Source organism: Pelophylax lessonae, assembly GCF_965119305.1.
Source record: "Pelophylax lessonae genome assembly, chromosome: 3".
Lineage (NCBI taxonomy): Eukaryota > Metazoa > Chordata > Amphibia > Anura > Ranidae > Pelophylax > Pelophylax lessonae.
The window spans coordinates 76,268,260-76,340,348 of NC_138770.1; the positions used below are offsets into that span (position 1 = coordinate 76,268,260).

The 72,089-nt window shown below is 44.6% G+C and overlaps 1 protein-coding gene across 1 annotated transcript; it reads left to right on the top strand.

Moving 5' to 3' along the window:
- Positions 1–15,035: 15,035 nt before the first annotated feature.
- Positions 15,036–52,245, top strand: LOC309550089 (killer cell lectin-like receptor subfamily G member 1; the record flags this gene model as incomplete). The annotated part of the gene is made up of 6 exons (XM_082250550.1): positions 15,036–15,221; positions 18,762–18,920; positions 38,345–38,483; positions 39,258–39,406; positions 46,303–46,418; positions 51,936–52,245. The coding sequence occupies 6 exons, from the start codon at positions 15,036–15,038 to the stop codon at positions 52,069–52,071; spliced, it is 885 nt and encodes a 294-aa protein (XP_082106676.1). The 3' UTR covers positions 52,072–52,245.
- Positions 52,246–72,089: the final 19,844 nt, after the last annotated feature.

Genomic DNA, 72,089 nt, shown 5'->3' on the forward strand with positions numbered 1-72,089 from the left:
TAGATGAAAAAAGAATTGCAGTTAAAAAAAAAATTGGACAGATCTGCCAAAAACTTAGGTAATTAAAAGCGTAAGGAAAATAAGCAGTTTATGAGGAATGTTCATAAGAACTGGGGCCAATAAAGTACATACGGTGTACATAAAGGATGCAAGATAGTAATGATGTACAAGGGGCATACAATACATTATCTAAATAAAAATAAGAAACCACCAATATCTAAGTTGGCAGGCATTTGGAAAACAAATATAAGAAATGAACATGGGGAGGTGATATACCCAAAAAGGACCAGCAGGGGGAACTAGAGTAAAGCCTAAGATCAAGAATAATCAGGAAAATGCAATGTATCCAAGAACAAACATTGTTACAATAATAACATCCTAATCACTAAAGGAAAAAAATCTCTTGTCAAATAAACAAAGAACCAGCACATGCTTTTATTAACCCCTTAATGCCTAAGCCTTTCTCTGACATTTGTTGCTTACAAGTTAAAATCAGTATTTTTTGCTAGAAAATTACTTAGAACCCCCAAACATTTTATATATTATTATTATTATTATATTTTTTTCAGAGACACTAGAGAATAAAGTGGCTATGGTTTAAAATATTTTATGTCACACGGTATTTGCGACGCAGTCTTTTCAAATTCAATTTTTTTAACCACTTTACCGCTGAGTACTGTAGTACTACTGCGGCAAAGTGGCACGATCCCGTCTGACGACTTAGACCTACGTCGCCAGACTCCTCCCCCTGTAGGCGGCGCTCGCGCGCCGCCGGAGGCGCGCTCCCGCTGTTTTCATTCACAGCGGGAGTCGGGCCAGGGGAGGAGCAGCGGCGATCGCCGCTGCTCTGCCCCAATCGTCGGGGAATCCAGTTTGGAGATCCGCCCGCCTGTGTAAACAGAGCGGGCGGATCTCCTCAGTGACAGGGAGTGACAGATCGGACTGTTCAGCATAGCTGGACACCCGATCTGTCCCTGTCTCACTCAGTCACCTCCCCCCCCCCCACACGTCAGTAAGCACCAGGCATACATTAACCCCTCCCTCTCCAATAAAATTAACCCCTTCCCTGCCAGTGTCATTTTTACAGTAACAGTGCATATATATAGCACTGATTACTGTAGAAATGTCACTGGTACCCCCAAAAGTGTCAAAAATGTCAGTCAAGGGTCCGATCTGTCCGCCGCAATGTCGCAGTCCCGCAAAAAAAAATCGCAGATCGCCGCCATTACTCGTTAAAAAAAAAACACCAAAAATGACATAAATCTTTCCCTTTGTTAGTAAACGCAATAACTTTTGCGCAAACCAATCAAAATACACTTATTGCGATTTTTTTTTTTTTTACCAAACATGGGTAGCAGAAAACAAATTGGCCAAAAATTTAAAAAAAAATTGGTTTTTACATCTTTTTTGGGGGGAATTTCATATAAAAAATGTTAAAATTATTGTTATTTTTTCAAAATAAACGCTCTTTTTTTGTTTATAGCGCAAAAAGTAAAAATCGCACAGCTGATCAAATACCACCAAAAGAAAGCTCTGTTTGTGGGAAAAAAAGGACGTAAATTTAGTTTGGGTACGGCGTCGCATGACCGCGCAATTGTCAGTTAAAGTCGCACAGCGCCGAATCGCAAAAAGTGGCCCAGACGTAAGACAGGAAAATGCTCTAGTGGTAAAGTGGTTAAAGAAATGCACTTTCATGAATTGAAAAAAAAAAAACAAAAACGTAAATTTAGCCCAATTTGTTTCTATAATGTGAAAGATGATGTTACGCCGAGTAAAAAGATACCTAGCATGTCATGCTTTGAAATTGCACACACTCGTTGAATGGTGACAAACTTTGGTACATAAAAATCTCCCTAGGCTACGTTTAAAAAAAAAAAAAAAAAAGATAATGGTTACCTGTTTAGAGTTACAGAGGAGATCTAGGGCTAGATCTATTACTCTCACTCTGACGATCGCGGCGATACCTCACATGTGTGGTTTGAACACCGTTTAAAAGGCACGACTTACGTATGCGTTTGCTTCTGCGGGCGAGCACGGAGGGACGGGACGCTTTAATTTTTTTTCTTTCTTTATTTATTTTTTTTTTTTTACACAGTTCCTTTTTACATTTTTTTTCATCACTTTTTTTATTGCTGTCACAAGGAATGTAAACCTCCTTTGTGACAGTAATAGGCAGTGACAGGTACTCTTTATAGAGGGATCTGGGGTCTTTTAGACCCCAAATCCCTCCTTTGCACTTTTAAATGCATTCAAAAAGCCAAGTTTGGCTGTTTTGAATGCTGTAAATGTTTTTAATCTGGCGCCTTTAAGGCTTCAGTCCTGGGAAGTGATGTCATGACATCACTCCCGGGTTTCTACATCAGAGACCCGATCAAATCTGAATTTGGGTCTTCGGCCAGTCAGGGGATGTGCCAGCTGGTCGCTCGGGCTTCCCAGTGGGTCAGGAGACCCAGGACCCAGACGAGCCGCGGATATCGGTGGGGGGAGGGAGACTTTCCCTCCAGACTGCTTGTAATAATGGCCAACCGACTGATTAGCCGCATCGGTTATCATTACAAGAAAGCCGACCGTCGGCTCTAAAGATATCGGTACCACGGTGATGCCTCTAGCTGCAGGCATCACCCAGGTACAAGCCCAGGCCGCATATTTGCTTTACATTAGCAGGAAGGGGTTTGAATAATTGAATGGTCTATATTATGGTGTCGACCTCCATTTCTTCATTAAGACCTATTAGAAATGAAGTATTTAGGGTAAATATCCAAATGGTCTCTTGTTTACATATTTTCTAATGTTCTGCAGGAGAAAAAACCTTAGTGCAGTAACCCTTACCACCAATCTGTTTGTGGACCCATTATTTTTTTTCACAAAACGCCTGGACACATTATGGTAATGGTTACCTTGTTACCCTGACAGTTTCAGGTTCAGTCAATTTATGGAAAGAGTCACTTTCAGGTCTGTATTACAGGCTGCATATTTGCATTACATTGGCGGGAAGGGATTTGAATACTTGAATGGTTTATATTATATATATATATATATATATATATATTATGGCGTTGACCTCTATTTCTTCATTAAGACCTATTAGAAATTAAGTATTTAGGGTAAATATCCAAATGGTTTCTTGTTTACATATTTTCCAATGTTCTGCAGGAGAAAAACGTTAGTGCAGTAACCACCTGGTCTGTGGACCAATTATGTTTTTTCACAAAACGCCTGGGCACACTATGGTAATGGATGCCTTGTCACCCTGACAGTTTCAGGTTCAGTCAATTTATGGAAAGGGTCACTTTCAGGCCTCTCATTAAAATCCTTGTACCCCCTTTATCTGCTTTTCTCTACATCTTTGTTCAGCCATTATCCAGTAGGGAGAGCAGCATGACCACTCCAGTGCAGGCCCAAGGATGGCGTTTTAATGATAAAAAGGTACAACTTTTTTGAAACGTTAATTATTGTATAATGTCACAGGTTGGAAATGTATTCAAATTATTTCTTGCATGCTAATTTCCTGTAACACTTAAGCTGTAACTGCTAGAGAATCACATGTGAAATCACATGCCCCTATCTGCCTATTTCCCAAGGTCATTGAGGCACTGAGTCATCAGACAATAAGATGAAGAAAGTCCAGGGAATGACCAACTAAAAAAAAAAAAAAATTACAAACCACTCCCCCACTTCTAAAAATACTGATCAACTTCCCTTTGTCCATAACGTCAATATTGCAAGAATTCCTCAATTCGTTTAGGAAATGTATAGCCAGATAAGCTGGTGCACAACAGGAGAGGGCATTTATTATATATATATATATATATATATATATATATATATATATATATATATATATATAAAAAAAACGCGCTCTGCCCGTCAGTCAGGGGAAATCTACCTAATGAATATATTTTCTCTTTTGCTTTCCTAAAATAGATATGGCAGATTACTAATAAATGTAAATAAACAGATTGGACAACCAATTTGTCACTTAATGATCCTTAAAAAGAAAAAAAAAAAAAATTTATATGTTGTGCTACCCCTGCAGGAGCTGCTTGACTATTGGTGCCCGAACCTCCCACCGATTGATCCACAGCCAGTCATAGGGTATTTTTACACAGCCAGGTGCACACACTCTTCCGCTTGTTATCTCCAATGACCATTCTAGGGGATTTGTTTTCATTTATTTGGAGAACTTGGATAGGAGAAGGGAATTGGTAGGATACTCCAAATTAACTATTCACAGGTGAGGACAACTCTCTCAATAGAACTCTGTGCAGGACCATACAGCACCTGTATGGATTGGAATGAACAACTCCCTTTGTAGCAGAATGATCTCAGTGAACCTTGCCTCTTAACCGGTTGCCGACCGCCGCACGACTTTATACTTCGGCGGTCAGCCCCGGCCAGGCAGAGTGACGTATGGATACGTCACTCGCCTGTCACTGACTTGAGAGCCAATTGCGGGCGGGCGCACGCCCGCCGCGGCTCGTTCACAGACAAGTCAGTGCGTGTGACCGGCGGACTCAATGTCCGCCGGTCACACTACGATCGCTCCGGTGAAGGGAGAAAGGCGGAGCGGCTTATGTAAACAAGCCGCCCGTCATTCTCCCTGGTGTAAAAATGAAGATCAGACGGTTCTACTATGTAGGACCGTTGATCTTTGTTTTTACACCAATAGCAATGTCCCTATACAGTTAGAATCACGCCCCTAGGAAACACTTAACCCCTCCTTCTCCAATACAGTTAACCCCTTCCCTGCCAGTGTCATTTTTGCAGTAACAGTGCATATATATAGCACTGATTACTGCAGTAATGTCACTGGTAACCCCAAAAATGTCAGTCAAGGGTCCGATCTGTCCGCCGCAATGTCGCAGTACCGAAAAAAAAATCACAGATCGCCGCCATTACGCGTTAAAAAAAAAAACACCAAAAATGCCAAAAATCTTTCCCTTTGTTAGTAAACGCGATAACTTTTGCGCAAAACAATCAAAAAACGCTTTTTGCAATTTTTTTTTTTTTTTTACCAAACATAGGTAGCATAAAACAAATTGGCCGAAAATGTTAAAAAATTTAGATTTTTACATTTTTTTTTTGGGGGAATTTCATATAAAAAAAATGTGAAAAATATTGTTATTTTTGCAAAATTGACGCTCTTTTTTTGTTTATAGCGCATGATCAAAAAAATCGCACAGGTGATCAAATACCACCAAAAGAAAGCTCTGTTTGTGGGAAAAAAAGGACGTCAAATTCGTTTAGGTACAGCGTCGCACGACCGCGCAATTGTCCGTTAAAGTCACGCAGTAAAAAATCACAAAAAACCCCCTGGTCTTTTAGCAGCCAAATCCTCCGGGGCTTAAGTGGTTAAAGACACTAGCCAGTGTCCCCTTTGGCTTGCACCCAGTAGCTGACCTTTAGAACCCAGAGGGGGATCTAGCAGCACAAGTCCCAGGGATTCCCTGTGTGTGGGATTTGTACTCCCAAGACTCCTGAAGCACCAGCGGCAGCCTTCCTCAGTACTACCAGACAGGGTCCGCAGATGTCTTCCCTCAGTCAGCTCTCACAAAAACCATGGGTTGCAGCTTCAGCATTTCAGGCCCTCAGGTCAATCACGTAAGACCGCATGGCAGTCTGCGCTGAGGGGCAGCAGCCCCTTCCACCCCTGGACTGCTCTCTAGAGGAAGACCCTGAGCCCATGGGCTCCTCAGATATATATATATATGTTACCCAGCATGCCTTTGGGCACATATCCCCCTTCTAACTGACCAGGGCTGTATAGACATCCATGCTCTCATCTTCAAGGTTTTCTCCCACTGTCCATTACATCCTGTAGCTACCAGACCAGGGTGAAACTTTCAAGACAGCATGAGCAGCACCAGAACACACGGAGCAGATTACACCAATCACAGCTCTCTGCCAGGCAGACGGCATATACATTTGCCTGGCTGTCTCTGTTAAGGGCCGTACACACTTGACGAAAATCGGACGAAATATCCTCCGATTTTTTTCTCTGTCCTCTCATCGTTCATTACCGTTTTTAGTTGACAGTGCATAAATGTTCACGAAATTTCTCGTCCAATTTTTCTTTTTTCGGCACATTTGTTCCTAGACTTCCGGGTTGTCAGCGTATTCAGATCATGCGCAGTCTTTTGTATCCGATTTATCACGGACGTACTGCATACACATTAAACGAAAATCGGTCATCTGGGGACGGACGAAAAAAATTTTGGTGTTTGTCCCTCCGTTTTTTTTCATTGAAAATGTCGGCATCGGCTGCTGAAAGTTGTGTACACACTAGGCGAAAATCGGACGATTTTACATCGGACGGGAATTTTCGGCAGATTTTCTACTAGTGCGTACCCCACTTTAGGCAGAGAAACCAAAAACTATATACACCCACTCTAGCACCTACCTAGGAGAGCACTACATATAATAGAAAGAAAAAAAACACTTTCCAAATTCTTTGGCCTTGTTCATAGGGCATACTTAAAGTGTAAGTCCACCCTAAAAACTAAAATCCCTGCATCTATAGACCTCCACTAACCTATCTAGCCCTATAAAGAAGAAATCGGTATATATACATTTTTTTTAAGTCTCCAGTGGTGGAAGCTCTGCAGAGGACACGGCTGACAAGGGCTATGAAATGAATGGGGATTGACATCAACCATAGAGTTACTATGGGGCTTCCATTGTCGGCTGTTTCCTCTGCACCTGCCTACACATCGAAGCCGTGGGATCAGGGGTGTAGCAAGGGGTTGGCGAGACCGGCGCCCTCCGGGGGGGTGGAAAAAAATTAGCAGTGATTTTTTGCACCCTCCGCTCAGCCTGCACCCCAAGGCAGCCCCCTCTTGTTGTTCACACCTGACACAATGTTTGCCCACTGGAGAGCTCTACACTGGGCCAACAAGGGTTACCTGGTAAACTTTAAATTCCCTTTTATACATGGGACAGGGAGGATTAGGAAACAAAATATAACGCTACATATGTTTCTTTAGTTTCCCTTTAGATAGTGGAGAACTTGTATAGGAACACCACCTTTAAAAATGAAGAAAATGATTGAAATGCATTGAAACAAGAAAAAAAAAAATTAAGTTTTTTACTTTTTCATGGGGGGGGGGGGGGGTGATACAGCTGCTCGACAAGGGCACTGGAAACCCCAGGTATGCCTCTGCGTGGGATCTAGTCGGATCGGCTTCAAAAAAGGTATGTATACTGATTTCTTCTTTACAGGTCTAGATAGGTTAGTGTTAGATCATGGATGTCTGTAGATACAGGGATTTTAGTGTTGGGGTGGACTTCTACTTTAAAGGGGAAATAAACTCTCAAATGGAAGTTCATTTTCGCTTAAACCTCCCTCCCAGAGGCGTAACTAGAACCTTCAGGGCCCTGATGCAAGAAACCATGAAGGGCCCCCCCAGACCCCTGGCCCGGGCCCTTACCTTCAAGCCCAGGGCTCTTCCCACTAATCTTGGGGCTCTTTACACTTGTTGCATGGCCTTTTATTACGGTCCCGCAGCAGGATTCTTTCACAAGTTCTGCAGTGGGCCCCCTTCCTGCAATCTTGGGGCCTCCCCACAGTGGTGCAATGCCAGGGTCCGGTTGCAAATGTGACCTTTGCGATCCTGGAAGTTCACCCACTGGTTTGCTACCGGGCCCCCTGGAGCATGGGGCCCGGTAGCGATTGCAACCCCTGTAGTTACGCCCCTGCTCCCTCCAAAAGCAGAATTTTAGATTTCTTTTTCCTTGCCTCTTCTATTTTTTCCATTTCTAATTTCTGCCACCCACTGCCATTCTGGCCTAGGCCAGAGACATGTGCCTCATCCTTCAGCCTTCTGTAATAATTACATCACCCATCATCCCCCCAGAGGCTGCAGGAAGAGGTTATACATTTATGAAAGGATTGTTGTAGTATTTGCTGCACACCCATGCTGCACACCCATGTAAGATCTGTGGGTAGCTTTAAAATTTAGGGAATTGTGTGTCATTTTTTCCAATTGATCATTCCCTGGACTTTATTCATCCTATTGTCTGATGACTCAGAGATGCAATAACCTAAAAAAAAAAAATATGCAGATGGGGACATCTGGTTTCACCGGTGACATTGTGATTCACTAGAAGTTACAGTGACAGTTTTGCAAGAAATTATTTGTTTGAACAAATTCCTGACGTGTGACAATATACAGTAATTATCCAACATTTCTAATTTAGTCATTAAAATGTTGTGATAGGTGATCCATACCTGAAAGTGTTACACTGATTTTAATTTTATTTTTTTTACTTCGCATGCATGGGTGTTACAATTTAAAAAAAAATGTTTGATGACAGGCCCACTTGATTTATGGACAGTTTAGGATTAGGGATGAGCTAACTCAGGCACAGGTGTCAAACTGGCAGCCCTCCAGCTGTTGCGGAACTACAAGTCCCATGAGGCATTGCAAAGCTGACAGTTACAAGCATGACTCTCACAGGCAGAAGCATGATGGGACTTGTAGTTCCACAACAGCTGGAGGGCCGCCAGTTTGACACCCCTGAGGGGTGAAGACCAAATTCACAGGATACTGTCACATGATAGTCAGCTGCTGGCTAAATCAGCTGTGGGTGTGGATTCCCCCACCCCCTTTGTTATGTGTGGAAGCAGGATGGGGAATCCCCGGCTTGTAACATCTTTGACTATTAGGACACATGGCTGAAGAAAAGACAATCTTTACATATATGGCCAGCTTAACCACTTAAGCCCCGGAAGATTTTACCCCCATTCCGACCAGGGGGTATTTTGCGATTCGGCACTGCGTGAATTTAACGCACAATTGCGCGGTCGTGCGACGCTGTACCTAAACGAATTTGACGTCCTTTTTTTCCCACAAACAGAGCTTTCTTTTGGTGGTATTTGATCACCTGTGCGATTTTTTGATCACGCGCTATAAACAAAAAAAGAGCGACAATTTTGCAAAAATAACAATATTTTTCACATTTTTTTATATGAAATTCCCCCAAAAAAAAATGTAAAAATCAAAATTTTTAAAAATTTTCGGCCAATTTATTTTATGCTACCTATGTTTGGTAAAAAAAATCGCAAAAAGCGTATTTTGATTGGTTTGCGCAAAAGTTATCGCGTTTACTAACGAAGGGAAAGATTTTTGTCATTTTTGTTGTTTTTTTTTTTAACGCGTAATGGCGGCGATCTGCGATTTTTTTTGCGGTACTGCGACATTGCGGCGGACAGATCGGACCCTTGACTGACATTTTTGACACTTTTGGGGTTACCAGTGACATTTCTACAGTAATCAGTGCTATATATATATGCACTGTTACTGTAAAAATACACTGGTAGTGAAGGGGTTAACTTTATTTGGAAGGGAGGGGCTGTGTGTGTCCCTAGGGGCGTGGTTTCTACTGTGATTGGCTGTGGCTCTAGCTGTAAAGACACTGATCAACGGATCTACATACCAGATCCGTTTTATCAGTGTCTTTGCAGCGAAGAGAATGACAGGCAGTTTGTTTACACAAGCTGCCTGACATTCTCCCTCTCCCCCGCCGATCGCCGAGTGACCGGCGGACATCGGGTCCGCTGGTCACACGCGCGGGGGGGTCCGTGACCACGCGGGAGCGGGAGCGCGCCCCGGGGGGCGCGCGCTCGCTCCCTAGACCCTCACAAGCAAGCAACGTAGCCCTACGTTAGTTTGCCTGTGAGGGGCTGACCGCCGACGTAGATAGTCGTGCGGCGGTCGGCAAGTGGTTAAGGGTTACTGGCTGAGGTATTCCAATAGGAAGAGAAGAATGTTAGTTAAAAGTAGGGATGGGCGAACAATTCGGCCCGAGCAGGAGTTCGGGCTGAACATTTGCCTGTTCGGTTGTTCATCCCGACGATTAAGCAAAGCTTCGTCCAATCAGGGCACAGTGTAAGCTGGTTGGGAGCAGGACCAGGAAGCTGGCTGCGGCGTCCTTAACAACCAATGAGTCATCAGCTGTCAATGGGTTTACCTGTTGACAGCTGAACAGTAAGAAAAACGTTGGGGGACACTATTTTTTTTTTTAATTATTTAATAAAGGATTTGTCAAAAACTTGTTTCTTGTGTTTAATACTTTTTGACACATTTTTGGTGAATGGGTAGGACATCCCTATGCTCTCTCAGGTGATTAGGACACACCCCTATGCTATCTCAGGTGATTAGGACACACCCCTATGCTATCTCAGGTGATTAGGACACATCCCTATGCTTTCTCAGGGGATTAGGACACACCCCTATGCTATGTCAGGGAATTAGGACACACCCCTATGCTATGTCAGGGAATAAGGACACACCCCTATGCTATCTCAGGTGATTAGGACACGCCCCTATGCTTTCTCAGGGGATTAGGACACAACCCTATGCTATGTCAGGGAATTAGGACACACCCCTATGCTCTCAGGTGATTAGGACACGCCCCTATGCTCTCTCAGGGGATTAGGACACACCCCTATGTTCTCTCAGGGGATTAGGACACACCCCTATGCTATCTCAGGTGATCAGGACATGCCCCCAGGGGTCTCTCAGGTAATTAGGAGACACCCCTATGCTAAGTTAGGTGATTAGGAAACACCCCTATGCTATCTCAGGGGATTAGGACACACCCCTATGTTATCTCATTTGATTAGGACACGCCCATAAGGTCTCTCAGGTATTTAGGACACGCCCCTAAGCTCTCTCAGATGATTAGGACACGCCCCTAAGCTCTCTCAGAGGATTAGGACACGCCCCTAAGCTCTCTCAGGTGATTAGGACACGCCCCTAAGCTCTCTCAGGTGATTAGGACATGCCCCTAAGCTCTCTCAGATGATTAGGACACATCCCTAAGCTCTCAAATGATTAGGACACACCCCTAAACTCTCTCAGGGGATTAGGACACAATTCTAAGCTTTCCCAGGTAATTTGGACACACCCCTAAGCTCTCTCAGGTGATTAGAACACACACCTAAGCTCTCTCAGGTAATTAGGACACACCCCTAAGCTCTCGCAGGTGATTAGGACACTCCCCTAAGCACTCTCAGATGATTAGGACACGCCCCTAAGCTCTCGCAGGTGATTAGGACACGCCCCTAAGCTCTCGCAGGTGATTAGGACATGCCCCTAAGCTCTCTCAGATGATTAGGACACATCCCTAAGCTCTCAAATGATTAGGACACACCCCTAAACTCTCTCAGGGGATTAGGACACAATTCTAAGCTTTCCCAGGTAATTTGGACACACCCCTAAGCTCTCTCAGGTGATTAGAACACACACCTAAGCTCTCTCAGGTAATTAGGACACACCCCTAAGCTCTCGCAGGTGATTAGGACACTCCCCTAAGCACTCTCAGATGATTAGGACACGCCCCTAAGCTCTCGCAGGTGATTAGGACACGCCCCTAAGCTCTCGCAGGTGATTAGGACACGCCCCTAAGCTCTCTCAGGTGATTAGGACACTCCCCTAAGCACTCTCAGATGATTAGGACATGCCCCTGATCTCTCTCAGATGACTAGTACACACTTCTAAGCTATCTCAGGTGATTAGGACACGCCCCTAAGCTCTCTCAGATGATTGGGACACGCCCCTAAGCGCTCTTAGGACACGCCCCTAAGCTCCATCAGATGATTAGGACACGCCCCTAAGCTCTCTTAGATGATTAGGACACGTACCTAAGCGCTCTCAGACTATTAGGACACGCCCCAAATCTCTCTCAGATGACTAGTACACGCCCCTAAGCTATCTCAGGTGTTTAGGACACGTGCCTAAGCTCTCTCTGATGATTAGGACACGCCCCTAAGCTCTCTCAGATAATTAGGACACGCCCCTAAGCTCTCTCAGATGATTAGGACACGCCCCTAAGCTCTCTCAGATGATTAGGACACGCCCTTAATCTCTCTCAGATGACTAGTACACGCTCCTAAACTCTCTCAGGTGATTAGGACCAACCCCTAAACTCTCTCAGGGGATTAGGACCAACCCCTAAGCTCTCTTAGGTGATTAGGACACACCCTAAGCTCTCTCAGGTGATTAGGACACGCCCCTAAGCTCTCTTAGGTGATTAGGACACACCCCTAAGCAATCTTAGGTGATTAGGACACACCCTAAGCTCTCTTAGGTGATTAGGACACACCCCTAAGCTCTCTCAGGTGATTAGGACACGCCCCTAAGCTCTCTCAGATGATTAGGACCAACCCCTAAGCTCTCTCAGGTGATTAGGACACACCCTAAGCTCTCTTAGGTGATTAGGACACACCCTAAGCTCTCTCAGGTGATTAGGACACGCCCCTAAGCTCTCTTAGATAATTAGGACACGCCCCTAAGCTCTCTTAGGTGATTAGGACACACCCCTAAGCAATCTTAGGTGATTAGGACACACCCTAAGCTCTCTTAGGTGATTAGGACACACCCCTAAGCTCTCTCAGATTATTAGGACACACCCCTAAACTCTCTCAGATTATTAGGACACGCCCCTAAGCTCTCTCAGGTGATAAGGACACGCCCCTAAGCTCTCTCAGGTGATTAGGACACGCCCCTAAGCTCTCTCAGATTATTAGGACAAGCCCCTAAGCTCTCTCAGGTGATTAGGACACGCCCCTAAGCTCCCTCAGATGATTAGGACACGCCCCTAAGCTCTCTCAGGTGATTAGGACACGCCCCTAAGCTCCTTCAGATGATTAGGACACGCCCCTAAGCTCCCTCAGATGATTAGGACACGCCCCTAAGCTCCCTCAGATGATTAGGACACGCCCCTAAGCTCCCTCAGATGATTAGGACACGCCCCTAAGCTCTATCAGGTGATTAGGACACACCCCTAAGCTCTATCAGGTGATTAGGACACGCCCCTAAGCTCCCTCAGATGATTAGGACACGCCCCTAAGCTCTATCAGGTGATTAGGACACGCGCATAAGTGCTCTCAGATGATTAGGACACGCTCCTAAGCTCTCTCAGGTGATTAGGACACGCCCCTAAACTCTCTCAGATGATTAGGACACGCCCCTAAGCTCTCTCAGATGATTAGGACCAACCCCTAAGCTCTCTCAGGTGATTAGGACACGCCCCTAAGCTCTCTCAGGTGATTAGGACACACCCTAAGCTCTCTTAGGTGATTAGGACACACCCTAAGCTCGCTCAGGTGATTAGGACACGCCCCTAAGCTCTCTTAGATGATTAGGACACACCCCTAAGCTCTCTTAGGTGATTAGGACACACCCCTAAGCAATCGTAGGTGATTAGGACACGCCCCTAAGCTCTCTCAGGTGATTAGGACACGCCCCTAAGCTCTCTCAGGTGATTAGGACACGCCCCTAAGCTCTCTCAGATTATTAGGACAAGCCCCTAAGCTCTCTCAGATGATTAGGACACGCCCCTAAGCTCCCTCAGATGATTAGGACACGCCCCTAAGCTCCCTCAGATGATTAGGACACGCCCCTAAGCTCTATCAGGTGATTAGGACACGCGCATAAGTGCTCTCAGATGATTAGGATACACCCTTCATTTTTCTCAGGTGAATAGGACAGACCCCTAAGCTCTCAGGTGATTAGGACACACCCCTAAGCTCTCAGGTGATTAGGACACACCCCTAAGCTATCACAGGTGATTAGGAAACACCTATGAGCGCTCTCAGGTTATTAGGACACGCCCCTAAGCTCTCAGGTGATTAGGACACACCCCTAAGCTATCACAGGTGATTAGGACACACCCCTAAGCTATCACAGGTGATTAGGAAACACCTATGAGCGCTCTCAGGTTATTAGGACACGCCCCTAAGCTCTCAGGCAATTATGACACCCCATCCACCAGGATTATAGGCTGTTACCTTGCAGCTGTAAGGTAAGAAGGTAGTACAGCCAAATCCACCTGAGATCTGTCCCCGCCCCTCAGTCATCCATTGCTGCTGACCCGGTTGGTATTCTATTGGAAATACACTGAGGAGGGAGGGACATATTTCCTGCACATTCTTTCTCTACCTATGGACTGTGATTTTATTGCTCCCGGATAATGTGAGTGACACTCTATTGGAATTGCAAGGAGCCCGCTGACTCACACCTTTATTATTTGTGCTTTATCTTTCATATTTACATGAGTTTTACTGAATATCTCTTTATTTCTTTGAAGTTTTTTGTCCACTTCAATTGGCTATACCTGTTCCACATTTCTGACTTACCCAATTAGTATTGGAGGGTTGGCATTGCTTTGTGGTGATCTGGCACTTTATAAATCTGTACTCTTTCTGTTACATTTTTTTTCTGAGACTCAAGACACTTTATACTTACACCAAGTTATTTGTGCACTCCTGGCACTTTATATTGCATCATCATCTGGTAGCTCTCACACAAATTTACATTTTATACTAGCTTATTCTATAAACCTATAGCAAGTAAACTTGGGATCATTTATTCTGTATTTTGCACCTAGTTTCAGCACACCAATTTAATTTTATTTATCGAGTTTAGAACAGCGCATGCGCAGCTTTGTCTTTTTTTTTTTCTTCAATTATGACACCCCGCCCCTCTGTGTCAGGGAGGCAACACACCTAGTTTTCTCCACCCTTTGTGGCAGGAAGGGCACGCCCCCCCCCCCCTGCTCTCTGTGGCGTCCAATCTCTTGGATCTCAGGTAAAGACACGCCCCTAGCAAGAAGGACACAACCCTCTTTTCTTTTAGGCAATGAGGACACGCCCCCGCTCTCTGTGGCGGCCAATCTCTTGGTTCTCAGGTAAAGACCTGCCCCTAGCAAGAAGGACACAACCCTCTTTTCTATTAAGCAATGAGGACACGCCCTTCTGGAGGAAGACCATATCTTTATAAGGCGAGGGCACGCCCCCACATACTGTTGCGGTTAGGAGAGTCCCCGTTTTGTAATGGTTAGAACACGCCTCCCGTCCCTCCCTCTCTCTCTCGCTGTGACGGTAGGACACGCCCCCCGGCTCTGGGACTTTTTAGCGATGAGATTGTTACAAAGTTGATAGCTCAGGCAGAGCGGTAATTGGCTCTAAGGTCAGTGTGACGATTACACGGACTTGTATATAAAGAGCGGTCCGCTTCTCTTCTCCCACAACGATGCATTCCCCGGGGAGGATCGCTGAGGCTGGAGATGGTGGTGGAGAAGAAGAGTCACCAGGAACCAATCACGGAGCGGGAGGGTCCACAGAGGAGAGGAATAATCTCATCCCAGGTAAAGGACATCGGCGGAGGACTGTGAGCAGCAGCCTGAGGGGCAGTAGGATCTTTATCCCGCCCATAAAGGTGAGTGTCAGCTCCTGGGATCTCATGTAAAAAATGTTTTCTTTTTATTTTTGGGAAGGGGGTTGTGTGTATATAGATGACATGATATATACCATAATGTAATGTATAAAACAATGATTCATTATAGGCTTGCGCTGAGGGTGTGGCAGGTGTGCCTAGGCACACCCTAATCGCTAGGTGCAGTGCTGATTCCCCCTAATGCCCGGGCTTCCCCTGTGTTGGCCCTCTCGCCCTGCAGTGCGTCTGGCTCCCCCTTTCCCCCCAGCTGCTGCAGGGGATATTTCAGGATGGAGATGGAGAGTGGGGGCATTCCTTTTCTAAATGAATACAGTGATCCCACTCACTCACTGTGTTCATTCATAACTGAAGCATAGTAAACTGTGTTTATTATGCTTCAGTTTGTGAATAAACAAGAAGCGGCTTGGCAGCAGAGAAAGGGATGTGTGTTTGAGCTTTGGGATGCACACCCTAATGCAATAGGCGGCACACCTATGTTACACAGAGTGGTCACACATACACCCCCCCCCCCCCCTATAACTTTTACAGCATGGTATGATTTTACTGTGGAAATGTAAAGATACAGAGCCCTAAATATCAACCTATTGCCACACAGTGACTTGTTTTGCAATACTTCTAAATGGGTGGAAAACCAGATCATCTCTCATCGGACCAATAAGTTAGCAACGCAGATGTGCCATACACACCTCTCTATGATCTCTTACAATAGCGCGCTCTAACTCTGCTGGAGTTGTGGAGTCCAGTCTAGTCTCTCTCTCCCTCTCCATCTCTCCGCAGTGCCGCTAAAAATCGCTGATCACCGCCATTACTTTTATCAAAAACCATAAAGTCCAAAATTCAATCCCATAGTTTGTAAACGCTATAACTTTTGTGCAAGACAATTAAAATAAATTAAAATAAATTTTTTTCAAAATTGTCGCTTTTTTGTTTATAGCGCACAATCTAAAAACCGCAGAGGTGATGAAATAGAAAGCCGTATTTGTGGGGGGGGGGAAATGGACATCAATTGTATTTGGGTATACTGTAGTGTCGCATGACAGAGCAATCTTTTGTTAAAATAATGCAGTGCCCAATTGCAAAAAATGGCCTTGATATTTAAGGGGGGTAAAACTTTCCGGAGCTGAAGTGGTTAATAATGCTCCCCTCCAGGAAAAAGTTTTTTTTGGGTTGTGGCACCCCATTCAAGTGAATAAGCAGCTAGAGGCATCATCCCGGTACCGTGGTTTGGAGCCAACGCTCTGCTTTCCGTCTGTAACAACCGATGCGGCTCGGGAGCCGCTCAATCGTTACCCGGGGGGGGGGGGGCGGGAGGGGACGTGTCCCCCCCCCCCCCCTCCTGCCGCCTTCCGTGACTTTTAACGGGCCTCCTGTCCCACCGGGAGACCCGAGCACCCAGCTGGCACGTCTGCCGGCTGGATGGAGTCCCGAGCAAATTTAAAAAACGGCTGTATGCAAAAAGGCAGTTTTCAGCGTTTTGCATACATGGAAGTGTAGTGGAGGGGGTTGGGGTCTTTTAGACCCTCGATCCCTCCATAAAGAGTACCTGTCACTGCATATTGGTGTCACAAGGGATGTTTACATTGCTTGTGACCGCAATAAAAGTGATCAGATTTTTTTTAAAAACCTGTGATAAAGTTAAAAAAAAAAAAATAAAATAAATAGGAAAAAAAAAAAGTCACCGTTAGCTCGCGCACAAAAAAACGTATTCGGAAGTCGAGCCGCGAATGAAATCGCTGTTCAAACCACACATGTGAGGTATCGCCGCGATCGCCAGAGCGTGAGCAATAATTAAAAAAAAAAAAAAAAAAAAAGAGCTACACTTTAACTCTAAAGTGGTAACCGTTAAAAAAATTGAAAGCGTCGCCTATTGAGATCTCTATTGCCCGTAGTTTCTCGACATTCCACGGGTGTGCGCAGTTTTAAACCGTAACATGTTGGCTATCTATTTACTCGGCGTGACATCATCTTTCACAATATACAAAAAAATGGGCTAACTTTACTGTTAAGTATTTTTTAAATGCAGTGAAATGTGATTTTTTTTTTTTTCCGCAATTTTCCCCCCAAAAAATGGCGTTTTAAAGACCGCTGCGCAAATACCGCGTGACAAAAAATATTGCAATGACCGCCATTTGATTCTCCAGAGTCTTTGCTAAAATAATATATATAATATTTGGGGGTTTTAAGTAGTTTTCTAGGAAAAAATACTGATTTTAACTTTAAAACAAAAAGTGTCCGAAATAGGGCTGGGGCTTAAGTGGTTAAGCTACCCAAAGTGAAGTACTAAAAAAAATCTGATTTTATTTGTACACAAGTTAAAACTTTTTTTGCAAAATTCACAGCACCATGTTTCATCCTGTTCTCAGGTGTTAATGCACCCTTAGGCTCCTTTCGCACTATCTGTCAGTCGGACGGATTCCGTTTTTCTCAGCGGGGGATCGAGCCGCTGATCCCCCGCTGAGCAGGAAAATGACAGCTGTGTCTCTGCGCTGTGTGCGGAGACACAGCTGTCAGTTCCCCATGCATCTCTATGGGGGAAATCAGATGGGAACGGACCGCCGGTCCGTTCTCATCCGATCTGCTGGACGGATGAAAAATAGGGTTTCCATCCGTCCAGGTTTGACGGATCAGATGTCAGCGGACATGTCTCCGCTGACATCCGATCCCCCATAGAGATGCATGGAGGGACCTTCAGATCCACCCAAAAAAAAGCGGACAGGCGGATCTGAACGGTCCGCCTGTGTGAAAGGGGCCTTAGGGTTGGGAGTTCAGAGGGGCTGGGAGAACTGTGGGAGGTTAGGGGATCTGTACTTTGGTGGAGGCTGAGGTGGGGGGCACATAATGGGGTGAATGCTACAGATTTTCCACCCCCTTCTCAACTTGCTATTAGGTTTGTACTGATACATATTTTTTTATTATTGAGCATAACTCGCCAATACCAATTACCGATACCTTGTGGTGTGATTTGAGAGCATACAAAATGAATGGGCTTAAATCTCACAAATTCAGGGAGAATTGAACAGGAATGCAGTGTAATTCCTGTCTGAACCCTGAAGTCACAATGACAAGCCTGGGTTTACACCGGAACAGTGAGAGAAACCGCATGTGATTCAGACAGGCATCACATGCAATTCTTTGTTTTGAGCCTATTCATTTTGTATGCTCTCAAATCGCACCACAAAGGGGTTTTAGGTATCTGAGCTTGAGTACTGGGAAGAAAAACTTCTCCCTCCTCTTGATCATATAATGGGTCCCGCGATCCCAGAGGGTCCAATACTTTAAGTAGAACTGAAGGCAAAAACTTTTTTTTTTTTCCTTTATAATGGGGGAGGAGGTTTTCATAAGAGTGGCAGTCTACAGAATGTGCAAGTCAATGGGGAACTATATAACGTCACATGTTGTCAGCATATTTTGCAATGTGTTTTTTTGTACCAGTGTTAATGTCCCTTACTGTAAACTTGGGGAACCAGATCAGTTTCCATTCATGTGACAAAAACATTACAATTTAAAATGCTTGTCTTGTAGGAATGGCCCGGGAGGGGAGAAGCAGTGGCCCCAGACACCGACCCTGGATCAGAAGCGGCCCCAGAGGAGAAGGATGATCTCACCCGTGGTCCAAATTATCGCCAGATAACTCTAAGCAACAATATCGAGCACCTTAGTAGCAGCACAACTCCTCCCAAGGTGAGTATCCGCTCCAGGGGCCAGCCTGAGATGTTGTGTCATAATGCCATTTCCAGCATATGGATTGTGATCTGTTAGAGGTCTATGGAGACATGGCGTTTTCTGTTGCTTCTTCAGGTAAAGCTGCCCATTGATGGAACATGATGAACTTTGATCCATGTGTGACTGCTTTTGTTTGACAGAAGTAGATCTAATGATTGATCCTCTCAACCGAGAATGTTGGAAAATATTTCCTTGATCAGCAGCTGCAACTACTGATCAACGTGTTCTGATAGTGGATTAGTCTGCTGTTAGAATACAATGTGCCAGGAACACAGGTCCCATGATCAACCCACAAAAACCACCTCAGACCACCCCCACCCCCCTCTCTAGACCTATAGTACACTCCTCCCTACAGATGGGGCATAAACTACCCCTAGATATATCCTCCTAATCTCCTGGCAAAGGACACCTGCAGGCCAATAGGGACCAGGTGGGATGCCTCAGAACTGTGGTCTGGACAGCACTCCACCTTTAACCACTTAAGCCCCGGAGGATTTGGCTGCTGAAAGACCAGGGGGTATTTTGCGATTCGGCACTGCGTGACTTTAACGGACAATTGCGCGGTCGTGCGATGCTGTACCTAAACAAAATTAACGTCCGTCTTTTTTTTTTTTTTTTATCATGCGCTATAAACAGAGCGTACATTTTGCTAAAATAACAATATTTTTCACATTTTTTAATATGAAATTCCCCAAAAAAAAATGTAAACATTTTCGGCCAATTTGTTTTATGCTACATATGTTTGGTAAAAAAAAAATCACAAAAGGCGTATTTTGATTGGTTTGCGCAAAAGTTTATCGCCTTTACTAACAAAGGGAAAGAGTTTTTTTTTTTTTTTAACGCGTAATGGCGGCGATCTGCGTGTTTTTTGCGACATTGGGGCGGACAGATCGGACCCTTGACTGACACTTTTGACACTTTTGGGGTTACCAGTGACATTTCTACAGTAATCAGTGCTATACATATGCACTGTTATTGTAAAATTACACTGGCAGTGAAGGGGTTAACTTTATTTGAGAGGGAGGGGCTGTGTGTGTCCCTAGGGGCGTGATTCTAACTGTGATTGGCTGGGGCTTGAGCTGTAGGAACAATGATCAACAGTCCTACATAGTAGAACCGTATGATCATTGTTTCTACACAGGGGAGAATAACAGGCAGCTTGTTTACACTAGCTGCCTGCCTTTCTCCCTCTCCCCCGACGATCGATGAGTGACCGGTGGACATCGGGTCCACCGGTCACACGCGCGGGGGGGGGGGGGGTCCGTGACTGCGCCGGCGGCGCTCGCTCCCCAGAGCCTTACAGGTTAGTGACGTACCAATACGTCACTCTGCCTGTGAGGGGCTGACCGCCGCAGTATATGTACTTGCGGCGGTCGGCAAACGGTTAAAACCATAGTGGGTTAATGGAGTTCATGTAAGTAGATCAACTGATCCCAGGTCGTCCACCACAATATGTTGAAAATTAGTTAATTGCTTAGGCCATAACACGTCTACATAATGCATGCAACCAATGGCTCCTAAGCACTGCCTGGTAGATTGGATGCAAATGCAGTTCATCAAAAGGTAATTGTAATAGACACTGGGGCCAGTGATCTCTGCTAATCATGTGTTGGGTGATGAAGACCATATGGACATGAAGCCAAGAGTGCACTGTGGATTGCAGGTATAAATGGATGGATGAGCAGCTGCATGCGGAATGAATATACGGTGAGCAGGGCAGCCAGATAATGTAAAGTAGGCGCTCCTTCTGATTCCAAATATAGTAGACCTGTGATGTCAGTCATAAAGTGGAGGTGTATGAGCCACTAAGTGGTCACCTCAGTTCAAATTATAGGAGTTGGATGCAGAAATACAACACTATAAAGTGGCATCTGACCGATGCTAAATATGTGGAGTATGGTATGCAGGTATTCAGTACCTATTAGGTGGACCCTCGACAGTTTCCCTGGTTTGGCCTGTACTAGATAGCTGGTCCCATGCAGTGTTAGGTACCTAACACTGCCGATCTTACCTGTGTCGAACACTATGGAGGTACTCACAGAACCATGTCCGTAACCCCAGCGTCCATGTTGACCAGTGTTGGCATCCAAGCTGCTTCTCCTGTCACATGCAAAACGTGGTTGCTCTTATGAAGTAGCTTCCTGTCTTTGGGAGATCACTGTGGTGGCTCTGGCCCTCCAAACAACTCTGGCTACCATCATGTGTATGGTCATACTAGCCATGCGGTGCTGCAGGGGGAGAGGGATGTGTCACCATGTCAATGTGTTTTGTTCTGCCCACCTGAACTTCATCAGGACGTATGGAGGGTTAGGCTGCCACTGAATTAAATACAATTTCAAGCCCTGCCCCCTGGCTTATGATCTTAAAGTGACCTATATATCCTAAAAGAACTAATGCTTGGTTGGGAGTGCTTCAAGCCCATATACTGTACCACACTGTGATCAATATTCATATTTAAAGTATGAGATGGCTACTAACCACCAGTAGGGGGGGGGGGGGGGAGAGAATATTTTGCAGTACTGTTATTCTTTCCCCCCTTATCGACTGTGAGTTCCCCTACTTCAGTTACTGTCAGATTGGCCATCGCAGTCTCGTTATAAAAATTACACTATACATAGTATAGTTTTTCAGTGCTATAAATGTAAACCACAATGCAGAACTATCCTGCATAGCAGGGAATAAACTGCAACATCCCTTAGTAAAAGCATCGCAGTGTGGAACCCCTTCCCAGCCTGTCATTAGTACAGTGACAGTGCATATTTTTAGCACTAATCACTGTATTAGTGTTACTGTTCGCACAGTGTCAGTGTAGATGTCCCGCTAGAAGTTGCTGATCACCGCCATTATGTATGTATAAAAATATTACACAAATTCCAGTATGTATTCCATAGTTTGTAGACTCTATAATGTTTGCGTAAACCGAACAATATACGCTTATTAGGATTTATTTTTTTTACCAAATATATGTAGCAGAATACATATTGGCCTAAATATAAAGAAATTAGATTTTTCTTTCATTCATAGACAGACACAGACACAGCTCCTTATCATCTTGACCATTGGGTTATACTGCCCCCTACAGGAGTAGGACACTAGGCAGGAAAAAGCTTGACTATGCTTATGGGGCAGTCCCAGGGAGTATACCCCCCACTCTCAGATATAGGCACTTAGGTTTTTTTTTTTCTGCCTGGTCAGGAGTAAGGACCTAGTTCCTTGCTGGGATCACTGGTCCTTGCAATTTTATTTTTTTTTTTAATGGAACTTTTTCCGATCTTTTGTTTTGTTGCTGTGAGAATCTACAATCAACTGCTGGACTAGGCAACGGACTGGATAATCTAGATCCACAGGGTCCCCCCAGTCTGGTCAGTGAGCGCGCGTAGGCCTCAGCTCCGCGCTAGGTCAGCCGGGTCAGCCGTGACCTAGCCCCACTGGACAGGGGCTGGCCTGCGAGTTAAAACGTCCAACGAGGGCGCATACGACCTGGCCTCGGCCTGAGTTGCAGCGTTCCTCCTGGCCAACAGCCACCCACATTCCGATGCAGCGGTGGTCTGTCAGGAGTGGTGCCCACTCTGTTCCTGGTATGGTAAGTAGATGTCCCCCCCCCCCCCCCCCCCCTTTACCCTGGAGAGTTTTTTTTTTTTGGGTTGGACATGGGCCCCTCCTTGGGATGGTGGGACCCCCGGGTTTCCTGACGCCCTCCCCGCCCCTCTAAAATTTGAGTGCGCACTGTCGGCCTTCTGGGTATGCTTAGTATATAGCGGCCGCCATCTTCCCCTGCCTCGTCTGTTTCATCAGATCCTGAATCTGTTTTGGCCACCGCGGATGCGAGTCACCCTACTGGGTCTGCGTTCACACACTGAGCGCTCAGATAGTGAGAATGATTCCTCTGCTCCTCTAGCCACGCATGAGAAGGAGCTGGTGGACTGGTATTTACTATTGTACTGGTGTCAAACTCTGACTGAGTGGGCTAAACTTTTACGCTGGGACCTGGAGGGGAAACCACTCCCCCCCCCCCCCCCCCCCCTTGGTGGAGCTGGCAGGTCAGTTGGTCCAGGGGCTACAGTTTATCTGTGATGCGGCTCCTTTTGATTTCTAGGCTGTCTGTATCAGCAGTGGTCCTTCGGCGTATTATCTGGCTAAAGTGCTGGTCTGCGGACCAGACTTCTAAGAAGGCCTTATCTGATCTCCCCCTTGTAGGGGATCGTCTGTTTGGAGCTTCCTTGGATGACATCATTAAGGGTCTTACAGGGGGGAGGAGTATCTTCTGCAGGCTACCAAGGGCAAGGAGCCTAATCGTAGACGTGAGCCATTCTTCTCAGCTCATAAGAGGCCTTTTCGTCCCTCAGGGTCTCAAGACAAGGGGTCAAAGCCCTTCAGGGCCTCCACCGGAGGTTCAAAGAGGACCAGGTCTGGCAAGCCATGAGCGGGCTCTTCCAGACCTGCGGACAAGCCTTCCTTTGCATGAAGGGGCGCCTTCACCCGTATCTGGGATGGGGGGGACGTGTTCGCTGGTTTCCGAATTCAGGGACCTCCCTGGTATAAGAAGACAAGTGGACGAACTCATTCGGTCTGGCTCTGGCTCCAAGATCACGTTTCAGTCTTATCCTCTGAAAAAAGTTCTTCCCTTAACCTGCACTTGTCCCCAGATCGCTTACAGGGTCTGTTTGGGGCAGTAAAAGACTTGTTACTTCAAGGGGTGATGGTTTCGACTTGAACTTTTTCAGGGGATTTTACTCAAACCTCTTTACAGTTCCCAGGAAGGAAGGCAAGGTGCGTTGAATTCTGGAGATCAAGGCGCTAAACTGCTTTATGTGGGTACAGAAGTTCCAGAATTAAGCCCCTACATCAGGGGTATTTCCTCCGCTTTGCCGTGGGCGAGGAGCATTTGTGGCGTTACCCCCTTGGTCTCGCCTCGGCTCATCGGGTCTTCACAAAAGTGTTGGCCCCAGTGCTAGCATTGTTGCGGAATCGCTGTACGGGGGTACCTGGAGGATCATCTTCTGCGAGTGGAGCCTCCGACTGCTCTGATGGACAACTTGGAGATTACTCTGCGAACTCTGAGGGAGTTTGGTTGGTTTCTGAACCTTCAGAAGTCTGCTCTGGTTCTGTCCCTATCACGTACCTGGTGGAGACCAAGCTGTAGAGGGGGCTTCTCTTGCACCTCCTGTCCAACACCCCTGATAGAGATGACAGGCGGTGTAGGACACAGAGTGGCACGAGGGCCGGTATAGCAGGTGATGTCTTGGCAGAAGACTGATGGCTGTGGATCACCGGATGAACACCTGAAACTGGAACTCGGTGATGCTGGATGAGAAGGCAGGAGCGAAATCGGAACACAAGCCAAGGGGTTGTCAACAGCCGGACAGCACGGGTACAGGAACGTGAGGCAAAAGCGGAGTCAGGATACAAGCCGAAGTCGGTACACAGTCTGGCAGCAAGGTACAAAGGCATAAGGCAAGGCAGGGTCAAAGACAGGCTGAGGTCACAAGGCAGGCAGGAATCCAAGGAGAGTCAAAAGGCAAGCCGGGTCGGTGTAACGGGAAATCCACAAGCAGGTCAGGGCACAGGTAAACAGGAACACAAGCTGAAAGACCACTCAGCAATGTGCTCCTGTCACCGCCTGGTATAAATAGGCCGTTTGGCGCCAATTGCGTACGCACGTTCGCGCGCCTGCGCATTGGCGCATTGGCGTGTTCGCGCATTGGCGCATGCGCATTCGCACATTGCTTCCCGTGTGCCTGGGCACGCGCACTGAGCGTCTCTTACATTGCCCCCCCCCAATGGGCAGCCTCCGGATGCCCATCTGCAACATCTTCTCAGGATGAAGCTGAAAAAAAGTTTGAATTAGATCCGTAGCATGGAGGTTGGCTTCTGGTTCCCAAGAATTTTCTTCCGGGCCATAGCCCTTCCATTTAATTAGGTACTGGACAGTACCTCCTCTTTTCCTACAGTCTAATATTGCTTCAACCTCGTATTCTTCGTTGCCATCAATAGTTTCAGGCGGAGGTGGATCCGACTCTCGGTCAGGAAATGGATTGGGTCTGGTAGGCTTCAGTAGGGACACATGGAAAACAGGATGAATTCTGTATGTTTCCGGGAGTGAAAGTTCATAGGCAGCAGGATTGATTTGTCTCTTAATAGAGAATGGACCGATATATCTAGGCCCCAGTTTCTTAGACGGACATGACAGTTTTAGATTGATAGAGGATAACCAAACCTTGTCTCCCGGTCTGAGGTTTAGATCTCCCCTCCTCTTCCTATCAAAAAAATTTTTGCTGTCTTGCTGTGCTCTGACAATGGCATCTTGCAATAATTTGTTGTTGGTTTGCAAAAATGTAGCTTTTTCCTGGACTGCGGGAACCAAGGAATCAGGTATTACGTCAGGCATAAAGGCTGGGAAGTACCCATAGTTTGCAAAAAACGGGGCTTGACCCGTGGCTGAATGTACTGCGTTATTATATGCAAACTCTGCTAGGGGTAAAAGTGATGCCCAGTCGTCTTGTGAGAAAGATGAAAAACACCGGAGGTACTGCTCCAGGGTCTGGTTTGTACGCTCCGTTTGCCCGTTTGTTTGCGGGTGATAAGCCGAGGAAAAGTATGTGTCAATTTTTAATGTTTTGCAAAGGCCTCTCCAGAACCTCGAAGTAAATTGCACCCCTCGGTCCGAAGTGATATTACTAGGAACCCCGTGGAGCCGAACCACTTCCTTGATGAAGGTTTGGGCAGTTTCCATTGCTGAGGGAGTTCCCAACATAGGGATAAAGTGGGCCATCTTTGTTAGTCTGTCGACCACCACAAAGATGGTTGTAAATCCTTCAGAAGGAGGGAGCTCAACGATAAAGTCCATGTTTATCATTTCCCAAGGCCTCTTGGGAATGGGCAAAGGTCTTAGCAAACCCCAGGCTTTGGCCTTGTCATTCTTGTTCCGGATGCAGATTGTACAGGTGCTAACATAATTACGGCAGTCGGACCTCAGACCAGGCCACCAAAAGGACCGTTGTACCAGGTCAACCGTTTTAGATATCCCAAAGTGCCCTGCCAAGGGGTGATCATGGCACAGGCAGAGGATCTTGGCACGTAGACCTGGAGGTACAAACATTTTTTGGTTATAGAAAAACAGACCTTCTTTTTCCTGAAGGCACATACCTGATGGTAAAACATCCCTTGTGGACGCCTGCTTCAGCTGCGTTAACAGATCCGCTTGCAAAAGTAGAAAACTTTGGGATGGCAGGATTGTGTCTACTGGGTGACACTCTTCGTCCTCTGGGTACATGCGGGAAAGTGCATCAGGTTTGCCATTCTTGGAGCCTGGCCTGTAGGTGATATGGAAGGTAAAACGAGAAAAGAACAGTGCCCACCTGGCTTGACGTGGTTTCAGTCTCTTAGCTGTTCGGAGGTACTCCAGATTTTTGTGGTCGGTAAAGATCAGGATAGGGTGAGATGCTCCTTCTAATAGGTAGCGCCATTCCTCCAAGGCCGCCTTGATGGCCAGTAATTCCCGGTCTCCAACATCGTAGTTCCTTTCTGCTGGGCTGAGTTTCCTGGAAAAGAAGGCAACAGGATGAAGAAGAGATTTCGTACCTGAACGCTGTGACAGGATGGCACCTATGGCATTTTCTGAAGCATCCACCTCGAACATAGGGCAGAGCGGGATTTGGGTGTCGTAAGATAGGTGCAGTAGTGAATAGAATCTTCAACTGGTCAAACGCAGCTTGTGCTGCCGGTGTCCATTGGAAACGGGTGCCTTGCCTTGTTAGCTGGGTGACTGGAAGCATAATGGCGGAGAAGTTCTTGATAAACTTGCGGTAAAAATTAGCGAAGCCAATGAACCTTTGTGTGCTCTTCCTGTCTGTGGGAGTGGGCCATTCGAGGATCGATTTGACCTTTTGGGGGTCCATGGAGATCCCAGAAGTGGAAATGACGAGTCCCAAGAATTGGATTGATTCCTTTTCGAACTCGCATTTCTCAGCCTTTGCGTATAATCCATGGTCTCTTAGGCGGCCGAGAACCTTCTTGACATGTTCACGGTGCATTTCAATGGAACCTGAAAAGATAAGAATATCGTCAAGGTAGACAATCATAAACAAATCAAGGAAGTCTCTGAAAATATTGTTCACGAAATGCTGAAAAGTAGCTGGAGCATTGCACAATCCAAAGGGCATGACAAGGTACTCGAAGTGGCCGAATCTTGTGCGAAAGGCGGTCTTCCACTCGTCGCCCTCACGGATCCGTACTAGGTTGTATGCTCCACGTAGGTCAAGTTTTGTGAATACCGTGGCTGCCCTGAAACGTTGGAAAAGTTCAGGAACTAAGGGCAGGGGGTATCTGTTTTTGACAGTAACCTTGTTCAACTCCCGATAATCAACACAGGGGCAGAGAGAATGATCCTTCTTTTCAACGAAGAAAATACCAGCCCCTGCGGGGGACGTAGAGGGCCGGATGAAGCCTTTTTTCAGGTTTTCGTCGATGTAAAGGCGTAATGCCTCAAGTTCTAGTTCAGAGAGGGGGAAGATACGCCCAAACGGTATCTCAGCACCTGGTAAAAGTTCAATTGGGCAGTCATACGACCGGTGAGGTGGTAGGATGTCTGCTTTCTGTTTATCAAAGACTTCCAAGAACTCATGGTAAGCTGCAGGCACAAGTTGGGATGCAGAGGGATCAGGTTGCAGGCCCAAAAGTGATGCAGGTTTCCCTGGACTGGGCTGGAAGCAGTTTTGTTGACAATAGGTGGATGGAAATGCCACTTCTCCTGACTTCCAGTTTATCTGAGGATTGTGTGCTTGTAGCCATGGGATACCGAGAATGATAGGGAACAGAGGAGATGGGATAATATCCAAGCACAAGTATTCTCGGTGGCCTTTATTAGAGATAGCCAGTAACGGGCAGGTTTCTTGGGTTATAGGCCCGGACTTGAGATGGGATCCGTCAGCTAGATGGATAGATAACTGACGGGTTTTCGCTTGCAGAGGGATCTGATGACGCTGAGCAAAGTCACTGTCCATGAAGCAGCTGCAAGCGCCTGAGTCAATAATGACTGGGACTTGGATGGTCTTTCCGAGAATCTGTAGTGAGAGAGGTAGAGTAATGTGAGTGGACAGATCCTTCCCAGAACTGTTTGCAAGGTAAGAAGGAAAAGCAAACTGAGACTTACTAGGCCGCACCGGGCAGGTCTGAAGGTAATGTCCGGCTTCCCCACAATAGAGGCATAAGTTGTTTCGGCGTCTTCGCAATCTCTCCTCAGTGGTTAGTGGAGAACGTAAAAGTCCGAGTTGCATGGGCTCCACACTGGAGGTTGTGGGGAAAGCGACAGGTGGACGAAAAGCCGGAGGTGACGGCACTTGAGGCAACATCCAGGTAGGTCTGGAACTTCCAGCTCTTTCCACTCTCCGCTCCCTGAGCCTGCGGTCAAGCTGGATAGTAAGACTAATAAGGTCATCAAGAGAATCAGGCGTACCCACTCTGGCAAGTTCATCCTTAAGGCCCTCTGATAGGCCGAGACGGAATTGATGCCGTAAGGCTGCATCATTCCAGCCTGTATCGGAAGCCCATCTGCGGAATTCGGCGACATAGTCCTCAGCAGGGCGGCGGCCTTGTTGTAATGTATGTAGGGTTGCTTCGGCTGTAACAGATCTCTGGGGGTCGTCATAAAGCTGCGCCATCGCTTCGAAAAATGATGAGATGGTGTTCAAGGCTATATCATTTTGTTCCAGGAGACGGTGGGCCCAGGATTGCGGCTCTCCGAGAAGTAGAGAGATTACGAACCCCACCTTGGTGGATTCAAGTGAGAAAGTCCGTGGCTGCAGGGCAAAGTATAGCTCACAAGAATTCCTGAAAGCCCGGAATTTGTGTCGGTCACCCGAAAATCGTTCTGGAGCAGGTACCCGAGGTTCCGGTGGTGGCAAAACCACTGAAGGTGTGGATAGAGCCCGTTCGGGCATGGAGGTCCCAGGTGCCGGGGTTGCCGGGGTAGAAGCCATGGATTGGATGCGACCCTCTAATTGGAAGTAACCTTCTTGCAAGGATTTGACTGCTTGGGTAAGCGAAGCAAGTTGCTGGCATACTGCCTCTAGAGGTGAAGCCCCTCTCTCGGTCTCCGACATCTGGCTGAGTGGTACTATCACGTACCTGGTGGAGACCAAGCTGTAGAGGGGGCTTCTCTTGCACCTCCTGTCCAACACCCCTGATAGAGATGACAGGCGGTGTAGGACACAGAGTGGCACGAGGGCCGGTATAGCAGGTGATGTCTTGGCAGAAGACTGATGGCTGTGGATCACCGGATGAACACCTGAAACTGGAACTCGGTGATGCTGGATGAGAAGGCAGGAGCGAAATCGGAACACAAGCCAAGGGGTTGTCAACAGCCGGACAGCACGGGTACAGGAACGTGAGGCAAAAGCGGAGTCAGGATACAAGCCGAAGTCGGTACACAGTCTGGCAGCAAGGTACAAAGGCATAAGGCAAGGCAGGGTCAAAGACAGGCTGAGGTCACAAGGCAGGCAGGAATCCAAGGAGAGTCAAAAGGCAAGTCGGGTCGGTGTAACGGGAAATCCACAAGCAGGTCAGGGCACAGGTAAACAGGAACACAAGCTGAAAGACCACTCAGCAATGTGCTCCTGTCACCGCCTGGTATAAATAGGCCGTTTGGCGCCAATTGCGTGCGCACGTTGCGTACGCACGTTCGCGCGCCTGCACATTGGCGCATTGGCGTGTTCGCGCATTGGCGCATGCGCATTCGCACATTGCTTCCCGTGTGCCTGGGCACGCGCACTGAGCGTCTCTTACAGTCCCCAAAACTGGACTATCTGGGTCTGACTCTGGAATCTGGTATTTCTTCCTCTGGAAAAACTCCAGACCTTTCAGGAGGCAATTCAGCTTCTGTTGTCCAGCAGACGGTCATCCCTCCGGGCTTGCGTCCGGGTGCTGGGCCTGATGGTGTCTACATTCGAGGTGGTTCCGTTTGCACAGTTCCACACAAGATATCTGCAAAAGAGATTCTAGTGAAATGGGACAATCCCGGTCTCTAGAGGTGGATTTGTTCTCTGGCACTTCGACAGGGAAAATCCTTTCTCTCCCCCCCCCCCATACTGGATGGCTTTCACTACAGATGCCAGCCTATCCGGGTGGGGAGGTGTCCTCTGCACAGATTGTGCTCAGGGGATCTGGACTCTGATCGCTTGGAGTTCCAGTACATTAATCTGCAGTCTGGACTATCCAGACTTGTCTGGATCATTGGACAATTCGTCTTCAGGGGTGTCCGGTACGAATTCAATCGGACAATGCCATGGTCTGGCCATGGTCTATGTCAATCACCAAGGGGGCACAAGAAGTGTCCTGGCGGCTTGGGAAGTAGCTGGCATTCTAAGGTGGGCAGACCGATTCGTTCCAGCCCTCTCTGCTGTACAGAGAGGAAGAGGTTTGTGGCACGGTCTCGGGATCCTCTGGCCAACTCCACAGACACATTAGTGGCTCCTTGAAGTCAGTATTTTCACGCCAGTCTTGGTATGCTGATCCGGTAAGGCTGGTTGCTGATGCTCCTTGGAGACTTCCTCCCAGGAAAGATCTGCTGTCCCAAGGGCGAATCTTCCATCCTGCTTTACAGTTGCTGGCTTTAATGGGTTGGCTGTTGAAAGCCAGGTGCTGAATGGTGGAGGTTTGTCTGAATTGGTGATTCCTACGCTGTTACGTTAGAAAATCTACCTCTAGGAAGCTCTACCATCGTACTTGGAAGACATTCATTGCATGGGGTGAGTCTCTTGGGATGCTCCCTCGCTCCTTTTCGGTGGCTCGGATCTTCGCTTTCCTTCAACAGGGGATTGAACAGCGCCTGTCCTTGAGTACCATCAAGGGCCAGGTTTCGGCCTTGGCAGTTATTTCTTTCCACATCCATTGGACATAGATTCCTTTTGTGCGTACATTTATCCAGGGAGTTCGACACTTGGCTCCTCCAGTGCAGTCTCCATTGCTGCCGTGGGACCTCAGTTTGGTTGTCCGTTATCCAGAAGCCTCCCTTTGGAAATATGTGGGAGGTTCCCCTGCTTATGTTGTCCCAGAAGGTGGCTTTTTTTTTTTTTTTTTTTTTTCTGTCCCAGAAGGTGGCTATTACTGCTGAATGCAGGGTGTCAGAGCTGGTGGCATTGTCTTGTCGTTAACCTTACCTGGTGGTTCACCGAGATAAGGTTGTTCTTCGTCCCTGTCCATCGTTCCTTTCAAAGGTTGTCTCTGACTTCCATTTGGATGAAGACATTGTGTTGCCTTTCCTATGTCCCAGGCCTAAACATCCTAAGGAAATTTGCCTTGCATTCCCTGGATGTGGTTGGGGCAATCGGGGTGTACCTGGCAGCTATGGAGTCTTTTAGGAAGTCATACTCACGATTTGTACTCACGGATGGACCTTGGGCAGGGTTGGCTGCTTCTGCTGTGACCATTTCCAGATGGATCAGACAGATAGTGATTCAGGCCTATTCAATTAGGGTTCCTCCTTTCCCTGTTAAGGCGCACTCTACTTGGGTGCGTGGTGCCTCCTGGGCCTTTGGGGCAGGTTTGCAAGGTGGCCACCTGGTTGTCTGTGCACACTTTCACAAAGTTTTATATGGTGGATGTGTTGGCATCTGCGGATGCTGCTTTTAGCCGCAAGGTTTTGCAGGCTTCTGTTTAGAGGGCCAGGTTCTCTTAGAGGGTGTATTTTTTTTATTTTATTTTTTTTTTTCAGGTGAGCTCCAGTTGTTTATGGTTGATCTCCATGTTACCTGGTTGGCTATGGTTTAGCCTTGGGAATTTTTTTCCTTGCTGTTCCCACCCCTCATGTTTTGAGACTGCTTTGGGACATCCCAAAGGTCAAGAAGATAAGGAGCTGTTTTTGGCAATGAACGAAAGGGAAAATGGGATTTTTGACTTATGGTAAAATCCATTTCTCTGATGTCTGTTGACGGACACAGCACCCACCCCTCTGTGGTGTTGGCTTTCTTATGGCACAGGCTGTAAAACAAAGCTGAGTGCCTATAGCGAAGAGTGGAGTATACCCCCATAAGCGTAGTCAAGCTTTTTTCTGCCTAGTGTCCCTACTCCTGTAAGGGGCAGTATAACACAATGGTCAAGAAGATGAGCAGCAAAAAGATTTTTATTTTTTTTAATTTCAATAATTTTTATTGATTTTTAGAAAAAGTACAACAGAGTATAACGAGCCAAAATGGCCCAACCATAGACATTGAAAACAACATGGAGCACATGGTGCAGAAAGCATTAAATGTGTACAAGTAAATATTGTGGATAGCAGGAGTCGAGAAAAAAAACAAATAAATAATAATAACAACAATGGCAGTCAAGCCAGTGTGAAGCAGGTACTGATCGCTCTCTTCAGTGCTTAAAGGAGCGGGCCGTCCAGGCCCCCCCCCCCCCCGGGCGCCCCTTACGGGAACACACTGCGCCCCCAGGGGGAAGCGGAACCCAACCCCCCCCCACCCGCAGTCTCATGGACCCGACTACAAAATACGACATCCCGCCATCAATACACAACAAAAGAAAAGAGAAAGCAGAGAAAAGGAAAGAAAGGAAGGGAAGACTAGGAGAGCGGCAGCGGCTGGTTAAGAAGGAAAAAAGTCGACATCCAGGTCCAGCACCCTCCCAGGGAACGAGTCCCCGGAGCGTGCGGTCCGGCAATAGTAAAGAGCCGGAAAAAATCCCCCTAAGAGGGGCCTGCCAAATAGCGGATCCACGGTTCCCAGGTCTTGTCAAATATTTTCATCTTATCATTCAATATGGCTACCATCCGTTCATTTTATCATAATCCAAGACAGCTTGGCTTTGAGCAGCTCGATTTTTTTTATTTTTTTAAATTGCGTGTGTGTTTTTTTTTGTTTACATTTAGCTGTCTATTCTTTAACCCTAAGCCTTAGCCCTTGTTCACATTGACTGTGGCTTTGAAATCATGCGACTTCATCTGAAATCACACGATTTTAAAGCCGAATGTCAATGCAACTTTGGGTCTAACTTGGAAAACATCTCTGTAGCTTAATACACAGATGTCTATTCAAGTCGCACCCAAAATCAACAAAGTGGTGCAGGAACTATGTTTGCAAATCGCCCAAACCGCCAAATTGCATAACAAGTCGCTCCAATGTGAACGGGGGCTAAAAGTGTTATGCCCAAAACAGTAAAATCAGTCTGTATTTGCAGTAAAGCATTCTTGTTCTACTCACTGTGGAGCCTAATGGGTTAATCCTCTGCATTGTGTGAAAAGGCTGTTTGATCCTGTCATCTCTGATTCTTCCACTGTCCCCCATCCATCTCCTGATAGTACAGAGCCTAGGAGGCACTCTGCACATGCTCAGTTTGGCGTCTATTGCTAGAGTGTTAGGTTTTTTATTTGGGAGGGTGCATGTGATTGGCACAGGGCCAATCAGCACTGTCCAGACAGAGGGACACGGGTCATGAAGCCTCATAAGACAGTCAGAGGAGAATGAAAACTCCTACAAGCTTTAACCAGTACTTGGCCGGACAATGATAGAAGTCACAAGACTGATATTTACTGCTGATGAGAAAGGGTATTTAGTTTATAACTACTAAAATAATTGCATTTCCATGTTCTGTTAGAGACCAAATGTAGTAAATGCAGGGTCCTGGGTTTTAGTAACACTTTTACACTAACCCTAGTCTGGTTAAGAGTTGGGGTAAAGATCGCTGTACTAAATAGGCCAAGGTATACGACTACAGGTCCACTTTAACCACTTCACCTCCGAAAGATTTGCCGCCCCCCCCCCCCCCCCCCTTCATGACCAGGGCATTTTTTTGTGATACGGCACTGCACTACTTTAAAGGCCCGTACACACGTACCGATCGTCGGCATACAAACGTCGGCGGACGAAAGATCTGCCGATTGTACGCGTGTTAGTATGGTGCCTCCGACAGCTGTCTGCGCACAATCTGCGGACAAAAAGTCTTTCTTGCAAACATGAAAATTTTTGTCTGCGGACACCAGAACGGACGATTGTTCGCCTGTCAGTACAGAATTCGGCCGACAGACCGCAGATTTGCAAGACTGGGCATGCTCAGAAAATTAAAAACACAGGGAAAGTTAACCATTACATGACATCACTTCTGCAGTCAGCTGAAGTCTGCAGACAAAATTCTTGTGCTGTCCTTGTGCTGTCTTTGCACTTTTCAACAGACACCGACATCCCGGGGAGAAAAGACGAACATTTGTATGCCGACGATCGGTACGTGTGTACGGGGCTTAACTGAAAATTGCGTGGTCATGCAACACTGTACCCAAATATTTTCTCCTCTTACCTTCCAGGATGGCAACACATGAGATGAGGCTCCACCCTGCAAGAAACACAATCAGTTCACAGCTGTTTAAAAGGCCCCACACAGGAAAGAGACGGGAGGGCCTGGATGTTCTGGCCCAGATCTGGCAGTTTGAGTTAGCTTATGCCTTTCCCCAACTGACTGTAATCCCTCAAGTCATACAGAAACTCAGTTGTTCCCCGGGGCCAAGCCTCATTTTGATTGTGCCATGGTGGCCAAGGAGGGCGTGGTTTGCGTCCTTGAAGGCGTTTTTTTTTCGGTGGCGCCTTCTTTGAAGCTTCCAAATCCTAGAGCTACTCTCTCAGGGTCCAGTATTGCACCCCAGGCCGGAGTCCTTCCAGCTGACGGTCTGGTCTATGAGTGCCAAATCCTTAAAATAAAGGGCTGCTCAGACAGTGATCGACACACTCCTCCTGAGCAGGAAACCAGGAATGAGGAAGATATACTCTGAGGTTTGGAAAACATTTTGTACTTGGCGTAAGCATAAGTAGATTTCTTCCACCTCTTTTCCTGTAATCTTAGATTTCCTAAAATATGGGGTAGAGAAGGGTGTGGTGGTCAACACTCTTCAGGTACAAATGGCAGCTCTGTTTTTTAGATGAGCGAAATAACCTTTAGTTAAGATTTTTGACGGCTAAGGATAGAGCTACCTCCTAACTAGGGTTCTAGAGGCATTAGCTAGAAGCCCTTTTGAACCTATTGAAGAGATTTCCTTTAATCTTTGACCCTAAAACAAGCCTTCTTATTGCTATCACAAGAGCTAGAAGGGTAGGGGACTTGTAAGGTCTTTCTATCAAAGAACGATTTTTGTTGATCCTCCCAGATAGGATTATCCTCTGGCCAGATCCTCCTATATCTGCCCAAGTAGCATCTTTTCATAGGACACAGGAGATAGTTATCACAAAAGGATGTTAAGGTTAAGGGCTCTTTCACACGGGCGCTCCGTATGTCCGCAAATCATCCAATTTTTTTGCGGATGATTTGCGGACATAATGTAAGTCAATGGCATTGCGGATGTCAGCGGAATACCATCCGCTGACATCTGATTTCCTTCCTTTCAGTTCTGTTCTGTTTTTTGGAACGGGACAGAACCCTATTTTTCCTCCGTTCAAAAAACGGAAAGGAAGGAAAATCGGATGTCAGCGGTGTCATCCGCTGACATCCGCAATGCCCATAGACTTACATTATGTCCGTATATCATACGGATGGGATAATATGCGGACATACGGAGCGGATGACACAAATGTCATCCGCTCCGTGAAAAAAAAAAAGTCCCGCAGCGGAGAAAAACAGCGGAGCGGCCGTGTGAAAGAGCCCTTAGAATGAGGGGGGAAAATACATTTCATTGTTTGTAAATAAGGGAGGAGACATCTCCTCACATCTAGAGGACCAAAGCAGGGCCTTCCAGCATCTAAGTCTTTGGTGGATCAGACAAGCCATTACTATGTCATACGAGATTTCAGTTATTCCTGCACCAGAAAAGCTGAACGCACACTCAACCAGAGTCCTGGCAACTTCCTGGGCTGAGAAAGTGAGAGCTTCCTGGGAACAGATTCGCAGTGCAGCCACCTGGTCTAGCCAAGACACCTGCCTGAAGCACTAACAAGTGGAGGTGCTGTCTCAGCAAGACCTGGCATTCGGCCGAAAGGTACTACAGGCAGTGGTCCCACCCCAAGGTAGGCCTGTGGTTACTTGATTATCCTCTCATGTGTTGCCGTCCTGGAAGGTGAGAGGAGAAAACTGACAGTTAGACTTACCGGTAACAGTGTTTCCACGAACCTTCCAGGACGGCAGGCCTACTTCCCGCCCAGTTAAGGGGTGAGGAAAGAATGTAAATAGGTGGTGAGTACTTAAGTGAATTTAAACCCCTTGTGGACTGGTTGGGAGAATTACAACTGAGGGACAAGGGGAAGGGTGGGGCCTTTTAAACAACGGTCAACTGATTGTGTTTCCTGTAGGTTGGAGCCTCTCATCTCTCATGTGTTGTCGTCCTGGAAGGTTTGTATTAACACCGTTACTGGTAAGTCTAACCGTCGGTTTTTGGCACTATAAACAAAAAAAACTTGACAATTTTAAAAAATATATATATTTTTTACTTTTTGCTATAAAACCTATCAAATAAAAAAAAAAAAATGTAAAGATCAAATTTCGTCATCAAATTTAGGCCAATAGGTGTTCTACATACTTTTGGTAAAAAGAAATCCCAATAAGTGTTTGTTGATTGGTGCGGTTTGCGTAAAAGTTATCATGTCTATAAACTATGGGATACATTTATGGAATTCTAATTTTTTTTTTTTTTACTAGTAATGGTGGTAATCCGTGACTTACAGTGGGTACGGAAAGTATTCAGACCCCCTTAAATTTTTCACTCTTTGTTATATTGCAGCCATTTGCTAAAATCATTTCGATTCATTCTTCTTCCTCATGAATGTACACATAGCACCCCATACTGACAGAAAAACACAGAATTGTTGCAGATTTATTAAAGAAAAACTGAAATATCACATGGTCCTAAGTATTCAGACCCTTTGCTCAGTATTTAGTAGAAGCCCCCTTTTGATCTAATACAGCCAGGAGTCTTTTTGGGAAAGATGCAACAAGTCTTTCACACCTGGATTTGGGGATCCTCTGCCATTCCTCCTTGCAGATCCTCTCCAGTTCTGTCAGGTTGGATGGTAAACATTGGTGGACAGCCATTTTTAGGTCTCTCCAGAGATGCTCAATTGGGTTTAAGTCAGGGCTCTGGCTGGGCCATTCAAGAACAGTCACGGAGTTGTTGTGAAGCAACTCCTTCGTTATTTTAGCTGTGTGCTTAGGGTCATTGTCTTGTTGGAAGGTAAACCTTCGGCCCAGTCTGAGGTCCAGAGCACTCTGGAGAAGGTTTTTGTCCAGGATATCCCTGTACTTGGCTGCATTCATCTTTCCCTCGATTGCAACCAGTCCTGTCCCTGCACTGAAAAACACCCCCACAGCATGATGCTGCCACCACCATGCTTCACTGTTGGGACTGTATTCGACAGGTGATGAGCAGTGCCTGTTTTTCTCTACACATACCGCTTAGAATTAAGGCCAAAAAGTTCTATTTTGGTCTCATCAGACCAGAGAATCTTATTTCTCACCACCTTGGAGTCCTTCAGGTGTTTTTTTAGCAAACTCCATGCTGGCTTTCATGTGTCTTACACTGAGGAGAGGCTTCCGTCGGGCCACTCTGCCATAAAGCCCCGACTGGTGGAGGGCTGCAGTGATGGTTGACTTTCTACAACTTTCTCCCATCTCCTGACTGCATCTCTGGAGCTCAGCCACAGTGATCTTTGGGTTCTTCTTTACCTCTCTCACCAAGGCTCTTCTCCCCTGATAGCTCAGTTTGGCCAGACGGCCAGCTCTAGGAAGGGTTCTGGTTGTCCCAAATGTCTTCTATTTGAGGATTATGGAGGCCACTGTGCTCTTAGGAACCTTAAGTGCAGCAGAAATCTTTTTGTAACCTTGGCCAGATCTGTGCCTTGCCACAATTCTGTCTCTGAGCTCTTCAGGCAGTTCCTTTGACCTCCTGATTCTCATTTGCTCTGACATGCATTGTGATCTGGAAGGTCTTATATAGACAGGTGTGTGGCTTTCCTAATCAAGTCCAATCGGTACAATCAAACACAGCTGGACTCAAATGAAGGTGTAGAACTATCTCAAGGATGATCAGAAGAAATGGAAAGCACCTGAGTTAAATATGAGTGTCACAGCAAAGGGTCTGAATACTTAGGACCATGTGATATTTCAGTTTTTCTTTTTTTAATAAATCTGCAACAATGTCAACAATTCTGTGTTTTTCTGTCAGTATGGGGTGCTATGTGTACATTCATGAGGAAGAAGAATGAACCTAAATGATTTTAGCAAATGGCTGCAATATAACAAAGAGTGAAAAATTTAAGGGGGTCTGAATACTTTCCGTACCCACTGTATAGCAGGACTATGTGTGGTTTGCCAGTAATGCACTATCCCTGTGTGCTCTTCTGTTTTGTTTGTGACTGATGTCCCTCACTTTGTGTAACTGGTTTACATGGCTAAAAAAAAAAAAACTTGTCTTATAGGATCAGTCTTCTGGCTCTGAGTGGTGGAAGAAGCTGTGGAAGAAGCTCTGCAACGATTATGTGTATGTGATTTGGGGACTTCTATTATTAGCGGTCATCACAGTGGTTGTTCTATGTGTAAAATTGGGCAATGCGCCAGGTAAGCCATCTATCCCTTCTATTGTGCACACACAGGTTGTCCACTTTTTGGTCCTCTGGTAACCCAGTCACACAGGCAAACCTTTTTCCCTCCACTTAAAATGGTTATAAACCTCAAACAGAAAATGAACAGAACACAAACTTCTATAGTGTATAATAGTCTCAATACAAAGTCTTGGTTCCTCTCTGATCTATCCTGCTATCCGCATGAGTCCTTAATAGAACTCGCTCCCCCCCCCCCCCCTCCAACACATAGCAGGCGATTCAGCCTCAGCTGTGCATGTTTCCCAACCAGACTGTGTAGAAGGCTTTCTGTGCCAATTATTAATGCTCTTTATCATGTGTGGGTGTGGGGTGTGATCTTAAGGGTCCCTATACTGCTCTACCTGAGCATTATATGAAAGAACCCATCCCTTTAGACATGCATACCTGCTGGCCATTGGGTGCTGCAGACTTGAGCTGTGCAATCTGTTTCTTTATTATGCTCTACACACAAAAAAAATCAAGCAAAGTTAGCATGTCATTGCTGTAAGCCTTTGTGTCAAATGAGGCTTTCATCCTAAAATGTATTAGGGCCACCACTTGAGGTAGGTTGTTTGGGCCGCCACCAGGGAAGGGAGAGCACAGGGTATAGTAATGTGGTGATGCAGATTTGCTGGAAGGAACTGAAAGGGTTCAGAAGAGTTATGGAAAATGCAGACAATGCATTAGCTGAACTGTCTAGATATTAGATAAGTTTAATTCTAATATCAATCCTGTATGGTTTTTACTCTAGCATGCAAATGTCCATCCTGCCCCAACAAGTGGACAAAATATGACGACATCTGTTATTATGTGTCAAAAAATGGCACTAGATGGTTGGAGAGCCTCCAGTACTGTGAGAAGGAAGGGGGGTCCCTGCTGATCCTGAATGATACAGTGCAGGTAAGTGAACATCCGTGCGACGGGGGAACGCAAGCTGGGCACAATGCAGCCAATATCTGTGTATGTCTGGGCATGTCTATTCCATTACATGAACCTTAGAATAAACCCTGTCCAGGGTTGCTAAAACCTTCCCACCTTGTACTATAGCAAAGGTGGGAATTCTCAACACACCAGCTTTATTGAACTACAAATCCCATCATGCCCTTGTCTCTGGAAGTCATGCCTGTGGCTGTCAGTTTGCAATGCCTCACGGGATTTAGTTCTACAACAGCTAGTGTGCAGAGGTTGCCTGCCCCTGTACTACAGTGTCATAAATGGTCAGTTGCATAGGTTGACTAATATCCATGGACAAAGGGGAAAAAAAAAACACCCTTGCACACTCAGAACCTTTTTTGTTTACATGTAACAATCAGTATTTTTTTGCTAAAAAATTACTTAGAACATTGAGCCTGGATTCACACTGATGCGAATTAGATGAGGGTTTCCCTGCATCCAATTAGCATGACTGGAGACTGTGACCAGCTCTCAATGGAGCGTCTTTGACTCTGTTTCAGGTCCGAATTCAGGCAACAATTCAGGCCTGAAATGGAGAACCCCTGTTGTGAGCTGTATCTGAATTCAGTGGGAACCCAGCCTCAAACATTATATATATATATATATATATAATATATATATATATTTATTTTTTTTTTATTCAAAGAAAATGCATAACCCATTTATTTATATTTTTTGTAAAATATAAAGGATGTTACGCTGAGTAAATGGATACTAAACATATCCCGTTTTTTAAAATTGCGTATGCCCGTGCAACAGCGATAAACTATGTAAATATTACTATCCATAGGATAAGTGGATAAGAAGCCCCTGCGCTATCACTTAAAAAGGTAGTGAAATAAAGTAAAGATATTAATGGAAATGGGGGATAGCTGCAGCTCCTAGTTCAGCCTTACCAAAAACTGAATAGATAGTATAAAAAGACACAATGGACAGTGAAGCTGCGCTTATCCAGTGAGTAAACAAATCTAAAGTACTTGTAGTGCAAAGTAATATCCGTGTCCTATATAAATGTAACGTAACTTCAGTGAAAAGATTCCCAATATTGTGATAGTGACTCAGTGACATAACAATTCAATTGGAACCCAGTAAAATACATCAATGTGCCAAATCAGATAAATTAATCCAAAATAGATGAAGTATATAAAATTCTGATCAATGGATCACAGCATAAAAGTTCATAAAGATGAGAGTCAATGTGAAGCAATCTTGTGAGTGCTTCTCCCACTATGTGTTCAATTAGTGATCATAGACAGATCAAAAAAGGGACTTCAGCACCATAAAGTGAATGGTGAGAGAATCTGGATATGATTCTTCCAGGTGTACTACACCCTTGCCTTACTGTTGTAAGGATACAGCATATAGAAAACTCCTGGCAATCCTAGAACCTTCCAGGGATGGTGGGGGCGTAAAAATACTCAGAATAGGATGCAGACAAAAGAAGCTCTTCTGGTGTAGTATTTTTCGTATAACAGTTAATTTATTTAAAATAGTAATCACTTACAATTAAGTAGATAGCAATCGGTGTAGGAATGCTAAGGCTCTGAGTCCAGAGCCGCCCGTATCACTGCACTTCCAGGTTTGCCTAACTTCTCAACGCATATTGTCACGTGACTTCTTCAGGAGATAATGATAGGCTGGACGGAGGTGCTTAAAGCGGAGTTCCGGCCACAGAAAAAAAATTTCAATGACCATACCCCCGGGACAGTCAGGGCTAGTACATTCCACAATGGCTAGCCTCTGATCTGTCCCGGTTCGCACTTACCTTTTAGAAGAAATACATACTTTTAAAATTTCTTCTCCAGCGCTGCCATCTCAGGTGTGGGCAGCTGAAGCCAGCGCGATCCTCTTCTGCGTCCTCTTTGGTCCCACGATGCACTGCGCTGGCCCCGCCTTCACTTCCGGGTCTACAGCGTCATCCCTGCACAGCTTCTGGGCATGCCCAGAAGCACTTTAGCAAGGTATGATGTGCCTACACCGGAACTGACGTCGGGGCCGGTGCAGGCGCATTGATTTCTCGGAGCGATGACGTTCAGCTCCCAGGAATCATTGCAAAACGGAAGTGACGGCGCGGGCCGGGGAAGGAGGAAGTGGATGGTAAGGTGAGTATATTAGCCTCTCTAAAAAGGTAAGTAAAAAAAAAGGCAGGGAATATCCAATTCGGGCTGAGGAAAGGATAAGAAAGCGGATGCCATAAAATCTACAGGCATGATTTTGTGGCCGGAACTCCGCTTTAAGTACTATTCTGCAGGTGATAGCTATGCTATGTATCTCTAGTATACTGAATTGGTCTCCAACAGTATGGCTAACTACAGCCATGATATTGTAGTCTGGACACATTTAATATGTATAAACAATCGCAGCCTCAATCGCTGAAGATAGCATATACCAGCCGACATCCGAGAAAGAAATAAGTAGATGATATACAGAAATAAATTGAATTCACAAAACTTGGTGAAGCTCAATTTTAGAAAGGAGAATGGGTAAAAAGTAAATAAAAACATTTATTTAAAAAAAGGGGGGACATTTAAAAATGTAAATGGAAATATCAAAGGGTAAAAGTAGCAATCCTGGAAATAGAGCCTTATGGAGGAGCAATCATTACATAATACAGTGGAACCTTGGTTTGCGAGTATAATTGGTTCCAGCAGCTTGCTTGTAATCCAAAACACTCGTATATCAAAGCAAGTTTTCCCATAGGAAAGCATTGAAACTCAGATGATTCGTTCCACAAGCATTTAATGTAATGAATAAAGATATGCTGTATTATATATAAAGTACATTCCTGTGCAGTAAAAGTATGCCATCTCCTCTGTTAAATAACATCATGTGTCCCTGTGTCTGCACTGCACACAACCAATGCTGATTTATACTTTAGAGAGTCTGTGGCACTGTGTAATTCCTTAGCCCAGCTCTGCTGCTCTCCTCCCCTCCTCCTCCGATGACGTCAGGAGGAGTGATCGGCCCCTCCCGCCGGGGAGAGCAGAGGACGGAAACCAGAGAGAGACACAGGGACAGGAATCGTACAAAGTAAGTGCAGGGAAACACTCTGAAAAGTACATATCGGCATCTTCACATACAGTAGAAGCACTGGGACACATAATACCATGTGACAGAGGGCATTAACAGAGGGGATGGCATGGTTATAATGTAGTAAAACTGCTCGTATATCAAGACAGTGCTCGTATACCAAGACAGATTTTTTTAAAAATGATGCTCGTAAACAAAGGCACTCATAAACCAAGGTTCCACTGTATATAAAACTACAATGTAAAAATGCAAAATACTAATAAGTGGTAAAATGCCGGGAAAGAGAAAATTTATTGGATATTTCAAACTTTGTTAACAAATAAAAAAACTGAAAAATTGGGCGTGCAAAATCATTCAGCCCCTTTACTTTCAGTGCAGCAAACTCTCTCCAGAAGTTCAGTGAGGATCTCTGAATGATCCAATGTTGACCTAAATGACTAATGATGATAACTAGAATCCACCTGTGTGTAATCAAGTCTCTGAGACTATCACAGTGCAGGTGCATTTATACAGAGGTCAGTTTAAAGCGCAGAGAGCATCATGAAGAACAAGGAACACACCAAGCAGGTCTGAGATACTGTTGTGGAGAAGTTTAAAGCAGGATTTGGATACAAAAAGATTTCCCAAGCTTTATACATCCCAAGGAGCACTGTGCAAGCTATAATATTGAAATGGAAGGAGTATCAGACCACTGCAAATCTATGAAGACCTGGCCGTCCCTCTAAACTTTCAGCTCATACAAGGAGAAGACTGATCAGAGATGCAGCCAAGAGGCCCATGATCACTCTGGATGAACTGTAGAGATCTACAGCTGAGGTGGGAGACTCTGTCCATAGGACAACAATCAGTCGTATACTGCACAAATCTGGCCTTTATGGAAGAGTGGCAAGAAGAAAGCCATTTCTTAAAGATATCCCTAAAAAGTGTTGTTTAAAGTTTGCCACAAGCCACCTGGGAGACACCAAACATGTGGAAGAAGGTGCTCTGCTCAGATGAAACCAAAATCCAACTTTTTGGCAACAATGCAAAACGTTATGTTTGGCGTAAAAGCAACACAGCTCATCACCCTGAACACACCATCCCCACTGTCAAACATGGTGGTGGCAGCATCATGGTTTGGGCCTGCTTTTCTTCTGCAGGGACAGGGAAGATGGTTAAAATTGATGGGAAGATGGATGGAGCCAAATACAGGACCATTCTGGAAGAAAACCTGATGGAGTCTGCAAAAGACCTGAGACTGGGACGGAGATTTGTCTTCCAACAAGACAATGATCCAAAACATAAAGAATATGTGGAAAGAACTGAAAACCGCTTTACAAACGCTCTCCATCCAACCTCACTGAGCTCGAGCTGTTTTGCAAGGAGGAATGGGCAAAAATTTCAGTCTCTCGATGTGCAAACTGATGGAGACATACCCCAAGCGACTTACAGCTGTAACCGCAGCAAAAGGTGGCGCTACAAAGTATTAACTTAAGGGGGCTGAATAATTTTGCACGCCCAATTTTTCAATTTTTTATTTGTTAAAAAAGTTTGAAATATCCAATAAATTTCGTTCCACTTCATGATTGTGTCCCACTTGTTGTTGTTCTTCAAAAAAAATTAGTTTTATATCTTTGTTTGAAGCCTGAAATGTGGCAAAAGGTCAAAGTTCAAGGGGGCCAAATACTTTCGCAAGGCACTGTAGTGTGAGAGCCACTCACATGATTGCTTCACATTGACTGTCACCTTCATGAAATGTTTTATGCTGTGATCCATTGATCAGAATTGTATGATACTTCATCTATTTATGGATTCATTTATCTGGTTTGGCACATTGCTGTATTTTACTGGGTTCCAATTTATTGTTTTATTGTCACTATCACAATATTGGGAATCTTTTCACTGAAGTTACTTTACATTTTATATATGACACGGATGTTACTTTGCACTATAAGTACTTTATATTTGTTTGCTCACAGCCTTTTGTTTACTCACTGGATAAGCGCAGCTTCACTGGCCATTGCTGCTTTTTATACTATCCATAGGATATATTTTAAAAGCCTTTACAAGTTACAACTTTAGAAATACTGCCCATGCTCTGACGTTCTCAGCGATCAGGTGTGGAATGAACGCTGTTAGTGTGCATGCAGGGCTGATGTGAGCAGGGGCACTTTAGTTATTTTTTTCTTGGCAATTTTTTCGCTTTCACAAAAGGAACGTAAATATTTTTGTGACAGGTCCTCCTCTCCAAAAAAAAAAAAAAAAAATCTGGGGTCTATAAGGCCCCAAATCCCCCCCCCCCCCCCGCCCTTTAAAAGCATTTAAAAATCTGTGTTCTTTTTTGATACCATTGAAATCTGGGTAAACTGGAAGTGATGTCAGGTCATCGCTTCTGGGTTACCAAAGCCAAAAAACAATCAAAGCTGATCTGGGCCCTGTTCGACTCTTCAATCAGCCAGGGGACAGGCCAGCTAGTCACTTGGGTGTCCCAGTGGGACAGGGGAGCCTGAGAAAGCCGCTGAAGGGGGTGGGGGGGACGTCCCCACCTGCTGCTTGTAAAAGCAATCCAATGGCTAGGGTTGCTTTTACAAAAGAACTGACTGCCGGCTTTATAAAAATAGTCCCCGGATGACGCCTGCAGCTGCAGGCATCATCCTGGTATAACCACCCAAAGTTCAGTGACTTACTAGTACGTTGCTGTTCTAGAAGTGGATAAAAAGTGTGAATTATCACAGAAAACTTGACATTTTTGTTGCATTGGATGCCGGAAATCTGACTTGTATCTTTAGTGCAGACTTCTGGGAAAATCAGTAAGCCAATCACACAAGCAGGACTAGGGCTGGGCGATATGGCTGAAAACGGTATCACGATATCAGTGTTTCATATCGGTCGATATCGATAATTATTGATTTTTTATTACCCATTTAAAATAAGGACCCTAGGGTGAGAATGCAGGGCGGCGGGCATGGTACAGGAGAATGCAGGGTGACTGGCATGGTGCAGGAGAATGCAGGGTACTGGCATGGTGCAGGAGAATGCAGGGTACTGGCATGGTACAAGAGGATCCGGGGTTGTGGGCATACTACAGGAGATGCAGTGCTGTGGGCATGGTACAGGTAGACCATGCCCGCAGCACTGCATCCCTTGTAGTGTGCCCGCAGCCCTGCATAATGGCAGGTAGTGAAGCTGTTTCACTTACCTGTTCCACAGGCGCCTTCATTTTAAAAATGGCGCCGCCACGTCATTGCGCACGCGCCGCCACCGCTCGTGTAATTTCGGCTATTTCCGGCCTCTCCCGAGCGGCTGCGGCGCGTGCATACATGTCACCGTGCACGCGCCGCCGCCGCTCGGGAGAGGCCGGGAATAGCCGAAATTACACGAGCGGTGGCGGCGTGTGCGCAATGACGTGGCGGCGCCGGGCGGCGCCATTTTTAAAGCTTAAACCCGTCGGAGCGGACTTATCGTTCAAAGTCTTTTATTGCTATCGGAAATGTCACTATCGCGATACATATCGGTATCGTTTTATCGCCCAGCCCTAAGCAGGACATGTTTCTGTGTACAGAACACCTCCAGGTAGCCATATTGCATTGCATTTTACAGATAAATACAGAGCTGCAGGTTGAAAAAAAGGCAATTTTAATCACATTCAATTACAATATGATTTGAGTTGCAATTGGATACGATATTCATTTATTTTTTTTCCAAATAGCGTGGTCATGAAGTGGGTAAAATCTTCCGGGGGCAAATGGCTAAGCACCGCCATGTTTGTATTTAGATGCCCTAAGACTTTTTTTTTTTTTTTTTTGATAGACTTTTTATTTTCTGTCATACAGCAACAGATTGAGGAACTCTTCCATTTGCGGCATGATCACTGGATTGGCCTACGAAAGGATTCTGGGAGTAAAGAGTGGAAGTGGGTGAATGGATCGATCTACAGGGCCTCTGTGAGGTGAGCGCTATGAGCAATATGACATGACAAGCTAGATTGTCGCACCTCTCATGTATAATACTTGATGTGTGTACCGGTCTGTCTTTATTGTGACTGTTGCTATGCATTTAACAGGTACGACGTGCAAGCATGTAGAGGTGCACATGCCTTGCAATAGCTTTTAGCAGTCCTCCAGTTCAAATGATTGGCCTTTCTTAGCAGACAAAGCACTGACTTTTTTTTTTTTTTTTTTTTTTTTTTTTTACCGTGTCAGTTTTCTGCGCCCCCCCCCCCCCAATCCCCGCACCTTATACGTTTTGTTGGCCTGTGGGGTGGCCCATATACTGATGGGCCAATGGGAGGTGGAGTGAGGAAGTAAGCTTCAGTGTTAACAGCAAGTCTTGGAGCTTTGCCTGGAGCAATTAGCTGGAGTGGAGTGCTTGTCAACCTGTCAAAGGCTTGGAAATCCACGGGTTTGATACAGAAGCATGTTTAACCTTCTCTATTTAAAATTGTTTTTATTTTGATATATTGTCATTCTTGGAAAAACAGGTGTCTGGGTGCTTCCATCTTACCAGATGACCGCTTTGCCCAGTGCTTGGACCTTTTAGGCTGCCAGTACCTCCCAGCAAACCAGAATCGGATAAAGAAACGGGCAGCACACTTAGTGCCAACCATCTCTTCTTCTTATACTATCATTCTCTACCATTACTAGCCACCTCCACAACCCACTTCTTTCCCAACGTTCTCAGTTTAGTCAGACATCGCACGGTTTTGCAAATATGTATCATGGTTAAAAATCTTAACTTATTAGGCAGAGATCCATACCAGTAAACTAAGGCAAATACCATCCAGCCTAAATGAACCAATTAACTAACTGCCACTTTCTTACTAGTCCACGAAAAGTTAAACGAAACCTTCATGGGAGCGATCCTTTAAACCATGGGTATCCGCTGAACTTTTTTCAGGTGGGGGCGTAACTTTAAGGTCACCCATGCTCCGCCCCTTTTTGACAATGTCATGAAGGGGAGGGGCTTAGTCGTTATCACATAACACACAGGCAACCAAAGGCTTGAGAAACTTGATACAAAAGCTTAATAGAAGAATCAAGCTGCTACAATCAGTTTTTGTGTTCACACTATTGAATGCATGCTGAATGTTTGCTGATCTCCATTCCCTCCATCTGTTGGTACCTGCTATGCCAGTCCCTGGTCTGCCAATGGGTGTATGGAGCCCAGGAAACATGGCTGAGGTGTGTGTGTGGGGGGGGGGGGGGGCGGCACTAACGGGGGTGTGTGGAAGTGATCTTGTGTCTAAACTGCTGATGGATTGTTTCCATATGACAGACAACACTTGGCTTGTCAGGTTTATACACAGCAAGTGAGATGCTTTCTTTTAGGCCTTGTTTTCATTTACGTTTTCAGGGCAGTAAAATCGCATGACTGAGCCACGTTTATCAGAACTCAATCACTCTCCCTTATGCTACAAAGGCACTGCCACCATAGAATGTAGTATGGCAGTGGCAGCTGAGGGTTTTACACACTCCCAGTGGATAAAGACATTGGGCCTGTGTGTAAAACCCCCTGGCACCACTGTTGTACTATGACAGTGGCAGTGCCTTTGCAGCATAAAGGGGAATGGTTGGGTGGTGGTAAACGTGGCTCAGCCATGCATTTTTACTGCCCTGAAAACATAAATGAAAACAAGGCCTAAAAAAGCATCTCACTTACTGTGTATAAATCTGACAAGCCAAGTGTTGCCTGTCATATGGAAACAATCCATTAGCAGTGTAGCCACCAGATCACTTCCACACACCCCCGTTAGTGCCAGCCACACTTACACACTTACACACACACACACACACACACATCCTCAGCCATGTTTCCTGGGCTCCATGCACCCATTGGCAGACCTGGGACTGGCATGGCAGGTGCCAACAGGTGGAGGGAAGGGAGATCAGCGAACGCCTGTTTGCTAATCTCCCCTTACTGTTTGATGACATATCGCCAAAAGTAGTACAGAAACTACTTTTGGGAATCAGGGCGGCACCGCAAAGTCGGTGTCACGCCGATTCCATTGCTGGCAATTGGCTCCAAATTGACATGCAATTTGACATGTCAAATCGCATGTCAAATGAGACCAATGTGAACGTAGGCTGAGGCCGGGCTGGGGCAGCAAATGTGCAGGTGCAGTGTTGAGAGCGGACAAGCAAAGTCTCTCCTCCTGCCTCTGGTGCATAAGCACCAATATCCCTAGGATTATATCCTTCTAATCAAAATCCATGTCATGTCATGTGTGTGCCCCACCACTGGCCTCTGCCCCTGTACTCCAGTGCTGCCTCTGGCCTGGTGCAGCATGCATAACCCACTAATAATAACATCCTTCCTTCTCTTGAATCCCATCAAATCTACATCCTGCTCCACTGCCCCGGACTGTGTCTTCTCATGCCATTAGCAGATCAATTAGTTCTTCTCACCCACTTTTCACAGTCACCTCCGCTGGTGTCCCAACGAGTCTCTCCTCCACCAGGCTCCTCTCCTCCATAAGCCACAGCTCCACCCCTCCTGACTGATGTCAGCAGGGGATCCTTGATCCGGCCCGCCGCCCCGGAAGATTTTACCCCCTTCCTGACCAGGGGTTTTTTTCCTTTTTTTTTTTTTTTTTTTTTTTTTTTTTTTTATTTTTTTTTTTTTTTATCATGCGCTATAAACAAAAGAGCGTATTTTTTGCAAAAATAACAATATTTTTCACTTTTTTTTTTTATATGAAATCCCCCCCCCCCCCCCAAAAATGTAAAAATCAAAATTTTTTTAACATTTTCGGCCAAATTGTTTTATGCTACATATGTTTGGTAAAAAAAATCGCAAAAAGCGTATTTTGATTGGTTTGCACAAAGTTATCGCGTTTACTAACAAAGGGAAAGATTTTTGGTGTTTTTTTTTTTTTTTTTTTCTCGGTACTGCGACATTGCGGCTGACAGATCGCACCCTTGACTGACATTTTTGACACTTTTGGGGGTACCAGTGACATTACTACAGTAATCAGTGCTATAAATATGCACTGTTACTGTAAAAATGACACTGGCAGGGAAGGGGTTAACTGTATTGGACAGGGAGGGGTTAAGTGTGTCCTAGGGGCGTGATTCTAACTGTAGTGGGACAGGTCTACTAGTGTAAAAACAGAGATCAACGGTTCTACATAGTAGAACCGTCTGATCTCCATTTTTACACAGGGGAGAATGACAGGCGGCTTGTTTACATAAGCCGCTCTGCCTTTCTCCCGCTGTACCGACGATCGTAGTGTGACCGGCGGACATCGGGTCCGCCGGTCACACGCCTGCACTCCTCCCTGAACGAGCTGAGACGGGCGCGCGCTCGCCCGCTATTGGCTCAAATCCAAGTGACAGGCGTGCGACGTAGATCTACGTCACTCTGCCTGGCCGGGGCTGACTGCCGCAGTAAATATACTGTGCGCAGTCGGCAACCGGTTAAATGAATCGGTTCATTTCGAGTTACTCACTGAAATGAACCGATTCATGAATCAATTCTTCGGTTCACTTGCTGAGTCTGCTGACAAGCAAGTGAGCTGAACTGAAGCTCTTGACTCAACTCTATTAAATGAGCTGAATCAGAAGACTTATGCCCCGTACACACGTGCAGATTATCTGAAGACTTTTGTCTGCAGACTTACCAAAACCATATAATATGAGGTCAAACCTAAACACTTTCAATTTGTATGCAATCCGGCAGGCCCTTGCACTACATAGAAAAGGTAAATCTGAAGACAAAAGTCTTCAGATAATCTGCACGTGTGTACGGGGCATAAGGCTGGGCCTGGCCATACATGTTCAACTTTTGTTGTACAATTTTCTGTTAGATCTACCACAAACCACATAATGTGAGGTCAAAGCTAAACAACACATTCACTTGTATCTAATTAGGCAGCCCTTCGTACTACATACTTGAAGGTAAATTTCAAGAAAATTGGACAGAAAATTGTATCATGTATGGCCAGCCTAATTCACAGAAATTTTGCAGATCCTGGGGATGTTTTCTTTGATTTAACTCCTTGGCTCAGAGCTATCTCAAGCCTATTGTGTCAGATAATACAATTTGTCAGATTAGCCAGCGCTATCACGTTTGGTGACGAGCACTCAGCTGTATAAATTTAAAGCAAGTTTCTGACTATCTGTGCATGTGAACTGCATTCTGATAGGCCAACTTCACAGTTAAGGAATAACAATCCATGCAGCCTGATTAGTGCTCATCAAATGCAGCCTGACCAGTGATTAGAAATCGCAGCCCTGACCAGTGCTTAGAAATCGCAGCCCTGACCAGTGCTTAGAAATCGCAGCCTGGCCAGTGTCCAGAAATCGCAGCCCTGACCTGTGCACAGCAATCACAGCTTGACCTGTGCCCAGAAATCGCAGCCTGACCAAGGGATGCCTGTCCCTTTTTTAAAATGCATATCTTCCTTTAGGAGAAGCCAACTAAATACTAAAGGGTTAAATAATTAATCTAAATGAGGATCTCCTCTCATCCAGACTGTGTCTCCCACTGTCTTTAAAGCTGTCTGTGCCTTATCACTGCAGCACTGCTGCTACCCAATTATTGATTTGGTGTATTATTGTACTGGGTTCTGAGACTCAAATGATTCTCTTAGTGTACAGTACTGGGTTCTAACAGAGACTGACTCATATGTCTTGATTCTTTGACTCAGTAAGTCCCCGTTCACACTAAGGCGACCTGGTCGCCTCACAGGTCGCCGTAGGTCGCCTCCCATAGGGAAGCTGCGGACCCGTTCTACACAAGTTGCTCCGACTTAGAAAAAGGGTCCGGAGCTTCTTTGGGGCGACCAGGAGGCGACCGCCATAGACTTCAATGTTATGAAGTCCGAGGCGGCCGCTCCGAGGTCGCGGCGCGCTGCTCGCACCGCGAACCTCGGAGGTCGCGGTGCGAAGTAGCGTCGCTTGTATGTGAACGGGGCCTAACTGGTGTACTGGACTGACTCTGTTACAAGTTTGTATCCAGTTCTTGAGTGTCGCGCTGATTGGTTACAGGGAGGAGCTGAGCTCTCACTCTAGGATCATATTACCACCAGACCAGCTCTCCTATTGAGTGAATAGTGAACTGTTTCATACGAGTCAGTTCAGTGGAGAGGGAGAGCAGGGAGCAGGGCAGCGATCTGCTCATAGCTGACACATTGCAGACATTCCAGGGGAGGGCACTCGCCCTCCCTTGCCCCACCGTGCGGACGCCCATGCTTTAAACCAGGAGTCTTCAAACTATGGCCCTCTACAGTTGTTAAGGAACTACAATTCCCATCATGCCTAGTCATGTCTGTAAATGTTGGAGTTTTACAATGTCTCATGGGATGTGTAGTTCCGCAACAGCTGGAGGGCCGTAGTTTGAAGATCCCCCCCCTTTAAACCTTGTGCCATCTGATGCCAATGTTTCAGTTGGCTGGAATTCTTCATTAATTGAAATGGTCTGGTGCGCTCTTCATTATTACATAACCTGGTGTCTTGTGTCTTCACAGAGATGGCGATGATCAGCGGATGAACTGTGCATACATTAATGATGGTATTGGGGCTCTGGACTGCTCCTCATTAAGACCCTGGATCTGTATGAAGTCCCTCTGGAGTGGGCACATGAACAGAGGCGAGACAAGCTAACCAGATCATTTCTGGATATAGGCCGGTGTCTGGATAAGATGTCTCTAGCCAGGACACAGAGTTCTTTGTTAATGTGCAGGAGGAGAACGACAGACTTATAGGGTTCTCCCTGTTCCTGGAGATGAGGCATCCTGGTATCTTCATCAGTTGTCTTCTGTATGGCTTGCTGTAAACTTGCTCCAAGACTGCTGTAGTAACCTGAGCTGCTGGTGATTTTTTTTTTTTTTCCCGTTAACTATGATCAATTTCCTAGCTGTCTGATGGGGGACAAGCCCAAGTACTGCAGTTTTTTATACTGTATACATTAAAGGGTTTTATTTGTTTTAGAAGTAAAACGTGACCTGACAAGAACATTCTATTATAAGGGAGGAATGTGTCATTTAACCACTTGCTGTCCAGGATGTTTATACAAGTATAATGGAAGGCAAGTGGTTATACCAGGAGCCGCAGCCACGATCCTGGAACCAGTTTTTCAGCCAGCGATCAGCTGTCAGGTAAAAGTGAGCTGGGCTGGGCAGGTATAAAACCAACTTACACTTTTACATTGCTATGCAGGACCCAAACCCTGTTGGCTCCATAAAGAACATCAGTCACTGCCCAATAAAGTTAAATAGAAAAAATGTATTTAAATCAATTTTAAAACACCCCCCCCCCCCCCCCATATGCCTGCCAGTACATGCAAATGCGCACATGGGTCCCGCGTGCATATGTACATGGCCATTGCACCATACAGTACATGGCCGTGAATGTTGGAGTGAGAGCAATACTTCTAGGGTGATAATTCATGATTAACTCTAAAATGATAACCTGTAAAGGCTTTTAAAGCATTAACTATGAACAATTTTATGTAGCATAATTTATTGCCGTTCACAGGTGTGCTCAATTTTGAAATCTTGACATGTTTGGAATTTGATGCAACATTATCAGCACTAAAATTCAACTATGTGTAATTTTTTTTTTTTTTTTTTCTGGAAAATTTGCATTTGATTAATGGCAGTGCAAATATTGTATGATGTATAAATTTGCAAATTGCTACAGGGACCATTTTGAATATCTGGATGTTTAATGGCTGATAACTACCTTAACAAGTCCTCCAGCTCGCCCCATTGTCCCAGGCGTTAGTTGCCAAACTGAGATGGCGAGCAGATTTGACAGTCAACTACGACTACCATCTTACCTCAAAGACACCCTTGTAGTTTTGGAGGGACTTAGTATCCCTCAGGGGGCATTGTTGGTGGCCATTGACATAGAGGCATTGTATTCATCTATACCACACAAGAAGGGAGTGGAAGTAGTTTCTGCCTCCCTTTGGGAACAGAACAGGTTTAGCTGGCCACTAGTGGAATTTGTGGTAAAATTACTCAACCATATTCTCACATCCAATGCAATTTTGTTTAATGGAACGACCTACCTCCAGATGCAGGAGGTTGCGATGGAGACATATTGTGCCCCATCATATGCCCACCTACACCTGGGCGGATGGGAAAGCACATTATTTTTGGAGAACGCGGCATCGGTCTATCTGCGCCACATTGCTTTGTGGCATCGGTACATAGATGATGTGCTGGTTATCTGGACGGGAACTGCGGATGAACTTTATACAATTTATGACATGCATATCTTCCAATGACTATCCTTTAAAATTCACTTTGCAGCTCGACACAGAGTATTCCTTTCTTGGAAGTTAGAATATGCCTACAAATGAATGGCTCTCTATACACCTCCTTTGCAGGAAAGAAACGGCAGGAAATACTATATTACAATCAACCAGTGCACACCCCTGTCCCCTAGTGCATATTCTGTATAGCCAATATTTGAGGCTGCGACGGAATTGCATGAGGGAAGAAGATTTTGAACGTGAGGCAAAAGCCTTATGAGACAGATTACTTTTCTCTGTCGCTCATTGACAGACGCAGTCCTCTTTGATTAATATCAAATTGGGTTATACTGCCCTCTACAGGAGTAGGACACTAGGCAGAAGAAAACGTTCTGGCCACACCTTAGGGGCAGTCCCAGAGGGTATATCCTCTCTCTCTCTCTGCTACAGGATGTCAGTTTTTTTTTCTGTCTAGTCAGGAGTAAGGACCGAAGTTCCTTGCTGGGATCTTTGGTCCTGGCAAGATTTTTTTTTTTTTTTTTTTTTAGATAAATCCTTTTTTAGTTAGCTTTTTTTCTTCACTTTCCTGTGAGATCTTCAAGCAAATTATGCCGGATCTGGGCGACGGGCTGGATGTTGAGGCGCAAGGTTCTGCAGGCCGCTATTTGAGGAGACCGGTGGTCTACCTTGAGGGTTTTTTTTTCTGTTGGGTTTTCAGTTGAGTCTCATCCTTTTGTCTGATGAGCCTTTAAGACTTCTAGTTGGCACCGGTTGGGCCTTCTGGATTGGATTTTTATTTCCGTTAATCCCACCCCTCATTTGTGGCACTGCTATGGGACGTCCCAATTTGATATTAATCAAAGAGGACTGCGTCTGTCAATGAGCGACAGAGAAAAATAGATTTTTGTAAGAACTTACCGTAAAATCCTTTTCTCTTAGCTCATTGACAGACGTAGTACCCGCCCCTCTATTTTTGAGTTGGGTTAAATTCTCTGACACTGCTTTGTGACATAACTGACATCCTGTAGCAGAGAGGGAGGATATACCCTCTGGGACTGCCCCTAAGGTGTGGCCAGAACGTTTTCTTCTGCCTAGTGTCCTACTCCTGTAGAGGGCAGTATAACCCAATTTTATATTAATCAAAGACGACTGCATCTGTCAATGAGCTAAGAGAAAAGGATTTTACAGTAAGTTCTTACAAAAATCCATTTATCCGGGGATACAGTAAGAAGATCCTTAAAGCATACCAAAGAACCAAACTCAACCAGAGAGAACACTTAATTTTTTTTCTTCCCCGAAAACCTTTAGGGGGAACTAAGAATAAAATAACTGATACTACAAAATTAATCACCAAATTTTAGTGCCCATCAGGAATCTGTCTAGGTGATTCTGTCCCACAACTGGCATTTCCTGATGGATGACAATACCATTTCCAAATACATACAGGACCGCCCTGAGGTAGTCTTTCGTAGATCCCGATCATTGAGGGACAGGTTGGTTCATAGCCATTATTTACCCCCTAATGACCTAGAAGGATCGGTGGGAGGGGTAGGCACTTTCTGCTGCGGGGACTGCGACCAATGTCCCTGGGTCAGAGAAGGAAACGCCTTACTGCCTAGAGGGGGTACTTTTAAATCAAAATTGTTTGCGAATTGCCAAACAGTAGGTGTGGTCTATTTGGCCATATGTACGTGTGGATCATTCTACATTGGAAAAACGAAAAGGACTCTTGGGTGAAGAATACAGGATCACCTATACTGTATTGATGCAGGGCTCCTGTATAAGCCAATTTGTAAACGCGGGATAAGGGAATGTTATCTGTCTTCGTCCTTGAAACTATCCCTCGACACCCAAAGGGGGGGGGGGGGGGTATTTTGACAAGCAAATAAAACAAGAAGTCGAATAGATTTTTAATTTAAAGGCAACTTTCCCTCTAGGGTTAAATACAGCGATGTCATTTAAACCGTCTCTATAGTTTGAATGATCTAGTTGATAACAAATTACTGTCATAAACAGTGAGATGTTTGTAGTAATTTGCACAGAAAACCATAATGTCGCCTTTCTTTCTCCGATATTAATGATCTGATGTGGCTCTTCTTGGCAATTGATATAAGTTTGTATATTGATATAAGATTGTGTTTTTTTTTTTTTTTTTATGAATTAAATGATCATGTGATGCATAAACGCTGTGCTGTCTCTACTGGTGTGGATGTATTTGGCTGATGGTGGCTGAGTTACTATTGAGGGTTAACTATTGAGGGTTATCTGGGCGCCAAGCAAGGATAGGGGAGATGTAATTTTCTCCTTACCATCCCTATCCGACAGGAGCTATTTTTCTGGTTGGAAGGGGCGGCAGCCAATTAGGACACTTCCTCCAGCTGCGTCCTTGGACTCGCGCATGCACACCTATCATGGCGCCCACGCCCGATATGACCTATGGGCCGGCGCCCGGCTCCATGTCCAGCGAGACTGTATTTAGATGGTGAGCGGTGGGAAATGGAGCTAGATGTGCTGCGGAAGCCTCTCCCGTCTCACTGCCCCACTAAGACTGCTGAACTTTGGGTACCTTATGTTAATGCTTGCCATAGCTTACTACTATAGAGGAAGATGGGGCTGCTGTAGCCTGTTATCTGGATGGATCCTTGAGTGGGGGGTATGGCGACCAATGGATGTCTAGGCCAGATGGGGAGGCCTATGTGCGGGTGTGGAGGGGAGAGAGGCACAGGGTTGGAGGATCCTGTGAGTGTAGGCTATGGGAGTCCTGGGTGATTGTGTAGATTGGGATGGTTCGTATGAGATTGTGAGTGCGTCATACAAGTTACTAGCTGAGGGAGACTGTCTTGTGGTACATGTGAGTGTGGATTAACTGTGATATTGACTGTGCTAATTTGGTTAGAGAGTGTATATAGCTGTTGGATTAGGGGGGATGTTTGACGACCGTATATATGGCAGAATACATTTGTTAGGGGAGGTGTTTTATCATTGTTGTGGGAATGTATGTGAGTGGATTTGGTGAAGTATAGCAGTCTTGTTTACATGGCTAGAGTAAGGAGAGGGGATCAACATCCAGCCCATACCTTATTTGATTGCAATTTATTTCAGTAATCGTGAAAAATGTCAGTTAGACTAAATATAGTCGATACCCCTCAGACCTGACTCCAGTGTCTACTGGTTACCATCAGGTCGTGATTACGTTGCGCAATTGAGGGACCATATAAACATAATATGATGGTTGGTGAGCATAAAGTCATTACTGCATATCTATGTGATGTATGCATTTAAAATAGAAGATGTATAATAAAATATAAGATGTATAATATTTCTATTTCTGAAATCTTAAAGCTGTAGATGAAAAAGCAGTGCTCTGGGAATCCTGTTGGACCACATGTACACACCATATTATGTCTATATTGGGATGTACCGTACTGTCTCAGTTGAACCTAATATTTTATTGTATAGATGATTTCAAGAATTGAAATGTATGAATAAAATTCATTTTATTGTATTGATGATGTTTTCATGAATTGAAATCTGAATAAAATTTATATCTTTTAACCATTGTCCTATTTTGCTCACCTTATTGATGGTAACACTTCCTCAAAAGTCCCCTGGCACACATGTATGTGTAAATATAAATCTATACATTTCTTATGCTCTATAGTATGTTTTCTGGTTGAATTTGACTTTTGGGATGTGGAAGTAATAACCGTCTCTAGAACTGCTATAATTCACTATATACTAATATGGGATAGGTTATTTTATTTTATAATCTCTCTCATATATAATTTTTTTTACTAGTAATTCTGCCAATCAGTGCCTTTATAGCGGGGCTGCTATATTGCGGTGGACAGTCGGACACTGACACTTTTTGGGAACCAGTGACACCAATACAGTGCTAAAAAAATATGCATTTTCACTGTACAAATGAAACTGTCTGGGAATGGGTTAACATTAGGGGCCATCAAAGGGTTAACTGTGTGCCTAGCCAGTGTTTTTGTACTGAGTGTGGGGTGCTTTTACTAGGGGAAGGCATGGATCCATGTCCTGCTTTGCAGGAACACGGGATTCATGTCTTCCCTACTGACAGAACAGTGATCTGCCTTGTTTACATAGGCAGACGACCATTCTTCCTCTGTGCTGCATGATCGGTGGGTGCCGGCAGGCTTCAAGTTCCCAAACCAGAAGTGTCGGATCACATACTGGGTACGTGATCTGGCACAGCAGTGCCGCCTTATATTTAAGTTATACGGTCAGCAAGCGGTTAACATGTATGTGGAAAAATGTCAACCTTGCCCTGGACAGCTAGTGGATAAAGTACAGCTAAAGCCACATTGTTTGTAAATTTGGATAGAACAGGGAAGGGTTAAAACCACCTGTGTCCCGTTGGGAAAATTTCCCATTACTTTCTCTACTGTAGACACAACAGGAAGTTAGAGCAGATCTGTTTTTTTTCTTTTTAGTTTTTACTGGAACAGATGTCCCCCCATATGAAGATTTTTCTGGTTTCCTTTCACCTTTTCACCATTGTGGATCTCTCCTTACTCAGTCCCAGCTGCAATGGTCCCCATGACAAAATAGGTTAAATCTTTATAACTGGGATATAGACGGCAATAAAAAACCTGACTGGTTCAGAATCTTCTCCAGAACTAAGTAAATGGTTGTGGTTTCAGATGCGCTTTTGACGGGGAAACCATACTTGAAAGTCTGTTTTGGATCTAAATCCATAAAAGTACTGCAGAATTTAATATATGTAGGTTAAACCCTTCCTACTGCATGTATACATACAGTATAAGCAGCCTCACTGAGGTCGGTCTTCCTCCGTGAGGCCACATGTATACGGAACGCCCCTGACTATGTTCTGATTGGACGAAACGTGTAGGGTGCAGCTTGGCTATAACCTCGCAACACGTGCCAACCGCGGCCATCTTGTTGGTTGGAAACCATTTGGGATTATGTTTTTTTGACACGCTTGTTTATCTATTTAAATCTGAATGTTTTGGATCTATTTTACATAAACCTTTGAGTGTTTTTTGATATACCGCACAATGAGATGGTTTTTCATTTTGACATATGTGACATGTCGAGACATTGCCTCAAACGGGCTAACGACACCTATTTGGATGTTACTGAGGATTAAAGGCAAGCCAGAGGCGTTTTGGAACTCTTGTATTACCACCTATAATCTAGTGGTCCATACCTTTTTGGGGTAAGAGGCGTATGGTGTTGGTGAAGGAGTTTTTTTTTTTTTTTATATCTTTATGCACCGTGAGTGCCCCTTGGGACGAATGGACTTTTATTTAGGAACGTCTATTTCCTGTTTTACACTCTGACAGTTCCTAGTGATTGTGGATTTTTTTTTTTTTTTTACTATTTTACTAATGAATGAACTTCTAAGCGCTGCAATTCTTATATTTTATATATATATATATATATATATATATATATATATATATGTGTGTGTGTGTGTGTGTGTGTGTGTGTGTGTGTGTGTGTGTGTGTGTGTGTGTGACGTACCTGTCTTTTGTGGTGGCTGCACAGCATGCTACCAGCACAGAAACCAGGCACTCACAGAGAGCCTCTGGGTCCTGTAATAACAACCAGAAAGCCTGTATATGTAAAGCGCTGCGTAAACTGATAGCGCTATATAAATACCATAAGTAAATAAATAAAAAAAGCCTGATTGTTGTGCCTCTGGTTAGCACAGTAATCAAGTGCTGTGAAGCCCACTCTGTTTGTGCCTTCTCCTCTTAACGTACATAAAGATTCATTGTATCTTCCTCTCCTTCCCAGAGGAGAAACCTGTACATTTCGTGCTAACCATAAAAAAAAAAGTTATATATATATATATATATATATATATATATATATATATATATATATCAGTACATATTTTATTTTTTTTTCCAGTTCACACCCGTCCACAGTAATTTTTACTGTGGGTAGATGGCTTCCCTGGGCTCAGTAATGTAAATTATATGTTGCTGAACACATGTGCACTAGTCTGCCACTCCCATGACACAACACTCCATCAGACACAGTGGGTTATGAACTGTCGAGAATGACTCATTCACAACCACTGTGCTTCCTATAGTGATGTGGTTGGCTCACAGCTATCACATGGTCCAATCACAGCATCACTATAGGAAGCACAGCTGTTTTGCATGAAAGTCATTAATGACAGTTCAAACCATTGCTGTTTACAGTGATCATCACTGTAACCGCAATCAGTGTTTTAACCACTTAAAGCGGAGTTCCACCCTAAAAATTCTTTGCACTGTCCGCTTGCTTTAAAAAAACCTGAAAAAATTCAAACGAAAATGAAAATATACTTACCTTTCTTCCTCTTCCTCCCTCTGCGGTTGCGGCCCATGATGTCCCTTCCTCCTTGCATTGACTCCTGGGAGATGAGCGTCATCAATCCCAGGAGTCAATGCACCTGCACCGGAGTCACTCGTCCCTTCCGGTGCAGGCGTGTCATTCCCTGCTTAACAGCTTCTGGGCATGCGCAGAAGCTGTTCAGGGATGGCATGCCTGTCCCGGAAGTGACGAGCAGGGCATTCTGGGACTCCAATGTCACCGAAGAGGGACGCGCTCCGGCTTCAGCTGCCCACACCTGAGATGGCGGCGCTGGACAAGACATTTACAAGGTAAGTATTTCTTCTTACAGGTAATTGAAACGGGACAGTTCAGAGGCTATCGTTGCTTAAATGCACTAGCCCTAACTGTTCCGGGGGTACTTTTAGGTAAGAAATTTTTTTAGAGCGGAACTCCGCTTTAAGGACCGAGCCCATTTTTGGCACATGTTTTTCACAAGTTAAAATCAGTATTTTTTTTTTTTGCTAGAAAACAACTTAGAATATATATATATTTATATATATATATATATATATATATATATATTAATTTTTTTTTTTTTTTTAAGCAAAGACTCTGGAGAATAAAATGGCGGTCATTGCAATATTTTTTGGCACTAGCATAGAGGGGGTGAATCGGCGCTAATTTCTTTATAAATAATAAATAAAACCAAGCATAAAAATATGATGATCAACTTCAATCAAAATAAATAGTGTGGGAAATGTTGCATGGTGATGGTGAATAGAAACGTGAAGCTAAAGTGCTGATGCCTATAAATACACAGATAATACGTGGCCACAAAATATATGAAATCCTTTAAAATTATAAAAATCAATACAATAAAGTGCTAAATATTCTCGTGAATAAAATAGACAAAGTGAAACTTTTTGCTTAAATGTCCCAGTGCAACAAAATATATAATGTGGCTTGAAGGTGATGTCTCAAAATATAAAATTGGTGACTTTTCTTTGCGAGATCCAAAATGGTGTCACGCAGAGTGAACAAGGCATCCAAAAATCGGGTGCAATGGCCGCTCACATTACACCAATAAAGGCATTATCTGTATTAGTGGTTCTCAGATCCAGGTAATGGATTCCTCCTTTTCTCCTTTGGGATTGAAATTGGGGATTGCACCTCAATGGCCACTCTTTAATAGTATGGACTTGATGTATGAACAGATCACTGTTCTAAATCCCAGTTGGCTCAAAGAGACAAAATAGGGGCTCCCATGGTGAAGTATATCAATTTATTTCACAAATAAACAAGTAGAGACTTACAGTTTAAGCAGAAGACATACAGCGGTATATTACAGGGACTTCTGGTTTACGGCCGTAACGTCACTTGGTTCCTCCCGACTCGTTGCGTCACTCAATCACGTAACTTTCTCAAGGGTCACGCTGTATTTGCGCAGCGGTCTTTCAAACACCATTTTTAAAAAAAAAAAAAAATACGAAAAATTAAATTTCACAGCATTTAAAAATACCTAAACAGTAAAGTCAGCCCATTTTTTTTTTTTTTTTTGTATATTCCGAAAGATGTCACGTCAAGTAAATAGATACCCAACATGTTATGGTTTAAAATTGCGCACACGTGCAGAATGGCGACAAACTATGGTCAATAACAATCTCCATAGGCGATGCTTTAAAAATGTTTAACGGTTACCAGTTTAGAGTAGCTAGCTTTTTTTTTTTTTTTTTTAATTATGGCTCTCACTCTGGCGATCGCAGCGATCCATCACATGTGTGGTTTGAACAGCGATTTAATTTGCGGGCACGACTTCCGTATACGTTTTCTTTCGTGCGCGAGCTCACGGCGACGAGGGCTGCTAAAAGTTTTTTTTTTTTCTATTTATTTTATTATTTTTTTTTTTTACATTTTTAGCACAGGTTTTAAAAATAAATAAATAAAAAACTCTGATCACTTTTATTGCTGTCACAAGCAATGTAAACATCCCTTGTGACAGCATTATGCACTGACAGGTACTCTTTATGGAGGGATCGGGGGCCTAAAAGACCCCTCCACTACACTTCCATGTATTCAAAATGCCGAAAACTGCATTTTTGAATACACTCACTTTTTAAATTTGGCGCCTCTAGCAGCCGAGTAACCCGGACATGAAGTAATGGACGCCACCTCTGGGTTACGTCATCGGAGACCCGATCGAAGCAGCATCCGGCTTTGATCACGCTCTTCTTTCTAGGCTGTACAAGCAACAAATTATATATACACAGATGTGGTGCTGCAATCAGGAGCAGGATAATTTTTTGGGGGGGGTTCTTTGGTGGTAGGTTATAATAGTAGCAAGAAATAAAGTTAAAAAAATATATATAAAATTACATATTGCCATTTCCCACCAAAAGAAAGGCTGCCCTAGAGTCTCATCTATGTGGATGTGGGAATCGCACCCATTCCCGCAGCTGAAAGCAACTGCTCTACAGAGATGTGTGGGGCTGCCAGTCATTCTTAATGGCACCCTCACACATCTCAATCCAGAGCGTGTTTTGGGTATGGGAACTGCAGGCCTGCAACCACTTTTTTATAGGGTGCAAGCTCTTCTTTCTTCTTCCTCCTTTCTTCTTATTTCTTCCAGAAATCACCGGCACGGCAGCCAATTCAAATGAATGGGCTACCGTGCCTGCGCAAATACGGCCCACAAACCCGCTAAGGTGTGAACCAAGCCTTTAAAGCCCAAATGAACTGTCTGGTTATATGATGTGCCTCAAAACCAAAGTGTGCATGAGTCTTCCAGTTGGTTTTTCTTTCTAAAACAGCTACGGCCTGGTAGATAATCCTATTCCCTGTCAGCATCTGCAGCGAAGGACACTCGCTATCTGTGTGAAAGCAGTGGTCTCTCTGAAGAGGTCAAATGCTCCTGCTAAATTGGAGCAAGAGCTCTGCAATCAGCAGAAAGCATGAGCTTTGCTAGGAGGAGTGTCTGACTTCTTTGGGGAGACCGCTGCTTTCACACAGAGAGGATCCTTCTCTGCAGCATGCTGGAGGGACACAGGCTTATCTACTGTAAGACTTTTGCACACCTTTTATGTGTTTTGATGTGCCTAGAATGTATTTGGCTCATGTCAAAGTGATAGAAAAAGCATTTCTCTTTCGTTCATTGATGGACACAGCTCCTTATCTTCTTGACCATTGGGTTATACTGCCCCCTACAGGAGTAGGACACTAGGCACCTTTTTGGTGGCTCGGATATTGGCTTTCCTCCAATGAGGGGGTTGATTAGTGCCTGGCCTTGAGTACCATCAAGGGCCAGGTTTTGGCCTTAGCAGTTTTCTTTTAACGTCCATTGGCAAAATGTTCCTTTGTGCGGTACCTTTATCCAGGGAGTTTGACACTTGGCTCCTCCAGTGCAGTCTCCATTGCCTCTGTGGGACCTCAATTTGGTGCTGTCAGTTCTTCAGAAACCTCCTTTCGAAAGGAGAAGGTGGTCTTTTTGGTGGCTTTTACTTCTGCGCGCAGGGTATCCGAGCTGGCGGTATTATCTTGTCGTTCACCTTACCTGGTGGTGCACAGAGATAAGGTTGTTCTTCGTCCCTGTCCATCGTTCCTTCCAAAGGTCGTCTCTGAGTTCCATGTGAATGAATACATTGTGTTGCCTTCCCTATGTCCCAGGCCTAAACATCCTAAAGAAATTGGCTTGCATTCCCTGGATGTGGTTCGGGCAATTAAGGTGTACCTGAACGCTATGGAGTTTTTTAGAAAGTCAGACTCACTATTTGTACTCACGAATGGACTTTGAAAAGGGTTGGCTGCTTCTGCTGTGACCATTTCCACATGGATCATACAGATAGTTATTCAGGCCTATTCAATCAGGGGTCAGATTCCTCCTTTCCTGAACCTTGCACACCATACAACGCACTCCTGAACCTTGCACGCCATACAACACATTCTAGAATCCCATTGATGTAAGTAACAATTAAATTTTTTTCAAAATTTTTGGTTGGTGTGCCTCGAGATTCTGCCAGATTTTTAAAGGGTGCCTTGGTTGAAAAAAGGTTGAATAACACTGTACTAGCACATTATGTGACACTTACCTGCAAACCAAGCCCATGACATCCCCGCTGGAGGCCGCATCCTCTTCACCCATCTTCCATTCTGGGTCCGCAGACTCCAGCTCTGTGACTGGCCAGAGCTGCGTGATGTCACTGGCTGGAGCCGCCGGTCACAGCACAGGGCTCTGAAGAAACGACTTATGCGGCTGTTCCTTCAGAACGCATGCGCGGATGTCGCTATCGGCTGTATGCAATGTAAATATCTCAAACGGTCCGAGTTTAGGCGATATTTTCAGTACCTATAGGTAAGCCTTATCATAGACTTACTTATAGGTACAAACAGTATCTGGGGGTTTACAACCACTTTAAGGGGAAAGAAAAAATTGGGACTGACTGTAGAACCACTTAGTTCAGTTAGGCTTTAACTCTTTCTCTGACACCAATGTATGTAATATATGTCTGCAGTGGTGGGTTTTTTTTTTTTTTTTTTTTACATTCCTGGGTGATATAAATCGGACAAGTCTCTTTAGATTGGTAAAAGCCATGTGGGGAGTAAGAGATTGCTTTTTGTATACTGCAAATTCTTGTCAAAGGCCCCTTTTACACAGCACAGAGGCCAGGAGCAGATCCACCTGCTCAGCAGGGGATCAGTACGATGAGCAGGTCCTTGGTCTGCTCTGCTGATTCAAAGTGGGCACAGACTCAGCCTGCTTTTCCCTAGGGGCGGTCGGATGGAAATGGACTGCCTGTCTGTTTCCATCCAACTCATTCGATCCGCTGGACGAATGGGGAACCCATCCCAAGAAGGGTAATTTGGCATCCACTCCTTTATATAGACCCTGTTGTTTAACTTTTAAAGACTATAAATCTGACAAGCTGGCTGTCATCTCCCAGGTGGATGTGATTAGGGTGGCTGAACACGCACCCCGGTACATTGGCTTCAGTGAAGGGCAGGTAAGACATCATGGGTCTACTATAGAAAACCTGTTCCAACAAAATGCATGGGTACTTTTGAACTTAAGTTTTAGTAAAAAATACAATTGAGCCTATCCTGCCTCCCTGTACCTGCATAGTTGAATGGAAACAGAATAAATACAAAAGAGCATTTACACTCCATTCACACTTGTGCTACTTGTGACTTGACTTTGGACATCAAAGTCACAAATGTTTCCCAATTATATTTTCATATATCTGTGACCTGAAGTGGCAGCAACTTCAAAGTAGTTTATGTACAACTTTAGTCTGACTTTCATGCAAATTGAGGGCCATAGACTTCAATCTTAACCCTCAAAAGTTGCATGAAAGTCATACCTGGATCTTTAACATGCAATAGGGGGTCCAACTTTGCAGAGGGACAGCAAGTCACATCCAAGTCGCACTCAACCAAAGTTGTGCAACTTTGGATTCGCAGAAGTACGAACGGAGCCGTAACTGTTGCAGTGCAGGTGCAGCCCCCCCCCCTGCAGGGGAGAGTTAAAAAAAAAAAAAAAAGTTATACCTAAGCACTTTAAAAAAAAAAAAAACCCCCGAACAGTTTAAATCCCCAGTGCCCACATACATACGCTGCTCAAAAAAAAAAAAAAAAAAAAAAAAAAAATGAAAGGAAAGGAAAACTTGGAAAACACATGGGAAATATATGCTGGATATTTATACTGGGTAATGTGTTGGGAACTAAAGGATGCTCCATCTTTTGATAGAAATGAAAATTATTGCCAGACAGAGGGCTGAATTCAAAGATACCTCAAAAATCAAAGTGAAAAAATGACGCAGCAGGCTAGTACATTTTGCTGAAATTTCATTGCAGCAACTCAGAATGGTACTCAGTAGTTTGTGTGGCCCCCACGTGCTTGTATGCATGCCTGACAACGTCGGGGCATGCTCCTAATGAGACGATAGAAGGTTTCCCGGGATTTTTCCTCCCAGATCTGGACCAGGGCATCACTGAACTCCTGAACAGACTGTGGTGCAACTTGGCTGTGTCGGAAGGGGCGAAAAAATAAAGTCCCAGAGGTGTTACATTTGATTTAGGTCAGGTGAGCGTGGGGACCATTCAATGGTATCAATTCCTTCACCCTCCAGGAGCTGGCTCACGCCACATGAGGCTGGGCATGGTCGTGCACCAATAGAAATAATTGGAAATAAACAAGCCCAGCTCTCCTTAACAGTCCAGGGGTAAACCGCACCTCTCCAGACGTCAGACTCACTGGGACTAGGTAGGACAAATGCTCCTCATATGGATCAAGACAATAGAGATCACCGGTATTCCTCCCAGATAATTGTCATAGGAAAAAAAAAAAAGGGGGCGGACCATAGCGTGATACTGACAAACTTTATTAATGAATGATAAAATAAAATAAATTGACTTCTTACTATGTAACAGAGTCAACACACATGTAGCTCAAAGTAACGGTGCACAGCAGAAGACGATATGAATAGCGGCGTCCTTCCCGGATCGCGTCGCGTTCCAAAGTGACAGTGGGTGACGTCAGACGCTCCTCCTCCTTCCGCGCGCGTATCGCCTCCTGAGTGGAGGCTTCTTCAGCGGCGTTGGAGGACGTAGCAACGTCACCCGCATAAGTACCATGCACTAAGCTTCAATTGGCTAATCCCCTCCTTGTTGCCATAACGACCGGGACGCCATACTACACGGATACGGAAGTCACCGGAGGCATCAATTTTTTAAAGGAATAAAGCAAAACGATAATAATAATACATGAGAGGGGAACTACGGATGGATAACTAATATAATCCCAAGATCCATAGCAATACCTCCTCTCTTAAGAACCACCAATAGGCTTCACTAACTGTATAAATAATATTAATGAATAAATATGTCAATAAATAGTCTTTTACACTAATTAGTAAAAAAAACTACCCATCCTATTATCAGGAAAAGAATCTGGAGCGTATGACACATACCCACTGTCACCTGGATAACAAATATACATATATACCAATATAGTAAAATACACTCCTATTAGTATGTATGCATATAGAAGGCATATATAATAAAATGACATAATGTTATCTAAAACCATTGCACATAAATATTATATAGAACCATCATCTAAAAGTTATCATAAAAAGATCATAAAATATCATAAAAAAAAAGGTAATAAAAAAAGGTCATAAAAAAGGTTACCAATCCAGACATATATATATAAATTAGCAATCAAAGATAAAAATTAACGATCAGAGATAAAAATTAACGATCAGAGATAAAACAGTTCAAGTCAAAATCCACATTTAACCCATGGGGGACTGCAACCTTAGTCTCATAGATCCAAAAGGATTCTCTACGACTAAGTTGCCCCCCTCCAGTGTCTCTTTACTCTTTCTATGCCCCAGAATTTGAGGCCACTTGGGTTTTTATTATGACACTGTTTAAAGTGGTGGGATACAAAATGTGTTGTTTTGCCTTTTTTGATATTTCTCACATGCTCTGCCACCCGTACCTGTAGAGCTCTGGAGGTTCTACCGATGTACTGTAAACCACACCCACATTCAAGCATGTAGACAATACCAGTGGTCGTGCATGTGATAAGATCATTTATCGTGTCATTTTTACCAGTAGCATTGGCCGTGAATTCCTTACGTCTTTTAATGTTGGATTTAGCTGTCCGGCATACCACACATTTTCCGCAAGCATAAAAGCCAGGAAAGGAAGGAAAAAAGCTTATCTTTCTTTAGCCTAGGTGGATCTACAACTCCAGGAGCTAGTACGTTCCTCAATGTTGGAGCCTTCTTATACACGTAAGATGGTCTCACTGGTAATTTAGACCCTATTACTTTATTCTGCTGTAGGATAGGCCAATGTTTATTAATAATTTGTTTGATCTTCTTATGCTGAATATTGTAGTCAAGTATGATTCTAACCTCATCTTACTGTCTGGTTGTCTGTTTTGGGGCATTAGAGAGCAAAGTATCTATGTTCATGGCCTGAACTGCCAACCTATCCTTCTCTAATCTGCACTCACTATAGCCTTTTTGTAAAAAGCGTTCTGTCAGAATCTTGGACTGTGCAATAAAATCTGCCTTAGAGGAGCAGTTGCGCCTCAAGCGCACAAACTGCCCCTTTGGGATATTGCACAACCAAGATCGGTGATGGCAGCTGTCTAAAGGAATGTAAGAATTACGATCTGTGGGTTTTGAGAAATTACATGTAGTAAACTTATTTACATCTTTGGATATGACAAGATCTAAAAACACTACTTTCTCTTGACTGGAAACCCAAGTCAAGGCGATATTTTTGTTGTTCATATTCAGTTTATCCATGAACACCGTTAGACTATCCAAATCCCCGTCCCATACGAGGAACAGGTCGTCTATATAGCGCCTGTAACATTCCAGTTCCTGTTGGGGATTCAGAAAGACGGCCTCTTCCTCCCAGTGGGCCATGAACAGATTGGCCACACTGGGAGCAAAACGCACGCCCATCGCTACACCCCTAGTTTGCAGAAAGTATGTATTGTCATACCAAAAATAATTTCTCGAGAGGCAGAAACATAGACTGCTCAGAAGGAAACTCCTCAACTTCCTAGAGAAATCCAAAAAAGAAGAAAAGGCCCATTTGACAGCTGCTTCAGCTGCCTCATGTCCAATGATGGTATATAAGGAGCCCACATCAGCTGTAACTAATATGGTGGAAGAATTACATGGTAAATCCTGCAACACCTGTATGATGTGTTTAGTGTCTTTTAAGTATGCTTTCGTTGACACAACTAAAGGTTGAAGATACACATCAATAAACTGGCCCAATCTCGACGTAACCGACTCAATGCCATTGACAATGGGGCTACCTGGTGGCAGTTCCTTATTTTTGTGGACTTTAGGCAGAAAATAAATTATAGGGGTCCGGCAAAACAAAGGGTCCAGATATAAGGATTCTTTTTTATTAAGCACTCCCTTATTTTTGCCTGATTCTACCAGTTTACTTAATTCGCCTTTGAATTTCAGGAGTGGATCCCCCTGCAGTATCTCATACATTTCTTGATCAGAAAGTAAGCGTGTCATCTCTTTCCTGTAGTACTCTTTACTGAGTACCACTAGACTTCCTCCTTTATCAGCAGGCCTGATGACAATTTGTTTATTCTCTTCTAATGCTTTGACCCCCAGTCTATTAAATCAGGAATTAGTTACTCGCTTCACAATTAGTCTTTCCAGGTCTTTAAATACCATATTTTTAAATACGTCAAGATATTTATTGTCTTTATTCGGGGGATTAAAAATAGATTTATTTCTAAAATTCGTACGGCGAACCTCTTCTCCTTGGTAACTAGTTAGTGTAGAGGAGCCATTGGAGGATTTTTTTACAATGGGGTTAGACATACAGTACTTTTTAACATTAAGAGTACGTACAAATTTTTGTATATTAACGTATGTGTGAAATGTACTGGAGGGGGGGCAACTTTATTAGGCAACTTAGTCGTAGAGAATCCTTTTGGAACTATGAGACTAAGGTTGCAGTCCCCCGTGGGTTAAATGTGGATTTTGACTTGAACTGTTTTATCTTTGATCGTTCATTTTTATCTTTGATTGCTAATTTATATATATATGTCTGGATTGGTAACCTTTTTTATGACCTTTTTATATGATATTTTATGATCTTTTTATGATAACTTTTAGATGATGGTTCTATATAATAATATTTATGTGCAATGGTTTTAGATAACATTATGTCATTTTATTATATATGCCTTCTATATGCATACATACTAATAGGAGTGTGTTTTACTATATTGGTATATATGTATATTTGTTATCCAGGTGACAGTGGGTATGTGTCATACGCTCCAGATTCTTTTCCTGATAATAGGATGGGTAGTTTTTTTACTAATTAGTGTAAAAGACTATTTATTGACATATTTATTCATTAATATTATTTATACAGTTAGTGAAGCCTATTGGTGGTTCTTAAGAGAGGAGGTATTGCTATGGATCTTGAGATTATATTAAAGTTACTCATCCATAGTTCCCCTCTCATGTATTATTATTATCGTTTTGCTTTATTCCTTTAAAATATTGATGCCTCCGGTGACTTCCGTATCTGTGTAGTATGGCGTCCCGGTGGTTATGGCAACTAGGAGGGAATTAGCCAATTGAAGCTTAGTGCATGGTACTTATGCGGGTGACGTTGCTACGTCGCTGAAGAAGCCTCCACTCAGGAGGTGATACGTGCGCGGAAGGAGGAGGAGCGTCTGACGTCACCCACTGTCACTTTGGAACACGGCGCAATCCGGGAAGGACGCCGCTATTCATATCGTCTTCTGCTGTGCACCGTTACTTTGAGCTACATGTGTGTTGACTCTGCTACATAGTAAGAGGCCAATTTATTTTATTTTATTTTATCATTCATTAATAAAGTTTGTCAGTATCACGCTATGGTCCGCCCCCTTTTGTCTTTTTCTATGACAATTATCTGGGAGGAATACCGGTGATCTCTATTGTCTTGATCCATATGAGGAGCATTTGTCCTACCTAGTCCCAGTGAGTCTGACATCTGGAGAGGTGCGGTTTACCCCTGGTCTGGTAAGGAGAGCTGGGCTTGTTTATTTCAGCCCTGAGGTGAGAGGCCATTGCATGAGGTGGTGGGCTATTAGTTCACTGAAGAGCACCCTTAAGGACAGTCATTAATACAATTTTTTATCTCTCACTTATGGGCGATTGCATGGACGTTTTATATATGAGCGCTGCACTATTTCTATTGTGTATATTTTCTGATGGTTTTGTAAGTTTGAACCTGAGTGTACAGCTGCTGGAATTTTTAGTATCATTTACTGTGCGCTGATATATCTTTTGATTCATGGTCGTACACCAGGAGGAACCCAGGACCCACTGCACCAGCGTAGGGTCTGACAATGGTTCCAAAGATTTCACCCTGCTACCTAGTCGCAGTCAGGGTGCCTTTGTCTAGCCTGTAGAGGTCTATGCATCCCTCCATGGATATGCCTCCCAAGACCATCACTGACCCATCACCAAACCGGCCATGCTGAACGATGTTACAAGCAGCATAACATTCTCCACGGTTTCTACAGTCCCTTTCACGTCTGTCATGTGCTCAGGGTGAACCTGCTCTGCAAAAAGCACAGGGCACCAGTGGTGCTCCTTTCAAATCTGGTGTTCAATGGCAAATGCCAATCAAGTTCCATGGTGCCAGGCAGTGGGCACAGGGCCCAAAAGATAACATCAGGCTCTAAGGCCACCCTCATGAAGTCGGTTTCTGATTGTTTGGTCAGAGACATTCACACCAGTGGCCTGCTGGAGGTCATTTTTTAGGGTTCTGGCACTGCTCATCCTGTTCCTCCTTGCACAAAGGAGTAGATCCTGGTCCTGCTAATGAGTTAAGGACTTTCTACGGCCCTGTCCAGCTCTCCTAGAGTAACTGCCTATCTACTGGTATCTCCTCCATGCTCTTGAGACTGTGCTGGGAGACACAGAAAACCTGGTAGTGGCATGTATTGATGTGCCATCCTGGAGGAGTTGGACTGCCTGTGCAATCTCTATAGGGTCCAGGTATTGCCTCATGCTACCAGTAGTGACACTGACCCTAGCCAAATGCAAAACTAGTAAAAAACAGTCAGAAAAGATGAGTAGTGAAAGAAAATTATGCAGTGGCCTCCACCTGTAAAACTATTCCTGTTTTGGAGGTCATCTCATTGTTGTCCGTCTAGTGCCCCTATTGTTAATTTCATTAACACCAAAGCAGCTGAAAATGATTAACAACCCCATATAGTGCATTCTCCAAGCAGGCTTTCGTGTGTTTTGCACTGAGGAGAGGCTTCCGTCTAGCCACTCTGCCATAAAGCTCAGATCGGTGGAGGGGTGCAGTGGTAATTGTCCTTCTGGAACATTATCCCATCTCCATACAGGATTCCTGGAGCTCAGTCAGAGCGACCATCAGGTTCATGGTCACCTCTCTTATTAAGGCTCTTCTCCCCTGATTTCTCAGTTTGGCTGGGCGAGGAGTCCTGGTTGTGCCAAACTTCTTCCATTTGAGAAGCATATTGGCCATTGTGCTCTTGGGAACCTTCAGTGCGGCAGAATTTTTTTTGTAACCTTCCCCG